At 34.8% G+C, this 53,917-nt stretch overlaps 3 protein-coding genes across 10 annotated transcripts; 1 reads left to right on the forward strand and 2 right to left on the reverse strand.

Moving 5' to 3' along the window:
- Nucleotides 1-3,377: 3,377 nt before the first annotated feature.
- On the reverse strand, nucleotides 3,378-18,660 carry LOC125645684 (succinate dehydrogenase [ubiquinone] flavoprotein subunit, mitochondrial-like). 2 transcript variants are annotated; one of them, XM_048871448.2, is made up of 16 exons: nucleotides 18,520-18,660; nucleotides 18,066-18,161; nucleotides 17,262-17,423; nucleotides 16,752-16,895; nucleotides 16,415-16,579; nucleotides 16,075-16,223; nucleotides 15,811-15,935; nucleotides 15,497-15,665; nucleotides 15,091-15,286; nucleotides 13,267-13,464; nucleotides 12,923-13,015; nucleotides 8,530-8,628; nucleotides 8,289-8,432; nucleotides 7,633-7,743; nucleotides 4,197-4,281; nucleotides 3,378-3,715 (listed from the first exon to the last, which is right to left on the reverse strand). In XM_048871448.2, the coding sequence occupies exons 1-15, from the start codon at nucleotides 18,577-18,579 to the stop codon at nucleotides 4,198-4,200; spliced, it is 1,995 nt and encodes a 664-aa protein (XP_048727405.2). In that variant the 5' UTR covers nucleotides 18,580-18,660; the 3' UTR covers nucleotides 3,378-3,715; nucleotide 4,197. The 2 variants fall into 2 exon arrangements, with proteins under 2 accessions (XP_048727405.2, XP_048727404.2); XM_048871447.2 differs by having other exon boundaries at nucleotides 3,378-3,718.
- Nucleotides 18,661-24,083: 5,423 nt separating this feature from the next.
- Nucleotides 24,084-30,720, reverse strand: LOC125647886 (peptide methionine sulfoxide reductase MsrA-like). 3 transcript variants are annotated; one of them, XM_048874718.2, is made up of 6 exons: nucleotides 30,630-30,720; nucleotides 28,401-28,534; nucleotides 27,201-27,296; nucleotides 26,091-26,155; nucleotides 25,559-25,687; nucleotides 24,084-24,932 (listed from the first exon to the last, which is right to left on the reverse strand). In XM_048874718.2, the coding sequence occupies exons 1-6, from the start codon at nucleotides 30,647-30,649 to the stop codon at nucleotides 24,612-24,614; spliced, it is 765 nt and encodes a 254-aa protein (XP_048730675.1). In that variant the 5' UTR covers nucleotides 30,650-30,720; the 3' UTR covers nucleotides 24,084-24,611. The 3 variants fall into 3 exon arrangements, with proteins under 3 accessions (XP_048730675.1, XP_048730674.1, XP_048730676.1); XM_048874717.2 differs by lacking the exon at nucleotides 30,630-30,720 and adding an exon at nucleotides 30,308-30,408; XM_048874719.2 differs by lacking the exon at nucleotides 30,630-30,720 and adding an exon at nucleotides 30,210-30,337.
- A 3,165-nt stretch (nucleotides 30,721-33,885) lies between these two features.
- LOC125648092 (probable glucosamine 6-phosphate N-acetyltransferase) lies at nucleotides 33,886-42,679 on the forward strand. 5 transcript variants are annotated; one of them, XM_048875011.2, is made up of 6 exons: nucleotides 33,886-34,134; nucleotides 34,236-34,467; nucleotides 34,716-34,784; nucleotides 36,953-37,083; nucleotides 39,074-39,135; nucleotides 41,787-42,679. In XM_048875011.2, exons 2-6 carry the CDS (start codon nucleotides 34,317-34,319, stop codon nucleotides 41,944-41,946), a joined length of 573 nt encoding a protein of 190 aa, XP_048730968.1. In that variant the 5' UTR covers nucleotides 33,886-34,134; nucleotides 34,236-34,316; the 3' UTR covers nucleotides 41,947-42,679. The 5 variants fall into 5 exon arrangements, with proteins under 5 accessions (XP_048730968.1, XP_048730970.1, XP_048730969.1 ...); XM_048875012.2 differs by having other exon boundaries at nucleotides 33,908-34,091; XM_056140558.1 differs by having other exon boundaries at nucleotides 33,928-34,094.
- Nucleotides 42,680-53,917: the final 11,238 nt, after the last annotated feature.

Below are 53,917 nucleotides of genomic sequence, written 5' to 3' on the forward strand. Positions count from 1 at the left end.
ATTATATATCATAGGACGTACATTAACAAAAAATAAAATCGGATCTAGCTTTCCTCAAACGGATATAGGGGAGTAATGCTAAGAACTCGTTTATTTCCTAGAAACTTCCCATAATAAAACGGCCCTGTAAATTCAATATCCACTTAAAACACTCTAAATTTGGTTTGAACAAAGCATGACTATAGCCGAGATGATTGTTCATTTCTGTTGTAAACATCGCATACGGTCACTGAGAATATCATGTACTTAAGGTAATTCCACCACTCTAGAATTATAGGTTCAATCTTATATTTGATTGTTTATTCTTCAAATGATACATCTTAGTAACAAATAAAGATGGTACAAGTATGTTGCGGTATCAATAAAAAATTTTATCAATTACCACACATATATTAAGTTATCAATGTAAGATAATTGCAATATTTCTTTAACAGCGTTATCAAAAGTTCACAAAAACTGGTTAAAATGATAAGATAGTATTCATAACAATTTCATGAAACTGTTTCTTTAAAAAATATACAAAATGTTTGTGAGGAATAAAGGAAATCTATCGCATAATGGACTTGATAAATAATTAAATGAAAACAGTCATTGCCCTTGGATTTAATATTTTGAAACATATAACTGATTATTCATCTGTAACTTAAGACTTTTGAAATATTTTATGGTTAACAAGACTTTTTACAACAACTATTGAAAAGACTCCAACAAAATTTTATGTTCCTGTTATGCATAGATCTTATTTTAAAAATCATTGACTTTGCGAAATCTTATGACATCACAGGAGTGTGGAACTACATTGAAAAACTTTGACTGGGTTCTTAGTGTCCTACCGTTTCTCAGTGTCCGACTGGTTCTTAGTGTTTGATATGGTTTTCAGTGTCTAACCTGGTTCTAAGTGTCTGACCTGGTTTTTAGTGTCTAACCTGGTTCTAAGTGTCTGACCTGGTTCACACTGTTCGACCTGGTTCTTGATGTCTGACCTGGTTCTCTGTTCTGACCTGGTTCTTGATATCTGACCTGGTTCTTAGTGTCTGACCTAGTTATTGATGTCTGACCTGGTTCTCTGTGTCCGACCTGGTTCTTTGTGTGACCTGGTTCTTGATGTCTGACCTGGTTCTCTGTGTCTGACCTGGTTCTTGATGTCTGACCTGGTTCTCTGTGTCTGACCTGATTCTTGATGTCTGACCTGGTTCTTAGTGTCTGACCTGGTTCTTGGTGTCTGACCTGGTTCTCTGTGTCTTGACCTGGTTCTGTGTCCGACCTGGTTCTTTATGTCTGACCTGGTTCTGTGTCCGACCTGGTTCTTTGTGTGACCTGGTTCTAAGTGTATGACCTGGTTCTTGATGTCTGACCTGGTTCTCTGTGTCTGACCTGGTTCTTGGTGTCTGACCTGGTTCTCTGTGTCTTGACCTGGTTCTGTGTCCGACCTGGTTCTTTATGTCTGACCTGGTTCTTTATGTCTGACCTGTGATCGGTATTTGATTATCAGACAAAATTAATTATTTCATCTTAATCATAAGATATTTTGTGAACAAGGGCCCAAATACCTGGTGTGTTATGTCACTTTTTCAAATTCCACATTTTATAAAAGAGGATTGAAATAAAACGCTTATTCAAGTTTCAAATGTCATCAATATATAACTTGATTTAACCAGCACCCCCCCCCCCTCCCTCCCAATTTATTTTCTTATTGTATAATCATTTAATTACCCACCTCAGATGAAACAGATGGTTTATGAAGCATGATCTCATGACCTGGCCAGTCTTGTTCTTCACATAAACAGGGTATCATGATCAATTTCACATTGAGGATTTCGATGGTCTTCCAAGTCAGTTGTTTAGAGTTTGCCAGAAACAAGATCTATTACTTCCAATATGATGATACAATTTTTGTATGTTCTAAGCACTCTTTTCTTATTTACAAATGATAATGCATTCTACTTGTGTATATTGAGGATCTTTGAATCCAGTTCAAACAAAATTTTAGCAATACAATGCCCATTGAATACAAAATTTTGCAAACAAAGCCTAAAAATAGCAGGATACCTGAAACAAGTTGCATTAGGATACATAATTTCTAGTCAAACTTATTTCAGAATTAACTTGCGTAAATATCCGTTTGTTTACCCATGTTATACACATAAACATTCGATTATCTAAACATTTAATCCTCGTCTATGTTAGCCCACAAAAACATCTAAAAAATGTCCCAGTTAAACACATCAACATTCATGTACATGTATCTAAGTTAACCACAATAAACCAAGTTAGGCCATATAAACATCCAATCATTGTGAAAGTTAACCCACATAAATATCCAATCATTGTCCATGTTAGCCCACATAAACATCCCATCATTTTCCATGTTAGGCCACATAAACATCCAACCACTGTCCAAGTTAGCCCACATAAACATCCAATCATTGTCCATGTTAGCCCACATAAATATCCCATCTGACATTTTCCATGTTAGCCCACATAAACATCCAATCATTGTCCATGTTAACCCTCATAAACATCCAATCATTGTCCATGTTAGCCCACATAAACATCCAATCATTGTCAATGTTAACCCTCATAAACATCAAATCATTGTCCATGTTAGCCCACATAAACATCCAATCATTGTCCATGTTAACCCTCATAAACATCCAATCATTGTCCATGTTAACCCTCATAAACATCCAATCATTGTCCATGTTAAACCTCATAAACATCCAATCATTGTCCATGTTAGCCCACATAAACATCCAATCATTGTCCATGTTAACCCTCATAAACATCCAATCATTGTCCATGTTAGCCCACATAAACATCCAATCATTGTCCATGTTAAACCTCATAAACATCCAATCATTGTCCATGTTAGCCCACATAAACATCCAATCATTGTCCATGTTAGCCCATATAAACATTCAATCACTGTGCAAGTTAACCCACATAAACATCCGATAATTGTCCATGTTAGCCCATATAAACATCCAACAATCATTGTCCATGCTAACCCACATAAACATCCAATCATTGTCCATGTTAGCCCACATAAACATCCAATCATTGTCCCTGTTAACCCATATAAACATCCAACCGTTATTTTATACTTTACAACCATTAATCTATACTTTATAATCATTGTTCTTTTACTGTGACATCACTGTACTATACTATACAATCCTTGTTCTTTATTTTACGACCACTTTTCTATTTATTTGTTTTACACTTTTTGACCATTGTTTTATACTTTACAATGATTGTTCTTTATGACCACTGCTCAGTATTTCATGGTGTGTTTTATAAGACACAACCATTGTTCTGGACTATACCATTACTGTTCTAGACTATACCATCACTGTTCTATACTATACACATCCTCCTTTTTTGATATTGAAAAATGATCATTTAATATTTGTCAACAAAATGTACAAAAAAAAAATGTATTCTTCTTGATACATATACAATAATTAACAAGCATAATTTAGTAACACATATACAAGCATTTTAGGATCATGGCATAAAAGCTGAGGATAAACTTTGTTAATGTCTGCAGAACTGAAGCCTTCATATGAGAGAGTATCGATCACGAGGTACAGTTGTATTTCACCCTCTAAGCGGAGTAAATGTGTCAGTAGTCTGCTTCCAAAGTTGAATTGTCTTTCTAGAACACCCTTTACTTCTCTGAAGACATTCCCCAGAGCTATCTGTGTTGTTGGAGCTGCTAAAAGAAAGCATGTGTCATCATTATTCTCTGTACAGATTACAATACACTGTAAGCCAACTTATATTTGCAGCTACTTTATTTCGTGATTAACCTGTGGTAAACTGGTTCGCGGTGAGTAGTTTTTGTGATCGAGCATTTTTCGAGCCTATGACAGACATTCATTGACTGCTTTGTGACAAGAAATATTTGCAACGATGAGGTTCTCTCGAAAAATTCTCGCATGCAAATTAAAGCTGATTTACAGTTTTCAAATTAGAGGAAAAGACGCACACTAAAACTCGAATTGGAATTTCAATTTAGATGTCAATCATACATATACCCTAATCATGTAATAATGACAGTTTAACATTGAAAAATTCTATATTTAAAATTTCAATAACCAAAACATTTACAGTGAAGTCTGGAACATATAGATTTTTCAACCTGGATGAAATTTTGAAATCACGAACTGACAGACGGCCGCGTTTTTGTTTACCTTAGTATGACCTGATGGCGGGGGGAACAGCTTCACATTCTTTGTTTAGCGTTGTGTCTATGACAGGTCTGTAATCCAGGGAGGTCTATAACATACAAAAAGAGAACAATACACACTCACACAATGAAGTATTCATGGTTGTAACCTTCTAGGTCATTACCCCATCCTTCGTTAATATTCTCCAGCATTCAGATCATATCAAGTTTTGGGCATAAAAGACTCCACAGATGGAAATCTGAATGTAGGACAATATCAGTCACTGTAATCATAGTATACAGTAGCTTACACTAACAGGAACTTCACGAACCATCATCATATTGTATATGTATCCTGGGTGTTTACTAGGTACGTATTAATGACTGGCCTGTTTCTCACGAACCATCGTTATATTGTACATGTACCCTGGGTGTTTACTAGTTACATATTAAATGATTGGCCCGTTTCTCACGAACCATCATCATATTGTACATGTACCCTGGGTGTTTACTAGGTACGTATTAATGACTGGCCTGTTTCTCACGAACCATTGTTATATTGTACATGTACCCCGGGTGTTTACTAGGTACGTACGTATTAAATGACTGGCCTGTTTCTCACGAACCATCGTTATATTGTACATGTACCCTGGGTGTTTACTAGGTACGTATTAAATGACTGGCCTGCTTCTCACGAACCATCGTTATATTGTACATGTACCCTGGGTGTTTACTAGGTACGTATTAATGACTGGCCTGTTTCTCACGAACCATCGTTATATTGTACATGTACCCTGGGTGTTTACTAGGTACATATTAAATGACTGGCCCATTTCTCATGAACCAGAGCACATGGATAAAGGGTGGACCTAGATGCCTGTTGACAACCAAGCATGGATGTCTAAACAATGACTAATACATCACATGCACTTCCGCTCGGATATTGACCAATGAGGCTATTACCCTATCCTCAGTTATTAATATCCTCCAGCATTCAGATCATGTTAAGTTTTGGATGTCAAAGACTCCCCAGATCATCAATCATCCTCCTACATTCACTCAATAAATCAACTACCACCACAACCTTCTTCCAAGGGTAACACAATCAATGTATTTCAATATATCTAGTAGCAGGCATTATCCCTTCAAGTGTACACATGCTGGCTGTTTCCTAATCTTTACATTCAAAGGATTGAAACCATAATTCAAGTCCCATGTTGGAACTTCCATGAAAGACAAACTGTATGGATTAAATTTCACTGTTTTGCAAAACTATGATCATCAATCATATTCTGAAACACACCGAAATACATGATATCCAGATGCAATCACACTCCAATAAAAAATCCCTTTGTCCGCAACCCATGTGATAAAGCACTAAGACATCAGTGTGCCTCAGATTGCAAGACAAAAGATTTTATCCAACTTACAAAATTTAGAATTGTGACATCACAAAGAGAAAGCAGAATAGCTCCATCAAGTCTCTGGTATAAATAATACAACCCCAATGCCACCTTTGAGTCTCTTATTACTCAACTGAACATCAGAAACATTACTGATGTTATCCAGACATGTAGGCTGAGATGGATTGTCCATGTTGAGCGTAGTACAGGTTGGATATCACAGGTTCGTACAATGAATGTCACTTGATATCGAGTTCCAGGCAGACCAAAGCTGACGTGGAATGAGATAGTAAAACGAGACCTACAGTCTACAGGATTGGATAGGATCAATCCACTGGATCGCCAAGTGTGGAAAAACAAACTTCAGCCTTACAGGAGTACCAGGCCTCACCCTTGCAAAAGGATTAATTTGGTCTGGATAATCAAAATGGATGATGATGATGATGAAAGAACCACCTAACCAATTAAAACAATCTTCCAGTACTATAGATAACCTTCACTGGAACCAGTACAATACATAAACCCAAAAACCTTCACTGGAACCAGTACAATAGATAAACCCAAAAACCTTCACAGGAACCAGTACTATAAATAAACCCAAAAACCTTCACTGGAATCAGTACTATAAATAAACCCAAAAACCTTCACAGGAACCAGTACTATAAATAACCCAAACACCTTCACTGGAACCAGTACTATAGATAAACCCAAAAACCTTCACTGGAACCAGTACAATAGATAAACCCCAAAACCTTCACAGGACCAGTACTATACATAAACCCAAAAACCTTCACTGGAACCAGTACAATAGATAAACCCCAAAACCTTCACAGGTACCAGTACTATACATAAACCCAAAAACCTTCACTGGAACCAGTACAATAGATAAACCCAAAAACCTTCACAGGAACCAGTACTATAAATAACCCAAACACCTTCACTGGAACCAGTACTATAGATAAACCCCAAAACCTTCACAGGAACCAGTACTATAGATAAAACCAAATACCTTCACTGGAACCAGTACAATAGATAAACCCAAAAACCTTCACTGGAACCAGTACTATAAATAACCCAAACACCTTCACTGGAACCAGTAAGTCCAGTTGGTAAATGAAAGATCAACACAAAGTCTCTTTCCCTGGTAAGCTAAAAATAATCGGGAAATGTATGTGTAGCTTGCAACCTTAAATACACTCAAATACTGAAGACAATCCATTTTCTGCAACCAAGGAAAACTGAGTACCATTCAGCTCCTCACCTAGAGGTTTGTTTAATACGATACCACCATGGTACAGAAAACATCAGCCACCTAGACCTTACAGGAGCCACCTAGGCTATATGAAGTAAATAAAAGTACATTTCCTGAATATGGAAAATGACCAACAGACTGTAAAAAAGGCCTATCACGAGTATGAATGTCTTAAGAATGACTGCTCACTAGTATTCAATATACAATCTAAGCCGGTATCTACGTTTACCCATATGCAATGCAGGCCAGTATCCAAGGTTACCCAAACACTATTTCAGCCAGTTTCTATGATAATGGAATTCAAAACAGCAGCAATATCTTAGAACATGTCATAGATATCAGTTGTTACACAGAGCAACAATATCTTAGGACATGTCATAGATATCAGTTGTTACACAGAGCAACAATATCTTAGGACATGTCATAGATATCAGTTGTTACACAGAGTGGGACATAAATAGAGTCATCTAGGGTGTAAAATTCAATACAAGATTTCCATTTCACAACCCGAATAGCTCTGTGTGATGTCCCAGTCTAACTGTGTAACGAATTTATACTGTTTATCAGATGCCAACTGTCAACAGAACAGTCTTGTGCATAATGATTAATACGCCCCCTGCATGGAGACGATGTAATGAAAATATTTTGAGGTGTCATGTGATTTGTCTTCATCCTACCACATGTAAAAAAAAAAAATATCTGAAGTGGGATAAAAGTTAAACCCACATGTTTATAAGCTAACCCGCACATTTTTGTGCATTTGTTTTCCTTTAGTGTTTCTTCCCATTGATGTATATTATACACACCTTCCCTGAGTTGTCTGTGTAGGAGAGGGTGTGCTTCCTCCAGTGTTGATCCTGAGGTTTCATCTTCTGACCCTCTAGAGGTTTACTATAATCATATTCATCTATCCTGTCCTAGAAAACAAATTAACAAACTATAACATGTTAGCACTCACTCTACAATTCCTTGTGGACAGCCCACCTTTCCTCTGATAAACTATAACATGTTAGCACTCACTCTACAATTCCTCGTGGACAGCCCACCTTTCCTCTTAAATTTCAGTGAATCCACTAATGATTTTTTTCCCCCCGTGATTATATGGAGAGACAAACAATTGGACAAATATTGAGTGGTGTTTTAATAACTGCTGTTTGATTTCTTAAATAACAATAGGAATCACATGTGTCTAGCATAGCACAGATTCACAGATATGTGAACAATTCTTGATAAGTGTATGCCAAGATTTCCTGACACATCACACATTTTTATTCTTCTTTATATCATCTTATATCCTCAGACATCATCAAACCAAAATAATATCAGACACTCAGGTCTAGCAGTTCAATATCAAAGGAAGAACTGCACCCTTTAAAGTCATTTCAAAGGTGAATTCCCATTGGTTTGTGATTTAGGGAGACTTTCCTTAATATCTATATTCCACATAACACCAGAAAATTACCTTGAAGTCTTCTCTTGAGTGAGCTCCCCTGCTTTCTTTTCTGGCTTCAGCTGAGACAATGGTCTGTAAAGCATTTATCATCAAGTTCTGTAACTCTAGAGTTTCCACTAGGTCAGTGTTCCAGATCATTCCTCTGTCAGACAGCTAAAAACATCAGCATTTATAAAGTTACCTCCCTTACTTAACATCCATAGTTTTATATCAATGCATCTGTGAATATGTCGAATTTCTGGCTACATACCTTGATGTCTTCCATTTCTTTGTTGATTGCATTCATTTTGTCCACACCTTCTTTCAAGGCAGATCCATCTCTAAATACTGCAGCGTGGTTCTGCATTGTCTGTGTCACATTAACAATTGCATATAATAAATATCATTGTCTGTCACATTAACAACTGTATATTATAAATATCATTGTCTGTGTCACATTAACAGCTGTATATTATAAATATCATTGTCTGTGTCACATTAACAACTGTATATTATAAATATCATTGTCTGTGTCACATTAACAGCTGTATATTATAAATATCATTGTCTGTGTCACATTAACAGCTGTATATTATAAATATCATTGTCTGTGTCACATTAACAGCTGTATATTATAAATATCATTGTCTGTGTCACATTAACAGCTGTATATTATAAATATCATTGTCTGTGTCACATTAACAGCTGTATATTATAAATATCATTGTCTGTGTCACATTAACAGCTGTATATTATAAATATCATTGTCTGTGTCACATTAACAGCTGTATATTATAAATATCATTGTCTGTGTCACATTAACAACTGTATATTATAAATATCATTGTCTGTGTCACATTAACAACTGTATATTATAAATATCATTGTCTGTGTCACATTAACAGCTGTATATTATAAATATCATTGTCTGTGTCACATTAACAGCTGTATATTATAAATATCATTGCACTTCAGACAGAAGGTGTATACATGCTCTCTGTTAGGCATGTTTTTCATAATAGTTAGATTAATACTAGAATATCCACATTTACATGTTTTAAGTCTTTGATATCTTTACAAATTGTAGTGATAACAATTTCTGCATAAAAGCACTGCAGTTGTGAACAGTGCACGCATGAATCTTGATAAATATAGTACATCTAGTTTATCAGCTGGAAATTCCGACAGTAATGAAAGTAGAATGTAAATATTTTTTTAAAAAATTCATTTTTTGAAAACACAAAAGGGTATAAACTGCAGAACTTTGTGCCAGAATACTTTTCATGAAGTGCTAATGCATGAATCATTACAATTCAATTATACCGTAATGTATATTCAAAAACAAAATTTAAAATATTTTTTCTTGAATATACACATAATACAACATCTACAGGTATGTTAGGTATAGTGCATGATATGGCAGAATGCTGAACTAATTCTAATCACTGTAATTATCAGTAATGAAGTCGATATTTATTTCGCTAGATCGCTAGCCTTGCTGTAATTATCAGTAATGAAGTCGATATTTATTTCGCTAGATCGCTAGCCTTGCTGTAATTATCAGTAATGAAGTCGATATTTATTTCGCTAGATCGCTAGCCTTGCTGTAATTATCAGTAATGAAGTCGATATTTATTTCGCTAGATCGCTAGCTTTGCTGTAATGATCAGTAATGAAGTCGATATTTATTTCGCTAGATCGCTAGCCTTGCCCAATAAACTATCCACCTTCACGTATCTAAGGCCTAAGTTTAAAAATATCTGATAAAAATATCACTTTTCCAGACCATCTAAGGGGAAAGAAAGACAACTCTGATATTAAACAAACGTTTTGGGGGGAACAAGCGGGCTCTAGATTTTAGATTGGTACAATGTAATATTTTAGAAATTTTACATGAATAAATGAGATAACTAGTATGTTACATATGAATTATTTAAACCAAATGAAACATAAAAAAGTATATAATTACTTTAATCAATTATACTGGTTTTGCTGAAAATTGCAAATATGCCAACATGGCATATGATATTGAAATAGTATACAATCTGAATACGCAATGTTTAAAGTTAGTTGAAAAATTGTAATTCTATTTAACACATCTTCATAATGAATAACCTGTATCAATGCTTTCCAAAAATCTGTTAGATTTACACTGATATAACGTACACTTGCAAAGATATTAATGCCCTATTGATCTCACTCTAGCACTAGGCCTAGAAATAGCTGGGAAAGTAGCCTTTCGCCCTGTGCTCCACATCGACCCTATTTCTGAAAATTATGGTACACTACTGCAAGTGCAAATTATTGAATAAAAGCTTGTGTATATAAAATTTTGAATCTGTAAATGAAGCTTATGTGTGTAATTTTTGGACCTGTAAAAATGCATGCATGTATAAATTTTCAGACCCGTTATATAAAGGCTTGTATGTGTAAATTTTCATACCCGTTATATAAAGGTTTGTATGTGTAAATTTTCAGACCCGTTATATAAAGGCTTGTATGTGTTGATTTCCAGACCCGTTATATAAAGGCTTGTATGTGTTGATTTCCACACCCGTTATATAAAGGCTTGTATGTGTTGATTTCCAGACCCGTTATATAAAGGCTTGTATGTGTTGATTTCCACACCCGTTATATAAAGGCTTGTATGTGTTGATTTTCAGACCCGTTATATAAAGGCTTGTATGTGTTGATTTCCACACCCGTTATATAAAAGCTTGTATGTGTTGATTTTCAGACTTGTTATATAAAGGCTTGTATGTGTTGATTTTCAGACTTGTTATATAAAGGCTTGTATGTGTTGATTTCCAGACCCATTATATAAAGGCTTGTATGTGTTGATTTTCAGACTTGTTATATAAAGGCTTGTATGTGTTGATTTCCACACCCGTTATATAAAAGCTTGTATGTGTTGATTTCCAGACCCGTTATATAAAGGCTTGTATGTGTTGATTTCCAGACCCGTTATATAAAGGCTTGTATGTGTTGATTTCCACACCCGTTATATAAAGGCTTGTATGTGTTGATTTCCACACCCGTTATATAAAGGCTTGTATGTGTTGATTTCCAGACCCGTTATATAAAGGCTTGTATGTGTTGATTTTCAGACCCGTTATATAAAGGCTTGTATGTGTTGATTTCCACACCCGTTATATAAAGGCTTGTATGTGTTGATTTCCACACCCGTTATATAAAGGCTTGTATGTGTTGATTTCCACACCCGTTATATAAAGGCTTGGATGTGTTGATTTCCACACCCGTTATATAAAGGCTTGTATGTGTTGATTTCCACACCCGTTATATAAAAGCTTGTATGTGTTGATTTCCACACCCGTTATATAAAGGCTTGTATGTGTTGATTTCCAGACCCGTTATATAAAGGCTTGTATGTGTTGATTTCCACACCCGTTATATAAAGGCTTGTATGTGTTGATTTCCACACCCGTTATATAAAGGCTTGTATGTGTTGATTTTCAGACCCGTTATATAAAGGCTTGTATGTGTTGATTTTCAGACCCGTTATATAAAGGCTTGTATGTGTTGATTTCCACACCCGTTATATAAAGGCTTGTATGTGTTGATTTCCACACCCGTTATATAAAGGCTTGTATGTGTTGATTTCCACACCCGTTATATAAAGGCTTGTATGTGTTGATTTCCAGACCCGTTATATAAAGGCTTGTATGTGTTGATTTTCAGACTTGTTATATAAAGGCTTGTATGTGTTGATTTTCAGACTTGTTATATAAAGGCTTGTATGTGTTGATTTTCAGACCCGTTATATAAAGGCTTGTATGTGTTGATTTTCAGACCCGTTATATAAAGGCTTGTATGTGTTGATTTCCAGACCCGTTATATAAAGGCTTGTATGTGTTGATTTTCAGACTTGTTATATAAAGGCTTGTATGTGTTGATTTTCAGACTTGTTATATAAAGGCTTGTATGTGTTGATTTCCACACCCGTTATATAAAGGCTTGTATGTGTAAATTTCCAGACCCGTTATATAAAGGCTTGTATGTGTTGATTTCCAGACCCGTTATATAAAGGCTTGTATGTGTTGATTTTCAGACTTGTTATATAAAGGCTTGTATGTGTAAATTTTCCATCCTGTACATGGCTTACAGTAATCTGAACATAAATCTAACTATGCAGATGGTTGCTTTGTGTTTTGTTGATTCCAATATAACCCCATGTCAAGAATTTTACCCTACGGAGGCCACAACATGGTATGATTTATTGGACAAGATGTAACCTTGTTTTCTTTATTGTCATGGATACGGTTTTGTATATTGAAACATATAAATTGTATATTTTAATGTGCTTTGGAATTTATGGGACAGGGATACCCAAAACTAACATTTTGACCCCCCCCCCCCCCCCCCCCCCCCCAAATTGTATGATTCCACAGTATTTTAAAATTTCAGCTCGTTTTTCCAGACCTCCATGCTATTTCAGCTTAACTTTGGCAAAATTCATGCTTGAGATACCACGGAGAGTGAAAATATTCTGAAGAACAGCAAAATCTCTGCAATCCACAAAAAACTGGACCCTACAAACTGAAATGATTCCACAGTATTTTCAAAAAGATATTGGACAAAATTCGGAGGTCCCTTGGCCCTCAACTCTGATGAGCTTTAATAACAACTATGAATTCATTACATACCTTCTGCATCTTAAGTCTGAGATCTGCGGTTGTCTGACTTCCATTAGCATGTCGCAGTTTGTCAATGTTAGCCACAGATTCCTCTCCAGCATTCTATTAAAAGCAAGGCACTGACTCATGAGTCATGTTAAACACAATCTGAAGGCAATTAAAATTTTAATTCACTTGCACTCAAGAGTTTTAATACATCTTATCATATTCAACCAATATTAGTTTGAGATAATGGAAAATGCAAGAAAGATAGCATATGATTTAGACAAGTTCATTGGTGATTGATACTGAAACTTTCACGATTCATTAAAACACACTGTGTGTGAATCTGAAACATCACAAAGGAATCGTACCTGTCTGATTTTGCCAATAGGGTCTCCAGGTTTGCATTCTGCAGTAATGGTGTTGGCACAAGCTCTGCCAAAGACAACTAAATCCAGCAGAGAATTAGCTCCCAGTCTATTGGCTCCATGCACAGAAGCGCAGGCAGCCTCCCCACAGGAATATAACCCTGGCACGATGCGGTCCTGGCCGTTAACATACTCAATCACCTATCCATAATTCACACTGTCTTATGAAATACTTAATCCACAGTGATGAAATGTTACATACATGTATTATAGGATTAAATATTCTTTTTAAAGAATTTATCAATGTGTAAACTCTGGACATTTTACTCACAAACTGACTAAGGGCTGTTCCAGAAATGATCAAATGGGGGGGTTGGGCGGCAAATGATATTTTTTTTTGTGGGTGGTCGTATTTTTTCATATTTTAATTGGTCCGTGGTTGGACTGTTAAAAAAATATTTATTATGGGTAGTGGGTAGTTTCTATTGTTTTATTTTGTGCCACATGGGTGTTGAGTTTTCAGAATATTTTTATTGTCGCTCTTGTCGTGTTGGTTACAAAACGTCGGAGGGAAAATTGAAAACGTGCTTTCGAAATGCTGCTTTCGAAATCGGAAATCGGAAGTAACATAGAACTATTCGAGTTGTCGCTCTTTGCAGCGCATAACTTTCCATTACGGCACTCTTCAAATTAGAGGCGCGTTTAGTAGGGTCCCTTTGGACGTGATGGCGGCGAACTCTGTTCTGTAGATTATTACAGTTTACAGTGCATCGATTTTGGGAATATTTTGAAACCAATAGGTATTCCGTTTTCTAATAAAAATAGGCAAACCTTAGTTGATTTATACGAGGGTACCGATGCGTTATATTTATCAGTCGGTGTGATGGTGATATAGAGGCCTCCGGGCGCGGGCTTCAAGAAGACGAACGATTCGTGGAAAAACATATCCATACCCATTTCATGATAATAGCATCGTTTGGACTCCCAATCTTTCCAACATTCCCGCCATAGATGCCTTTAATTGTTGATGTGACATCGTTTCTTCAGAACTACTGTGATACAATGTCGCACAGGCATTACCGCGTCATTGACTAGAATGTTTGTCCCGAAAACCTCGCGAGATTTGTACCGTTTTCATTTTTAAAAATATTTTTGTGGTGGGTCTGGTTAGTTTTTTTTTTTTATTAGATGGGTCATTGTAAAATGAGTTTATTAATTTGATGGGTCATGGGGTAATTTTTTATTTTTTTTTTATGGGTGCTTGGTATATACAAAAGGTTCCTCCCGACCCCCCCCCCCCCCCCCCCCCCCATGTATTTATTTCTGGAATAGCCCTAAAAGTGCGAAAACACTTTTATATTAAGTTTGTGGGTAAAATGTCCAGAGTTTATACATCCGATAAATTCTTCAAAAAGAATGTTTGATATTTACAATTCCAATTTGTTCCCTGTATTATCAATTTCAAAAATTTGAAGAGTTTCCCTGCGCTATGTTATTTGCTTTCAGGTATGTATGTATACATAGCGTTCTTGGATCTACTGATGTGCAAATTTTCATTTAGCTTTATTTTTGTCCAATCAAAACAATTGTTATAAATAACATTGGAATTATATATTGGTATGTGCTAAATAAATCATTCTTACAATTATGTGAAACCCACACGATCAAGATGCATTTGTAAACATATAAAAAAAAATTCTAGAGATTTCAGCTTGCCAAAGAAACATCCAAGAAAAATAATTCCTCTTCTAATTTTTTTTACTGATCAAAACTTTATAACCTGTTAGTGTAACATTATATTTCTTGGACTACAATGTTACTACAGACCTGTCCCTTGTAGTTGGTGGGCGTGCCTCCCATGTTGTAGTGCACTGTGGGGAGGACAGGAATGGGATCCCTTGTCACATCCACACCTGCAAAGATCATGGCAGTCTCTGAGATTCCTGGTAATCGCGTCTTCAACACTTCAGCAGGAAGGTGTGACAACTGCAAGAAGACATGGTCTTGCTCTGGACCCACACCTCTACAAACATTTTCAAAACATTTTAAAGTTCAAGGACTGTTCATAATATTTTCTCATTCACATAAAATGTGTTTTAAGCAATTTCTTTAATATTATGCAATTGAAAATGTCTAAACTTACATCTAAACTTGAAAAATAAATTCATCCACTTTTACTGCAGTTTTCGTATTTTCTCTAAATTCAAAAGTGCAGTACAGGAAAATCTCTAACCTTCCCTCTCTGATTTCAATTGTACTCGCCCTAGATACAACATCTCTGGAGGCTAGATCCTTCGCGGAGGGAGCATATCTCTCCATGTAACGCTCCCCCTTCGAGTTGATAAGGTAGCCCCCCTCACCCCGAGAACCCTCGGTGATAAGACAACCAGCACCATATATACCTAAATCAAAGCAAGGCAAAATCAGATACACTTTCTTGTGATAAAATTCTCTAACACGTTTCAATAAATCCATAATATTCTGTAAAATTTGTAATAGAAAATAATGATAGACATGGCATAAAGTATCAAATAAATGGACGCTCACCAGTTGGATGGAACTGAACAAATTCCATATCTTCATTGGGGAGTCCAGCCCTGGCAACCATCGCTGTTCCATCCCCTGTACATGTGTGTGCCGAAGTACAGGAGAAATAAGCACGGCCATATCCTCTACAAGACAATAATTATCAATGTTAGGTTTTAACACTGGGTGAGAATAAAATGTATTATCAAATGCATCTGTATCCATGCTTGCATATCATAGTTTGTTCTTTCATTGTTTTTAAAATTATGTACAGTAACAAGTTACCCAGTAGCAAGCACAGTGTTCTTCGCTCTGAATCGGTGAATTGTGCCATCCTCTAAATTAAGGGCAATAACTCCTCTACATTCGCCTTCTTCCATAATCAGATCGAGGGCAAAATACTCAATGAAGTATGAGGTGTCGTATTTCAGAGACTGTAATACACAAGAAAAGCTCATTTCTACCTTTAAGTATTAAGATTTTTGCAGAGTATGAAATACTTCTGTAAAGAATGATATACTATGCTACATACTAATCTAACAGAACATTTTACATCACTGAAGTTTCCATGGACCAACATTTCCGACATTTTGATGAACATAGAAGAGTTGTTATAGCTACTTACTCTGCCATACAGGGTGTGAAGAAGAGAATGTCCTGTTCTGTCAGCCACACAACAGCAACGATGAGCCTGTCCACCTTTACCGTAGTTGATACTTTGACCACCAAATGCACGCTGGTAAATTTTCCCATTTTCTAGACGGCTGAATGGCATTCCATAGTTTTCAAGCTAAAAACAAAAAGCTGGAATTTAACACAATGACATTCCCACGACATTTCTAAATCTGCACAATTTTGATTAAATGCATGTTAGTAAACAGAGTTATATTTCATTTCACAGGATTAAAAAAATTGTGAATGGCACTGAAATACAACATTCCATAAATGTCCAGTTGGCGTACCTCAATGACAGCTTTTGGGGCCTCCTCACACATGTAATGAATGGCATCCTGGTCTCCCAGCCAATCGGAGCCTTTCACTGTGTCGTAGAAGTGATAATGCCAGTGATCTTCCTCCATATGGCCAAGGGCTGCATTGATTCCTCCCTGGTTACCAAAGAAGAAGCAACGCTCTCATCTTTCTATAAAATCCCCTTACTAGACTTGTTATAATCTATATTTTGTCTATCAATATCCATTCCAAATCTTTTGTAGTTCAATATAAGCACAAACAATTGATCTTCTGAATTCATCTTCAGATTTCTGAACTTGGTATTGTTATATAAAAATATCTTTCACCAAAAAAAAAAGGGGGGGGGGTCAAATATTTTCACAGTATTTCTTTTCAGTTTTGCAAATCTTACAGATCTAACAGGTCTTAATTTCATGATATCAATTTCTGCCTGACATTGGATTTATCAAAACAAACTTTCAATTAGTTTAAATAAAATCAAAATGTTTTAAATTGCTGACCTGAGCTGCAACTGTGTGTGAACGAGTGGGAAACAGCTTGGTAATGCATGCTGTCTTGAATCCTTCATTGGCCAATCCGAAAGCTGCTCTTAATCCAGCCCCTCCTGCTCCAACAACTACTGCATCAAATGTGTGATCCACTACGGCATATTGTTTAGAAATCTACAATGGTATAGCATTTATGAAGAAATACAAATTTATAGCTGACACTTTTAAGAATCAAACCCAACAATTCTGTAAAACATGATTACAGACTTTTAACGAATCTACTAAATAATAAAAATTCAATTATTTCTTAACAAACTCCTGCTACTTGGAAATTAACAGGTTGGCAACACTTCCCGTATAGCGAGATATTCTCGCAAAAACGCGATTATCTCTCTTTAGCGAGAATAAATATACCCCGTACAACTGAGGAAAAACACCCGTGAAGTACATTTCTTCACGTTTCATGTGAAAAGTAGAAAAAGTGCAAAAATGTCTGATACTTCTGTAAATGTATTATTAAAAACAAAAACACTCACATTGTGCATTGGATTTCAGCCTCCTTCCCTCTTACGCAGCAACATTGATATGAAAATTCTTGACCGTGTTGTAAATTTTATAGAGACAAATCGCATCATGCTGAATGTATGTTGCACTTATTTAGCATTGCACAGAATTTGCCATTATTTTCAATAAAGACACCAAAAAACCTGTTCAAGGTAATGTTTACTTTCTCGCTAGAGAGGGACAATCTCATTTTTGCGAGAATATCTCGCTAGAGGGGAAGTGTTCCCAACCTTATTTATGCCTATTCTTTACCTTGTCACCTGTGGTTGCAGATTGGTTCGTCCTTTGAAATTTGAAGTGAAAATCCCTAGAGGCAGAGGCAGTGACTGGTTTTACTGCCTTCGTCAACTGTAACGAAAATCAAAGAATTTCGTAAAAGAGGAAATTCGAACGTAAACAAAATATTACTTGCAAATGATTAACGCATATTCATTGTATATAAATTTTTCATAAAATAAAAAAAAATAGTGCAGGTTCTGGTTTACCGCTTTCTAATCCACGTGAACATTATCAAATTCACTGAATTTAATTACAAGATAAACTATCGAGATGCCCCCGTCCTTCACAGTTTCAGGTTATGCAACCTATGTATTTCAACATCAATGACAAATGTCACGCACGTATGCAAGATTCTAGCCGCAAAATTAAGAATTTATTAAACTTAAAGTTTAGCATATTAGGCTAGACACACTTTCGCACCACTTACAAGGTTTGTCAACGGTGATCTCTGCAAAATATTTCCTGGTAACTTCAATGCCGATGCCATCCTTCTCTCCGGAAATTCTCTACACTTCTACTTTTCGGGCATGCGCAAAATGATTGAAGTCAGTCATTACAAAACTTTGGTTTCGTAACTAATCTTGCTAATACGCAAAATGGATTTGTGTCACGTCCTTCAATCTTATGCCAAGTTTTAAGATTTACGCGGTTCAATATGGAGATATTATTTTTCTATTGTCCAACTGAGATATATATATATATATTTATATGTTAATCATTTAAAACAAAATTATTACTCCACAATGCATTGTCTTGTACGAGAGACGACTGGGTTCATTATTGAAATCTGAAATTGTTACAACGAGTTAATTATCTTGTTATAACGGGTTATGACATGTAGGCATCGTTTCTCGTTATAACGAGTTGATTATCTCGTTATATAACGTAAATATGTAATATACTAGCATGCTGTATTCAGTAAGATGATTTTGAACAGTGTAATGTGATACTGCAAATACATGTCTTTGCATTCTACACATTTCCTTTACTTTACAATAGTAAGCTGTCTTGGTTACTGGGAGTACAAGACCAACGGTCTGGTACAATAAATTTATTACCAGACTGTTAACAGGCACTGTCCCTTGGTGCTCCCTGTAATCAGGTCAACATATTGTGGTTTTTTGTGTGTGTTTTTTTATAATGCTATTATTCTCTTTTATATAAGTATTCACACGACACTATCATTATCTGCTATCCCAGAAACTGTTATGTGAGGCAGTTGGGTTATTTTATTTATCATGTTGTTAATTTAAATCTTGTCCGTAATCAGTAATTCATATATAATTATATAGATATGTGCAGTGCAGAAGTGTGAACTCTGTCAGTATTACCGGTAGTACTTCTAAATGATTGTTATTTATTTTCATTGTTATGATTAATTGCCTGTTAACATGTACATGCCCCCGAGGGCCCTTGATTGGTGAATAAACTATATTATTATTATTATTATTATAACGAGTCAGTGTCCTGTTATATATTGTTTCGTATACAAGATATCTTAAAAAGTTTATGAGATATCTTATATTCATAAGATATTTTATGAGATATCTTATCAACTGTAAATTATATGAGATATCTTCTAAAATATATGAGATATCTTATAAACTTTCTTTTATAAGGTATTCTATAAAATTTATGATCTTTTATCAAAGTTACGAAATATCATAAAAAATTCATTTATGAGATGTCTTATAAAATATATAAGATATCTTACATGTTTTAAATAAGATATCTTATCAAAATGAATTTATAAGACTAAATTATATAAGATATCTTTATAAAGAAATAAATATAAATATGTCGTGCCATACCATCCACAAAAAAATCATCTATACGTAAGAGAGGTTATAATCGATGACCGAAGTTCTTTGTTTATGTCATACATGACTGTATTCTTGATGGAGGATATCAATCCCTTAAAAGAAAGTTTCTTCCTGATGCATATATAATGTTTTCTTCGAACAGCTATATATTTTTATTTTGTCTGAATCTATATATGATCCCAGTATGAATTCTACATTACTATGGATATTTCTAAATGAAAAATTAGCGAAATCATTCAATAAACTTTGGAATTATTCACATTCTCAAAGAATTCCGGTTCCAGCTAATTTTACCGAAATGTTCAATAGTTTTCACAACAATTTCTGGATTTTTTTCTTCTTTTTTTTTTTTTTTTTTTTTTTTTTTGCATTTAATAAAGAACTTATTTTTGAGTAACACATGGTGTGTGTATTGTTCGCAGAAAAGTGATCGCTATTCTTTTTTCATACCTGTTTTCGTAAAGCAGTTATTAGTCCATTAAATCATTTATTCCATATCTGAAATTGAAAATTATGAAATTAATGTCCACAATGAAACTGTCTTCATTCAAAACCTCATTCCCTAAGGGGCGAGATCAAACGACTGACCAATGTCGGATAAGAATCTAAATTCAAAAAGTTAGTTAAGGAGGTATGCTACACCAGAGAAATTTGATGTAGATGAAAAGTGGAGGATATGTACAACAATATTTTGAAGTTGAAAATTTTCAAATTTACTTTATTTTGTCAAAAAATACAGTTTTAGTAGAAGGTAATCTGAAAAAAATTTAAAATCCCTGCTGGACTCGAACCTGCGACCTACAGTTCAGCAGTTGGTATTCAAACCTACTGAGCTACTCGGCTAGGTATTTTAATGGAAAAGGAAAAGACAAATATTGCTGATATCGATTTTTTCATCCATGTTTTTAAAGGAAGTCAGCCATTATGACGATGTAGAGTACTACCTTAATATGTCTTACGGCGTGACCGTGTTTGAGGGCAAAGCAAATGTAATGGCATTAGCATCTATATTCAAAACATGCAGGACAAAAAAAAAAAACAACAACCCGAAGTTAACACGAGGACAGAGCTTTATCAAAGCATCCTAACTTTGAACATTTGATCCGCCTATATATTGAACGCGGGAAATATAACGCAATTGATGTAAACAGTGCATTGTGACGTCATATTCAGCTTTACAAATATAGGAGACATGGCACAAGCTTGCGTTAATCGATGAGTGATTATATATGATTAAAAAATAAGATTTACTTGCTTTTACGGATTTTATGTAACATCTCAGAACGACGTGAACTAGAATAGACGAGATTCAAAATGGAGAAATACATGTCCACGTGTTAATATTCGAATTGACGCCATTGGGACCAAAACTTTCAAGTTCCATGGGCATGATTTAAATTGTTATTAGTTTTCTATATTTTCGTTTTAAACACACACACATATATATATAGGGAGAGGTTCGCTCTCACGGCCCTTCGGACCGTGAGAGGGTTTCGCCCTCTAATAACTGACCATTTTGGCCCCACCCTGATACCAAAACCCCTACCCCTGGGATCATCAAATTTACAATTTTGGTAAAGGACTATCTGTTCTTTCTAAATATCCATTTAGTTTCAATAGCACTACAGAAGATGTTACTTAAGTGTTTTACACACAAACACTACATAATATAACAAGTCTGGCCCCGACCTGGGGTCAGAACCCCTACCATGGGAATCATGAAATTTACAATTTTAGTAGAGGCTTTCCTGCTTCCCATCACCATGCATTTAGTTTTTCTTACATGTGTGCGGTTTTTGAGAAGATTTTTGAAAATTGGTCAGTCCAGTATTTTATTTTTACAACCAACCAGTGGATTCCCCCTTAGGGTAGGTACCCCACAATCGGTTCCGTTCCGTTTCGCAAAGTACCAATAGCCTAACTTTAGTGTGCGTTTAGTGGTAGTTTTTTTTTATCATTAAAGTACGGTTATACCATTTTCAGCAGTCTCATCATATAAAACTTTTTTCATTTGTCCTGAGGAAGGGACAGGTTGTCCTGTAACTGATATACGAAAATCTAAGTGTTCGTGTCGTTGGTAATTTTAGTGCTTTATACGGGTACCTCTAAAGTGCGAAACGAAATCTACCGAAACGAAACCCACTTAAACGAAACGAACTCTGCCGAAACGGAGCGAAACCTACCGAAACGAAACAGATTGTATAACCCAACTCTCTTAATTATAATAATTAAAAATGGTACATGTATCTTAGGCCCCTGTCAAAGTTACCACATGCTGTGTGTGTGTGTGTGTATATATATATATATATATATATATATATATATAATTCGCCTCCCCTTTGATGTAGGCTTTCCGGTTGACTGATACAAAGTTTTGAAAGTTGGAAGGGGGGTGAGTAAGCACAAAGTACATATCCGAAGTGGATTAAATACCATGTGCAATTAGTTTCGGATCCATAAATTTCAGAACGGAGGGTTACAGTCTCACAGGTCAGAAGTCTGGGGAAACACACTGCACGAGGGGTGGGATCGCCGGCGTTGGATCCACCTTTGGGCATAAATACATGTTTCAGTATTTACATATTAAAACAACAATTCATCATCTAAATACACGTTCATACTCTCTTTGTGAATTCATATATCTATAGTTACCATAGGAACAATCAGCAATAGTTACCACAGGAACAATCAGCGATAGTTACCACAGGAACAATCAGCAATAGTTACCACAGGAACAATCAGCAATAGTTACCACAGGAACAATCAGCGATAGTCACCACAGGAACAATCAGTGATAGTCACTACAGGAACAATCAGCGATAGTCACCACAGGAACAATCAGCAATAGTTACCACAGGAACAATCAGTAATAGTCACCACAGGAACAATCAGCAATAGTTACCACAGGAACAATCAGCAATAGTCACCACAGTGATAGTTACCACAGGAACAATCAGCAATAGTTACCACAGGAACAATCAGTGCTAGTTACCACAGGAACAATCAGTGATAGTCACCACAGTGATAGTTACCACAGGAACAATCAGCAATAGTTACCACAGGAACAATCAGTGCTAGTTACCACAGGAACAATCAGCAATAGTCACCACAGTGATAGTTACCACAGGAACAATCAGCAATAGTTACCACGGGAACAATTGGTTATAATTACCACATGAACAATCAGCAATAGTTACCACAGGAACAATCACCAATAGTCACCACAGCAATAGTCACCACAGGAACAATCAGTGTTAGTTACCACAGGAACAATCAGCAATAGTTACCACAGGAACAATCAGTGATAGTCACCACAGGAACAATCAGCAATAGTTACCACAGGAACAATCAGTGATAGTCACCACAGGAACAATCAGTGATAGTCACCACAGGAACAATCAGCAATAGTTACCACAGGAACAATCAGTGATAGTTACCACAGGAACAATCAGTGTTAGTTACCACAGGAACAATCAGCAATAGTCACCACAGTGATAGTCACCACAGGAACAATCAGCAATAGTTACCACAGGAAGAATCAGTGATAGTCACCACAGGAACAATCAGTGATAGTCACCACAGGAACAATCAGCAATAGTCACCACAGGAACAATCAGCAATAGTTACCACAGGAACAATCAGCAATAGTTACCACAGGAACAATCAGCAATAGTCACCACAGGAACAATCAGCAATAGTTACCACAGGAACAATCAGCGATAGTCACCACAGGAACAATCAGTGATAGTCACCACAGGAACAATCAGCGATAGTCACCACAGGAACAATCCGCAATAGTCACTACAGGAACAATCGGTGATAGTTACCACAGTGATAGTTACCACAGGAACAATCGGTGATAGTCACCACAGGAACAATCAGCAATAGTTACCACAGGAACTATCAGTGTTAGTTACCACAGGAACAATCAGCAATAGTTACCACAGGAACAATCAGTGCATTTTGAATGCATTTGTTTTGTTAATTACTTTGATAAAAAAAGAGAAGAATTAGATGCACCCTAATACTGCCATTAAATGTCAAAGAAATACATTATATGTCCTTGTAAAACGGCAAAAAGGATGAAATTAACACAGGGTGAAAACACCCAGCAACACAATATTCTGACTTACTGTTGATACTAGAAAAGAATATTTTAAAAGATCTATTCAGGAGAACTTGAGGCTTTTATTGTTGGCCCCAGTGGTCATAGTTTCAGTGAACTGCAACATTTCATTAATATTTCTTGTGAAACATTTTGTGAGGTCCCTACTATGTCAATTAGAACAACATTCAAACAAAATCTACATATACATGTACAATGATTACTTAAATACATATCAATAATGTAAGACACCCAAGACTGAGTAAAATTTACTCTGATCCAACCCTATTTCTCTACAGAATTATGTATGGAGGCAAATATGTTAAAAATATCCATGTTGCTTTAAAGGAATAAAAAATTCAAAATGAGGTAAAGTTGCAGAAAAAACGTACAGTGGACCAACTTTAATGGATCAGAAAACTGGCTTTAACTGCTTAGATAATACTTCCAGGAATCCAATGTACACAAATGTAGCTACACATCCCAAGCCAAATAAAATTAATGTATGACATTTATATATACTGAAATAAACATACCAAATAACAATATCACAATAATATCAATGAAAGACTTATACATATAAAGGTCACATCAAAGTTCACTCTTTCCCTTGGAGAATAACCCCACAGGGCAGGACACTCCCGTACCCCCTAGTCCACAATAACCATTGGGATTTTTGTGTAGATACTGTTGGTGGTAATCTTCAGCATAATAAAATTCGGGTGCAGGGAGTATTTCTGTGGTGATTTTCCCCAATCCTTTCTCATTCAATTTCCCCTGGTACACATCTCTGGAGGCCTCTGCCAGCCTTTTCTGCTCCTCGTCGTAGTAGTAAATCCCTGATCTGTATTGTGTTCCCACGTCGTTTCCTTGACGCATTCCTTGTGTTGGGTTATGGTTTTCCCAAAAGACCTGTTCAAATAAAAACACTAACATAAAAAATTCTGTACTTATGATCTTTACAAATTAAATTTTTTTATTTAATGAAACTTGAAAGAGAGAGAAAGAAAGAGAGAAAACCATATTTGTGACAAAATGATCAAGGGGCTGCAGGCCATACACTCATACTAACAATTTTGATCATATAGTGACCTTGACTTTTGATCTTGTGACCTTTAAAATTCATCAGCAATTTCTCTGACCACAATTTACTTACAAACTGATAATATATACTTCAGAAGTTTGAAGCATAATCATTAGGTAATTATGAAAGTGTATCACAAAATAATGCTAATGAACAGACAAATAAATGGATGAAGCACTTACTATAATTACACATCAAAGATGTGTAGCATTGATAAATTTAAATAAATATAACAAAAGAAAAATCACTCTGAAAAATTTAGAAAGAATTGATTTGACAGATTATGTATTTACATGTATTTCTTCATTCACTTATTACACTATAACAAGAATGACCAGGAAACATAAGCAATCAGCTATGATGTAACTTTAAACCCCAGCAGAATTTGCATCTTGTTCCAGTCAAAAAACCAGAAAAATCAGGTGGAAAAAAAATTAAGAAAAAACCCACTAACCTTTAGAATATCAGCATAAGAAATATCAGTTGTGTTGTACACAACTCGTACAACTTCGTTGTGTCCTGTGGATCCAGTGCACACTTCTTTATAAGAGGGATTAGGGGTGAACCCTGCCGCATACCCTACCTTGATTATAAATACAAATAGCCACAATGCATTCATTAGATTTCTAACTACCTGGATTAGTGAAGGAAAAATGAAAGAGTTATATCATTAAACTGAAATAAAACCAAGGAAAAATAATATCATCAAATTCAGTGTCAAAATAAAAATAATATCATCAAATTCAGTGTCAAAATAGAAATAATATCATCAAATTCAGTGTCAAAATAAAAATAATGTCATCAAATTCAGTGTCAAAATAAAAATAATATCCTCAAATTCAGTGTCAAAATAAAAATAATATCATCAAATTCAGTGTCAAAATAAAAATAAAATCATCAAATTCAGTGTCAAAATAAAAATAAAATCATCAAATTCAGTGTCAAAATAAAAATAATATCATCAAATTCAGTGTCAAAGTAGATACCTGTGTCGAAAATACTCCATTTGTTTTCCAAAATTTTCTCTCTGCACCCCAGAAACAGCCCATCCCTTAATGACAGCAACATAGATTTACCATAAGTATACAGTGCAATTAAAACAAATTAGAATAATAAACAATAAAAATCAGCCAATTCACAATCATGATAGATTTCTTAAGTTGCCACATTTCGTCTGTTTAAGTAATATTGAAAAATAATTCAAATAAATATATTACTACAATACCTTGATGCAAAGAGTTGGGTCATGACAAGCATGGATCATCAGATTAAACGATGATCTGCACCTATAAACGAGACGTCATCCAACTCTTTGGATAAAGTTACTGTAGTAATGATGAATTTATCATACATCTCATGTATTCCAAATTATTAAAAACTGTGATATTTATTTTTGTGTACGAAGTTAAATGTTTGTGATGCAGTCTATCATTTTCTACAAAAAACATGTGACGATATATATTACTACTACAGTAACTTGATCCGAAGAGTCGGATCACACCGAGTTGACAGGTGCGGATCATCAGAAGATCACATGAGACGTGAAGCGTCAAGTTTGATCTGATATGATCCGTGCCTGTCAACGACACGTGGTCCAACTCTTCAAATCAAGTTACTGCAGTAATGATAAATTTATTATATACCCCTTACACATTTTAAATCCACATCTATAAGATAATAAATGTAATCCAAATTATCAAAAACACAGATATACAGTGAAATTATATTTTGCGTACGTAGTTTTGTTTGTGACGCGGTTAATATTTTCCACAAAAAACGTTGCGTCTATGCATTGTGACGTCATCAGTTTCAGAGGATACTGATACAGAATCAGAAAACCACATTGTGGTGATCCGCAAAACCGGATCAAACTCTGTGAAGTCCACGGTATCAAAAACAAAACATTGATGGGTATATAATAAATTGTGATGTCATCAGTTTCAGGGAGACATGATATAAACAAAGATCACCACAGCGTGGTAATCCGGAAAGTCGGATCCCACTCTGTAAATTATACAGTATCCAGACACAGATTATGGATGGGTATATAATAAAAACATAATTCAAATAATCCATCATGATTATACACTACTTACCGAACATAGCCATCTTGGTGTTTTCTGGGAAGGGTGGGACAGAAGGGTTACCATTTACAGCGTGCTTGTTGGCAACAACGATTTTATCCTCTCTCCCTTTGATAAAAGATTAAAAGACCTAAAGGTACAACTTTATTTGTAAATCATCCTACATATAAATCATTACATTTACATTCACTCCGTTCTCCCCTTATCATTTTTACCGACTGAAAACCCGAGGGTTGATACCTCGATCACTAACTTTCTACAACTTTTGACATTAAGGCTAATCACTGAGTATTAATATAATATAGTTCACCTAATCTATGTGTAGGAATACATTTGACTAACTGAACTTGCAATCAGGGGATTTCCACATCAATAAAAATAGATCATGTTCTGAATTTTTATGTGGTACATGTACGTGGATTAATAAATACACATGATTATGTCATATAGACTGATGCAAAATAAGTCTTCATTTTTTTCTAACAAATATGTTGATATTGATACAATATATGACCAATAAGCCTTATATTTGGATGTCTGCTTTGATGTCTCAAATTAAAAGCAATGGCTGATGAAAACAAGAATGTTAAGGACTATGGTAATAAGTTTAGTTAAATTATCCTTCATATCAATTGTTATTATAGGATTAAACTTGTTTGATTCTTATAATTCCAATTCATTCCCTGTATTATTAACTTCAATAATTTGAATGGTTTCCCCACACTATGTTATTTGTTTTCAGGCACGAATGTATATATAGCATTTTTGGAATTTATTGATGGGTAAATTCTCGTTTAGATTTATTTTTGTCCATGCAATCAAAACAATTGTAATAAATAACATTGGAATTATAGATCTAAAGGTACAAGTTTAATACTTGGTATAAGTTTATATCAATTACCCTCTGTATCAACCATTAAAAGATCTGCAGGTGTAAGTCTAAATAATACTTGAATACTATTAATAGAATCATTCAATAATATGGGACTGGGAAATTACAAAAAGGAGTCAGACAAGACTCATAGTCTAGGATGGCGCGTTCTACAGGCAGAAATTTACCGGTAAATTATTAATGATTTTCCGTCTTAAAAGTTGATTAAGGGACAGAAAATTACCTTAACTGTATAAATGTAAAATATACATTTTGTGTACATTTGATTTTTATATAAAAGAAGATATTCCATGAGTACAGTGTACCCTTTAAGGAACTACCTTTCAAGGCATCCTGTGGAGTAGGCATCGTTGTTTTGGACATTGTGTCACCCATAGAGAAAAACGAAGCTGATGGATGAAGTCTGGGCAAGATGTTGAATAACAGTAATACACGGGTGTTTCTCTGTAATAACCTGTAAAATCATCAACAGTGACATGACAGAGAGACATGATTAACATAGTGAAATAAAAAAAATCTGAAGGAGAGATTTTGTGGGGACAAAATTGATTATGTTGTGTTTTCACTAAATGCGATAGGCTTTATAACTTTTCAATAAAGTGAAACATCTTGTGCATGTATTTTATTTAATCCCCGAGACTTGATGAGAATGTAATGTCTATCTCATAGGTCTCTGACAATTTACACAGAGATGAATTAAAATGAGGCTGAACATGTGAACATAACTAAACAATATATAGATATCTCAGACTACATTCATAGGAAATCAATTCTACAAGTAAATTCTGAATTCTTTTGCAATGCATGTTAAACTTTCATGATTTTTTTAAAAAAAATGCCAACAATGGAAATGACATATTGGAATATGCAAACAGGAAAAATGAATGTTCATAGACTTGACAACCTCCATCATGTAAACATTTCAATGAACACATATGATGTTATAGCGAGCGAAGCTCGAGTCGCAAAGCGATGCGACGAGCTCGCTCCAATGATTACACATATAAGTCACGTGGTTTGCTCTTCATCAGCTGAAAAATGATGAGTATTACCCATAATATTTCTGCAAAAATGTCGCCGTCACTGCGGTATACTTCATGAACAACCCGGTAATTAAAATAATTAGATTGTTTGGAATGTACCATAAATGTTTTTAAATTCTAGACAAGCTTTCTCATAGCTTCGTAGGATTTATTTTTGCTTGTATCAGTAGACTGACTGTATATTGTTTGTTACAGTATCAGTAGACTAATTGTAGATTATTTGTTACAGTTTTTGCTTGGTTTAAAAGACGAAAAAAAATCCAACCCATTGCAGCCAATATGACGTCACAATGTAACTGTTTACATCCACCGCATTATATTTCCTGTGTTAAATGAAGAGGCAGATAAAATGCCTACAAGTCGTTTTGGGAGATGTTAATGGGCTTCGCTAGTCTTAACAGTCATGCCGTACAACATATCAGTAGAAAACTTAACTGAGACACCTTTAATGACCTACTGCCTACCGGTATTGAAAGACAATGAAAACTGCAAAAGTGAATTGGGTATATATTTTTAGGCAGTACTTGTGGGTAGTTTCTAGTATGCCAGTCTCTACTTCATGTGACAAAGGTTAAGGTTAGGGGAATACATGTTGGTGTCATACTCATGGGGACCAGTGTACTGTGCCTGGCATAAAAAAAAATTTGTTTTGATGTTCTACATCAAAAGATCATCAACAGATTATAGTACATAAACTATCAAAAATATTGAACATTCACCATGGTTGAGAAGAATTTCTTTAAAAAATGAATATTAACCAGTGAACAGACGAGAGAGAGAGAGAGAGAGAGAGAGAGAGAGAGAGAGAGAGAGAGAGAGAGAGACTGAGACTGATCAGTTACCGAGTTAGCTGCTTTAAAAAATATCGAAATTTAGATCATATCATACCCCTGCATTATTTTAAGTAGGGCACAGACTGGCTTTTTTTTACCTTGTTAACAAACAACAATAGTATCATCATGATTATTGTCAAGTTTACGTACGGTATCTCCTTAAGAAAGTGTTGGATAGACGACTCCAAATAATTTAGTCTACACTATATACTTCCTAACGCGTGACTACCCAGCAGTGTCTATCATGACTTACATTTGAATATAAAAACTTCCCTTTTATAACATCTATTCAATGAATCATCTTCCGACTTATGTCACATACTAGATTTTGCCGTCAAAATGCGAACTTACATAATGTGCCTAACCCAGGAAACAGCCATTGCTCCGTAAAAATGAAAGGATACATAAACAGTCCTCGTATTTCCGGATTGATATAATTATGGCAAGATTCGGCTTGACTGTGATATTTTGACTGACGTCTGCCAAGTCTCTGCGAAAGATAGACTGGAGCTATGTTAAATCAAAATTATTGCTTTTTAACCATTTCATTTTTTTCTGCATGTCTGCATACGTTTATACGCTGCACTTCTTAAGAAAATTAGATGCATGTTACAGTAAAACTATGAATCAGATATGAATTGTTCTAAATCGGTCATCATGTAACCAAACTTACCTAACAGTTTGTGAAAGCATTTTGTTTTTTATCCTCTGTATATAACTGTGAGTTTTCAAGTTGTAGCGATTGTCAAGATGTTTTCATGACTGACAGATGATAATTTCTCATGAACCTAAACCTAAATAGGCCTCTGAAATTTTATCAGTACGGACTAATAACGCACATTTCTGCTGAAAAAAATATTCACAATTGCTCTCTAAATATGAAAGACGCTGTGTGATAATGTACAATCTAGTAAAGTTGCCTGTTTTTGATACGCTACACTTCTAATTAGAAGCACCGAGAACAGCTAAGTTAGATTGACTATTGTACATTTATGTACGTACATGATGCTATGGACCGTTTTTTGCGTAAATCCTGTCCGTTGGATTTCTTCCTATCTTCTATTTTTATCATTTGGAGAGTCCATGACGACTACATCTATATTTGTAGATTGAACGCATGGGATATTCTCCAAAACCAAATTCAGTTATATAAACTCTATAATTCAAACACTTTGGTGAATAGTTTCTTTGATTTTTCCCATTCATCAATAAATTATGTAACGTGTTTCTTCATATTTTTAAATAAGTGGGATATTTCAGTTAATTGCATCCAACAATTAACATAACAGTTATCATAACAATTAACAAAACAACAATTGAAATAACAGCAATTATTATAACAACAATTAACAAAACAATTAACAAAACAAAAATTAACATAACAACAATTATCATAAAAACAACTAACATAACAACAAATTGCATCCAACAATTAACATAAGTTATCATAACAATTAACAAAACAACAATTATCATAACAACAATTAAAATAACAACAATTATCATAACAACAATTAACAAAACAATTAACATAACAATTAACATAACAACAATGATCATAACAACAATTAACATAACAACAATTAAAATAATGACAATTAAAATAACAGCAATTAACATAGCAACAATTATCTTAACAACAATTAAAATAACAACAATTAACTTAACAACAATTAACATAACAATTAACATAACAACAATGAACATAACAATAATTAACATAACAACAATTAACATAACAATTAAAACAATTAACATAACAACAATTAACAAAAGAATCAACATAACAACAATTATCATAACAATTAACATAACAACAATTAACATAACAATTATCATAACAACATTAACATTATAACAATTAACATAACAACAATTAAAATAACAGCAATTAAAATAACAACAATTAACATAACAACAATTAAAACAATTAACATAACAACAATTAACAAAACAATTCACATGACAACAATTATCATAACAATTAACAAAAGAATTAACATAACAACAATTAAAACAATTAACATAACAACAATTAACATAACAACAATTAAAATAACAACAATGGCATTCATTGCGGACAGTAATGACGACGTTATCCCCCCCCCCCCGACTACAGGGGGCGCACGCTCCGATGGGGTGCAACAGTTCACAAAAATGGCGGATAAACCCGGTAATAACTATGGTGTGTGGGATCTCCCGAAGCTAAGAAATGAATTGCGAGAGCGAGGTGCAAGAGTTTCAGGAAGGAAGAGAGAATTGATAGAACGGTAAGGACTTTCTTCATTCATTATTCATACAGTATCGCGGTATTGTTCCAATCTTACTGATATAAATCGTACTGTTTACATGATTCAACAAAACAGCTATAGATACCGTGTGTCGGTGTAATCGTAACACATGGATTTGTTTGTTTTCTTTTGTGTTGTTTTTACGAAAATATGATAAGTTCACACATTTGTTGAATTAATTGAATGTCTGAAACCGTTAAATGTTTATTGAGCAGTCGTTAGAATTGACAGAATCACGTACTAGCAACAATTATCTTAACAACAATTAACATAACAACAATTAACGTAACAATTATCATAACAACATTAACATAATAACAATTAACATAACAACAATTAAAATAACAGCAATTAACATAACAACAATTAACATAACAACAATTAACATAACAACAATTAACATAACAACAATTAACGTAACAATTATCATAACAACAATTAACATAACAACAATTAACATAACAATTAACATAACAACAATTAACATAACAACAATTAACATAACAGCAATTAACATAACAACAATTAACATAACAATTAACATAACAACAATTAACATAACAACAATTAACATAACAACAATTAACATAACAATTAACATAACAACAATTAACATAACAACAATTAACATAACAATTAACATAACAACAATTAACATAACAACAATTAACATAACATGTTAACTGGTCTTGGGCGCTGTCACAATAGGGGGCCAGTTAAGAGAAAAGCAGGCTGACGTAATCAGAGTTGTGATTTAAACCCGGGACAGTGGCATGTTGAAAATGGATTAGAAGCAAGTAAGTTTTGATTTCCTTGTGACGGTTTTGTGCATTGCTGTTAAATGGTTGAACACAACTTGTCTATTGCGTAAATCCAGGTACATCTGAGTTGAAACGTCGGTCGAAGCATAAACCGTCACCGACTCCGGCATTTACACGTTTTCCAGAATGAAAATATGAATGCTTGCGAAGACTCGGAAGTCGATGAAGGCTATGCCTCTCGACTTCTCTAAAGGGAATACTAAAGAGAATAACATGTGACATTGTCCATACTGTTATCGTACATACTGTTACCAAGTTTGGATACAAAATTACAACTTTGTCACCACAAAGACAATTGTAATTTTTTCTAGAATTCATATTATTTATATGCCACAAAACCAAGCCATTCACAAGTAAATATATGCATTTGTATTCAGTTGTCTCTACTACTAGTTTTATGTCTATGCTGTTCCTCTACAAGCATCTCCTGTAACAGAACAGAAAATACTACTTTTACGATTATTGTGAAATTAGTCATCGAAATCTCCCGAACAATCATATTTCCTTAAAAAAAAAATTATTAGTAAAAATGTCTCTATAATTATTGGTATGTAGTATTGAAATTGCATCATTGAAGAAATTCCAACATGATTTTGCTATGATAACTCCATGATTACTTTATGTGTGTGGACAATCTTCGGATGATTCGGCTAGACTGGTTCTGGGTTGTAGGCCTATATATATCTAGAATGTAATGCTAGGTGGATAGGGGATCTCAGTCCGCTTAACTCCTTGCAGCTACATTAGGAAAAAAAACTTATAGAGATTGTCACTTGATAAGAATTATTCTGTTCATATAGGGTGTTGTCCAATACATTTTTTCGGATTGTACTGATTTTATGCGTGTATGGCGGTCCGTAGTGTTAACGTTTGTAGTGACATGCGGGATCAGTAGTATAATTGGTACTTGTAATTAAATAACTGACCTTGGGAGCACCTGTGCTTGATTCTAACGTGTTTGGATATTATCTTCCATTCTAAAAAGCGTATATCTTGTGAAATGAATGAATCGCTTATCAGACGGTAGTATGTGTTTCTCAACGTAGGCTTATATGTAGATCTACATGTAGGTAGTTCTTAATATTTCGCCGAGTTTCTGCAATAGTTAATCAATCTTTTTGAATTTCTATTTAAAGCATTCATAACGTGTTCATTCTTCAATAACAGTTGGAAGGACTAAACAAAAGGCTCACGCACGGTGTTTACTCGGTTTGAACCGATATTAAAGTTTACGGCGACCCGTTAGGGATGGAAGACGATTATATCTACCCACCTGAACTCTTGAGGACCATCGATTTTGAGAAGGAACATTTAGCGACGTATGAACCCTCGATTTCAATGTTAAATCCGGAACCAAACTTACTGGTCAGGCCACTTCAGCGTTCAGACTACAATAAAGGTAAGTTTAAATTTTTTTTATTATGTTCATGTTTCTATTTTAAAAGAAATATGGTAATCATTGTAATGTGTTCTCCAATGAAATATAAAAATCTGCGTAATAAATTATTCATGTTAGATTATGATTATAATATTTTAATCTTTTTAATAATTGTGTTATGTACATGTATTGTAATATTCTGATTCCATGTTCCGAATTGAAGATAATGATTAACTGATACCACGAATTCACTGCATTCTTAAATTTAGGATACATGGATCTTCTTCTATCGGCGCTTTATGTACGCGATGCAGGGATTTCCCAACAAGAATTTGAAGGTATGACAGACAAAGGATGTTTAAAAAAAAAAGAGCTATGGACAGTTGGACACTAGGGTCTCCTTTTAGCCCAATCTCAACCGACATTTCAAGTAAAGCCGATGAATGTAACTAGATATTTACATTTCCAATGTTTTTTTCCCTATGATATCTTTACAAAGTGTATTAATAGGCATTTCCTTATAAATGAACTGCAGATGTGAGCAATACGCGCATGAATCTTCATCAATATAGTCCGTGTAATATAACAGCTGTGAATTCTGCCAGAAATGAAAGTAGAGTGTAAATATGATCGATTGATTGATTAAATGTATATTGTTTATTGTTCCACTCGAGAATTTTTTACTCATGGAGATGTCACCAATGCCGGTGAAAAAACGAAAATATTCATATCAGTGATCCATAAATTACTTTGTTAAACACCACTCCGATTCCACTCACAAGTACTCTGAAGTTGAAATGAAAAACATGCTGGAATTCCTCATTGACAATATCTTCGTACGCTTTGGTGACCAGGTCTTCCAACAGTCTGTTGGAATTCCCATGGGCACGAATTGTGCTCCTTTATTAGCTGACCTGTTTTATGTTCTTTTGAAGCAAAATTTATTAAAAAAAACTTCTACTTGCGAAGAAAAATCTCTTGCTATTCGACATTTAGATATATCGACGACATTTTATCTATGAACAATAATAATTTTCATTCATATGTTGATTCAACATATCCTTGTGAACTCGAAATAAAAGACACAACAGAGTCATCCACTTGTGCTTCATACTTAGATATGTTATTGGAAATAGATATTAACGGCAAACTAACAACTCAACTTTCTGATAAACGGTATGATTTGAGCTCCTCCATCGCCAACTTCCATATTTATGTAGGAATGTTCCATTATCACTTGCATATGGTGTTTACATATCTCAACTGCTTCGATACACAATATCTCGTTCTGCGTATGATCAATTTTATAAATCGAGGCCGGTTACTTACAAATAAGGTGATGATGCAGGGGTTTCAACAGTCTCGTTTAAAGTCAGGATTTCGCAAATTATATGGTCGTTTTAACGATCTAGTTTGACCATACAACTTATCATTAGGTTAAATGCTGTCTGACATGCTTCATACCGATTGTCCCGTTGAGATCCGGGTTAGAATAAACCATCAGTTCCCCTTGCTTATCATAAGAGGCGACTAAACAGCCCGGTCCATCGGATGAGACCGCAAAATCCTGTATCACAGCAGGTCTGGCACTAGATAGATCCTTCCCTGCTCAAAGGCCGTAACTGTCGAGCATATGCCTATATTTTGCAGCCCTTCACCGGCAATGGTGACGTCTTCATATGAGTGAAATATTCTCGAGAGGGAGTTAAACAATATTTAATCAATAATACCAATTGTTATTCCGTGACCGAGTGGTTAGATCATCGTGCTCAAAATCACACGGCCTCTCACCCCTGGTCGATGCGGCTTTGAATCCTGCTCGCGCCAGTAAGTGAGAAAATTTCCCAGTTTACTTTCGGAAGGTCGGTGGTCTCTTCCCAGGTACATTGTATCTGGGTTCTCTCTTCCACCAATAAAAACTTGGCGCCACCAGATAACTGAAAAATTGTTGAGTGTGGCGGAAAACAGCAAAACAATCAATCCTAGGCACTTGATCGCACCTCTGGTATACCCGGTATCTAGGGGTCCGTGTTTGCCCAACTCTCTATTTTTTACTGCTTATAGAAGTTATGAGATTGATCCCTCTTCGTTATCTTCACCTTTATGCAGGTGATACTGGAATGTAGCTGTATAAATATGGGGAATTGACGATGGGGAAGCTGAAGTCATCCTGCTTGTCATAAACTTGGATTATTTGTTTACTGTTAGCCCGTTAACATATATATTCTTGAAATAAAATATCTAAGTATGAAGCAGATGTGGAAGACTGTGATGTCTTTTATTTCGAGTTCACTGAGATATATTGAATCGACATATGAATTAAAAATTATTATTGTTAATAGATAAAACGTCAATATATCTAAATGAAAAACTAATTGAAATATGTATTGTATTAACTGTAAATGGTTACATTTTTAAGTATTAAAAGTTGGATTAACATGAGCAATAAAAATTAGATTCTGTTCAAAATGCAACAGATACAGAATTTACACTTTTTACCAAACAGAGAGATGGGATAAAATGAAGGCTAGCGGAGGTTCCTATTATATAACTGTTATAGAGGACACGTCCACAAAGAAAATCATAGGCAACGCCGTGTTACACGTGGAGTACAAATTCCTTCAACCTAGTATTAAGGTAGGACCATGTGCTGAATTTCCAAAGCATTGTATGTAAGACCCAAAGGCCTCACTGTAAGTGTAAACATGCATAGATCCAGAGAGGGGGATTATGACCTCATCGAATATTTGACAAAAATATATATTTGTGATCATAGTGATAGTTTTTATGCAATTTATAAAAACTAAACAAAATGATTATTTGAATAGGTTGGACCATCTCGCGGAAGAGGACCCATTTTATGAAAGTGTTCTTTCATATATCTGCATGGTTAATTCCTTGATGTTTTATTGTAATCTGATATTTGTATGAAGTTTTTCCTTTTGCAATTCAAAATAGTTTCGGAAGAAATGTTGTTTGATGATCGGTGACTTTTACACAAAATTTGTTCAGAAATTGAAAACAATAGTACCGCAAACGTAACAATATACGTCCGTCGGACAGTGAAATTCAACCTGGAAGCATATTGTGCACTCTGAATTGATACAACACATATTCTGAATACGAAAACCTTAAAGTGGGTCATGGTGCACCAATCCATCTGACATGTGAACTGATTATGTATTCTCCGAGAATGAGGTTGAAACAAAATGTTCATGCAATATCTATCAATGATGATAAAAAGTCCAGGAAACTATTTGATCTACTTTTAGCCCTAAAGTAGTTCATGGTGCACCAATTAAGTTGAAATGTTAACTGATTATGTATTTCTCTGAAAGGGAGGTTGTGACTAAATTTCAGAGCAATACCTATGACCATATCAAATAAAAATTATAGAAAACTGTTTGACCTACTTTTACCCTTAAAGTACTGTAGGTCATTATGTGCCAATCCAGTCGAAATGTTAACTGGACTTGTCTTCCTCCGAGAGGAAGCCTTTCATTAAATATCAGGACAATATCTGTATCCGTAATGAAAAAGCCTGGAAAACTGTTTGATTTATTTCTAGCTGAAAGATATGTCATGGATGGACCAATCCAGCTGAAATGCAAACTGAACTTGTATTCCTCTGAAAGGAAGCTTATGTGTAAATTTCAGGGCAATATCTGTGTCCTTAACGAAAAAAGTCAGGAAAACTGTTTGACCTACTTATAGCCCTAAAGTAGGTCAAGGATGGACCAATCCAGTTGAAATGCAAACTCACTCTTACAATTTTTGAGGGAGATATTGTGACAAAATTCCAAAGTTGTACATGCATCTGTTACGGATGGAAAACATGACCCGGGACGGACGGACGGACAGCCAGCCAGCCGGACAGACGCAAGGACAGTGCCATAACATAACACGTCCCGTCTAATGACGGGTGTATAAAAAAGACTATGTATGACGTTGGCCTAGCATGGTCGCTAAACATGGCTTTTGATTTCATGGAGTGTGTGTGATAGCTTCTTAATACATGTATATGGTATTTATAAATATTGTTGATGATTCAAATATATACTGACTTATGTAAATGACTTTTCCTCTTTTTTTTTCTTTTTTTTACTTTTGTTGTAGCAGTGCGCATTTCAGAGCGGAGTTCCTTATAGAACATGTTATTGATGGTCGCTACATGTACAATACCTTGTCTCTCAAAGAAAGGTCAATGGTAGAACATATTCATTCATGTTCTCCAATGTGTTAGATTGACTGATTGATTAAACATTGTTTAACGTCCCTCTCGAGAATATTTCACTCATATGGAGACGTACCAATGTGTTGGATGTTTTTGAAATAAAACAACATCTAAAAGTGATATTTTCAGTGTATTGACAATGAAAGAGGATAAAATGTTTCATTTCTGACGTTAAATTAAGGAAATGGCGCAAACGTGTTCTTGAATATGATCATGGTTTTTTCTCACAAGAATTGAAGTTAGCAGATTTTATGTGTTGCGGCCAAAGTAGGCCCTTATCATATAAAAGCTTTTTGGATCAGTCTCTGAAATATTTTTTTTCTGGTATTCCAAATTTCTAATTGAATATATGTACAACAAAACATAGATATTTGCAATGTTGCTCATTTACAGAGAGGCCGCCTTGAAGATATTGCAGTTTTGGATGGATACCGAGGAAGGCAGTTAGGAAAATTGTAAGATCTCTCTCTCTCTCTCTCTCTCTCTCTCTCTCTCTCGATCGATCGATCGATCGAAGCAAACATTTTATTAACACCGTATCTCATGTTGGCTGCTTGAAGTCACATCTTAGTATTACTTTATTTGGTGTGCAACGAATACATACTTTATATGGTGTGCAACAAATCCATACTTTATTTGGTGTGCAACAAATATATACTTTATTTGGTGTGTAACAAATATATGCAAACAGGAATGTGGATACTGAAATATTGCTTATTGATATAAGCAGCTGCTCAGTATCCACATATTTATTTGTGATTCTAATTGGCTTCGGTAAAGGCCAAAATAAAAATATTGTTTGTTTCCCCTCGCCCGACCGAGTCTGAAAATTCACACCGACCCCAAAGTTTTTATTATACGCCATTCTGGCGAAGATTCGATACGTAAGAGCGTGTTCTGCGTATGGTCAGTTTTTAAATCGAAGCGGCTACTGACAAACAAATTAATGGTGCAGGGGTTCTGGCGATTTCGTTTAAAATCAGCACTTCGCATATTCTTTGGTCGTTATAACGATCTAGTATCCCATACAACCTATCACTGGGTCAAATACTGTCTGACGTGTTTCATGCCGATTGTTAGGCCGTTCTTGCAACACTGATTTTGACTACCGATAGTCCCGTTTACCTGATCAAATATAGGGATAACGGTGGGTGTGACCGGTCAACAGGGGATGCTTACTCCTCCTAGGCACCTGATCCCACCTCTGGTATATCCAGGGGTCCGTTGTTGTCCAACTCTTTATTTTGTATTGCTTATAGGAGTCATTATGACAGCTTTACTGTGAATACTTCTACGTTGTGACAATTGTACTGTACAATCGTTGTGTTATCACTATTGTACTGTACAATCGTTATGTCGTCACAATTGTTCTGTACATATCGTTATGTCGTCACAATTGTTCTGTACATATCGTTATGTCGTCACAATTGTTCTGTACATATCGTTATGTCGTCACAATTGTTCTGTAGATATCGTTATGTCGTCACAATTGTTCTGTACATATCGTTACATATATGCCTCACAGTTGTACTCTACATATTGTTATGTCGTCACAGTTGTACAGTACATATCGTTATGAAGTCAAAATTGTACTGTAAAACTTATACAGTACCAATTTTGATGCACCAGATGCGTATTTCGACAAATAATGTCTCTTCAGTGATGCTCAACCGAAATGTTTGAAATCCGAAATAACTATGAAGTTTTAGATCTAAATATAGCCAAAAACAGCGTGCCAAACAAGTGGAGCCAAATTCGTCCAAGGATAAGAGCTATGCATGAGGGAGATAATCCTTAAGTTTGAAATGAATTTCTAAATTTTATAACAGCAATTAAATATACATCCGTATTTTCAAGCTAGTAACGAAGTACTTAGCTACTGGGCTGTAGAGATCCTCGGGGACTAACAGTCCACCAGCAGAGGCCTCGACCCAGGGGTCATAATGTAAAACTTATACGGTACCAATTTTGATGCACCAGATGCGCATTTCGACAAATAATGTCTCTTCAGTGATGCTCAACCGAAATGTTTGAAATCCGAAATAACTATGAAGTTTTAGATCTAAATATAGCCAAAAACAGCGTGCCAAACAAGTGGAGCCAAATTCGTCCAAGGATAAGAGCTATGCATGAGGGAGATAATCCTTAAGTTTGAAATGAATTTCTAAATTTTATAACAGCAATTAAATATACATCCGTATTTTCAAGCTAGTAACGAAGTACTTAGCTACTGGGCTGTAGAGATCCTCGGGGACTAACAGTCCACCAGCAGAGGCCTCGACCCAGGGGTCATAATGTAAAACTTATACGGTACCAATTTTGATGCACCAGATGCGCATTTCGACAAATAATGTCTCTTCAGTGATGCTCAACCGAAATGTTTGAAATCCGAAATAACTATGAAGTTTTAGATCTAAATATAGCCAAAAACAGCGTGCCAAACAAGTGGAGCCAAATTCGTCCAAGGATAAGAGCTATGCATGAGGGAGATAATCCTTAAGTTTGAAATGAATTTCTAAATTTTATAACAGCAATTAAATATACATCCGTATTTTCAAGCTAGTAACGAAGTACTTAGCTACTGGGCTGTAGAGATCCTCGGGGACTAACAGTCCACCAGCAGAGGCCTCGACCCAGGGGTCATAATGTAAAACTTATACGGTACCAATTTTGATGCACCAGATGCGCATTTCGACAAATAATGTCTCTTCAGTGATGCTCAACCGAAATGTTTGAAATCCGAAATAACTATGAAGTTTTAGATCTAAATATAGCCAAAAACAGCGTGCCAAACAAGTGGAGCCAAATTCGTCCAAGGATAAGAGCTATGCATGAGGGAGATAATCCTTAAGTTTGAAATGAATTTCTAAATTTTATAACAGCAATTAAATATACATCCGTATTTTCAAGCTAGTAACGAAGTACTTAGCTACTGGGCTTTACATGAACATACCTTTGCTGTGACTATCGTACTGCACAGCATTATTTTAGGATACCTGGTATATGCAATTTTATGACAAGGTGAAGACATCTTACATTTTTAAGATCTTGTATATATGCATTATATTCAGCAATAAGTAGGATTATATTTACGTTTTCAATACAGGTTAATGGACGTGACTACAATTCTCTGTAAGAAGGTGGGCTGTTTTCGTGTGTCTCTACACTGTAAGGACCATTTTGTTTCCTTGTATCAGAAGTTCCGGTTCTACATAGACCAAGCTGAAAATATCATGTGGCTGGACAAAAACTATTTACAATCATAAAGGATAGAAAAGAGTGAAAATTAAAATTGTTTTTATTACTAATAGAGATTTTATATTAACGATATTGATTTGGTTTAATCATACATTACATTGTACCTGGGCGTGCGTCTTATTCATATCTAACAATGTTGAGATAAAACACCCATTTGAGGGAGAGAAAAAAAAACCAACCCGACACTCTGGCATTCTACAGTTCAGTTTTTTGTTACTGAATATTGATTTAATTAACTAATCAGATTAATATAGATTGCTTAATAGAAAATAGCATGTTTATTACAAAATGAGATGTGCTAAATACTAGAAACTATTTAATTGTGTTCAGAATTAACTTGTAAATTGAAACAAATATGCTTTAAACGAAACTTTACCAATATATTTAACCTATGTAAACAAAAACATGGCACGAGCCTTGTTTACATAACAAAGAATTGTGAGCTCTGTATCTCCCATGTACCTTGACAACTGACATTCAAATTTTTGCTGATCATTAGGAATACCTTATTTAAGCATTCTAAACATTAAAAATGGAAATATAAAATTTTAAAAATTTTAAAGACAGCTCAAATCGTGTCCATGCCCCTTTAAGTTGAATTAACGATATTTCTTTTTTCTTATAGTCTCTAAAGCAATGCCAGTCTTGATGCTAGGTGTAGGCATGTTGTAGTGATACGTTTGCTATTATTACAGATATAGGAGAACAGTGTTGAAAATAAACATGTTTTTAAATTCTGAACACTCATGTTTTTATTTTTAATGAAGACAGAAATTACATTTCAACATCTTTTTAATGTTCACCAATTAGGAAGTTATTTTGGTTACGGATATGTTGATTTCTTTTGTTGGATGATGAATTTAGCTGGGTCTTCCCCGGAAGATTAAAGAGCTAGCTATAGCTTCATGCATTTTCCCAGGTATCTTACATTGTATTTACGAACTCCAAGTGTTCTTGCTTAATTGCGAGTCGGTAGAATATTTACAGTGGTGTTTTGTATTAGGAACTTTGCGTTCTTGTTTAATTGCGAGTCGGTAGTATATTTACAGTGGTGTTTTGTATTGTAGGAACTTTGGAACAATCATGAAGTTTTAATGGTTTGAAATATACACATGATATGAAATAATCTGACAATATATTTTCATTTATTAACTGATTTAAATGTGAAACTGTGAACATCAGAACACCTCATTGTAGTTATCGAGCAATGTAGGATCTTATCATGAGAGAAGGTAGATACTCTTTCTTTTTGTCTATTTTTCTTTCTTTTATTTAACACTTTTTAAATACACGGACTTCAGTATGATTAAAGATTGACCTGAGTAACAAATTTCAAATTAAATTCTTCCAACATGAGATATTTGTAATATATTGACGCATTAAGTTCTCCGAAATGTTTAAAAAAGTTAATAACGCTAGATCTATTTATTTCTGACATCAAATATACATTGTGTATATACCGTACACGTAAGCCCCCATTTAGTGGGAAGTGTAATTTTATCTTTGAAGTGCGTGCTTGCCTTTGATATGGTGTGTTTTATCTTGTTTCTTTTATTCATTTCTAATTTGAAATGCTATGAAATTGAGTTGAGAATAGATACATTTTGAAAAATTGTTTTTACACACTTCTATAAAACAGGATCTTGAAAACTGAGTTGATTATTTTGTTGAAATCTTTTCAAATTTTTCTTCTACATATTGGTACATGCATGCGATAATCAGCCTCTGATGGTAGATAATTTGACCAACTGAGTATAGCTTTATTTTTATTACAATTAGCTTCACATTGCTTACTATTAAATTAACAATATTTTTTAAACACTTGCACATAAATGAGCGTGCATTCAATAATTATTTGATAAAAAGTACCTTTTATTTCATCGAAACCTTCTGAAAGTTTTATATCTATACTTATAAATTAAAAATTGTTGCTATCAAACTCCAAAACGTTCGCCCCAGAGTTACTGCTTGCACCTATAAATTGTTACATGTGTGAGGTGAAATCCGTAACCAAAAACAGAAATCATACTTGATTAGTAAATATTGTAAAATTAATTAAAAACCTACTTTCGTTTATGATAAACTACCCTGAAATAGCAAAAATGAAAGTAAAGTGACGGATCTAAGCCAGTTTTCTAAAAAAAAAATTAAAAATAACAACTTAAGATAATTACGATATGAAGTGAATTCGTTGTTAATCGATGCTTCATTTTAATCTTACAGAAGAAATCAGTTTTCATAATTGTTGAATAAATAAAATATCCCTGTCCGTTTCTTCAATCCGTGATTTTAGTCTTGAATCAGCCTTATGGAAAGTTCCAGAACGAGGCGAGACAACGTCATACAAATCGCACATTCTCGGCTAGGGCACCAGGCTACTATTCGGCATGACAGATTACGATTGCATTCGTAAAATCATTATCTAATTTTCAATACGGAGAGATATCATTTATGTTAAAAAAAAAGAATTTGGAGCTCCAAGTGACTTCCTAATAATCAGGTTTTATTTACTGTATATGATATCAATAAATATAACATAACTAATACACGCAACTATTCAAATGTTATTTTCTTAAATTCATTTGAATGAAAGATATATGTAGTTCATTCAATTAATGTGGGCAACAATTCAAACACGCATTAAAATGTCCTTCCTCGATGTGTAACCGTCATGTATTTTAATGAAAACACAAGCTAGTGGTTCGGGTTCTTAAAGATCTTTATTATAATAATCCTAATGCTGGAGGATGATCTATAAATATTTTAAAATAATTAAGTTCTCTCTCACTCTATCATTCACACTTTAATAATGATTTCAAAATATTTATAAATTAATGTAATAAATAAATATTTACCAATATAATAAATTCAAACTCTTGCCGTAAACTCGGAAGAAAAGAAACTGTAGTAAAACTTAGTTTCTTTGATATGACGATATACATAAATAATATAGTCACTCAGTCCGGGTAGGAGTGTTGCTGGATATATGAGGATAATATACAGGGTCAGCCTATTCCTTTACCGCTGTGAATATGACGCCAGCTGATGTAAACCATGGATTTTTACGTCACATGTAGCATCTTCGTCTTTCAACTCAAACAATTACAAACAGCAAAAATACACCCCGTTTGTAATATTCAAAAGACAGTTAAAACTAAACGAAAATTAACCAACAAATTTAATGTGGTCAAAAGGTCAGCGTAAATATATCGTATATTTCTATTTAAGGAAACTCATGAACTCGTTCATCTATTTAGTCGTATTACTTTTTTTTCTATTTGATGATTGGCTTAAAACTGTAACAGCAATAATGATACCATTCATTGTTAACAAACTGAGTGTTTGAATTACAAATTGCACGTCTGACTTGTGTTTTTGCCATTCAAGATCAAAACACGAATAACTGTAGAAGCAACTAATGAACAAAACAACGCCCATATGGATCACAAAATTTTCAGTGAATGGATGTAGAGATAATTTCTATTCCTTTGCTGATTTTCTCATTTTTCCCTATACATAAGTGTTACCTTTAGAGCCTTGCTTCGCGGACGGGCCGTTCTCTCGGTAATATGTATACGATGTGACCGTTGGACCGAGCGAAGCATGAAATGGTCATTGGCGTGGCCCAAGTGATAATCATAATTTCGTTAAGTACGATAAATCATAATTCATTTAAAAATGTATTTTATTTATGAAATTCCCCTTGCACTAAACGCCCAGTAACATATAGATATGAAAGGGGGACATATGAGGAGAGACAAAGGATCCGCCTTTTTCATTTAACACGGGGAATAATACGGCAGCAGACATACATTGTAAACCGTGCCTTGTGAGGTCACATTTATCCTCGACTTTTTCTCTCTTTCAAATCAAACAATTATAAACAAAAATACACCCCGTTTGCAATTTAAAAGACAGTTAAAACTAAACAAAACTAACCAACAAATTCAATGTGGTAAAAATGTAAGCGTAAATATATCGTATAATTTTTATTTAAAGAAACTCGTGAAGTCGTTCATCTATTTAGTCGTATTACTCTTTTCCTATTTGATGATTGGCTAAAAACTGTAACAGTAATAATCATCCCATTCATTTTTAACAAACTAAGTATTTGAATTACAAATTGCACGTCAGTCTTGTATTTTTGGCATTCCAAATTAAAATACGAATAACCGTAGAAGCAACTAACGAACAAAACAACATGGCGGCTCCCATATGGATCAGAACATTTTCAGTGAACGTATGTAGAGATTATCTCTATTTCTTTGCTGAATTTGTCAATTTTTCTTTTACATACGTGTTACTTTTAGAGCCTTGCTTCGCGGACGGGCCGTATTATTTAACTTTGATTTCCCGCGCTTGCGCGGGGTTTCATTTAGTAAATATCTATCTCAAACAAAAGAGTTATGTAATTTACATAAATAACCAAATATAAATTGAACCCCCCCCCCCAAAAAAAAAAAATCCATGCAGTACCTTTTAACGGATGCGGCGGGGCCTGAGAATTATTGATTAATGTTTTTATTTCCTTAAAAGACTATTTATGTCCTCCATTTTCTGTATCTTTTGATTTCCCAATATTGCATATAACTCCAAAACTTATTATTTCCAGTTCAATCTTAAACCTGTAGGTTTATTATTTTTTACCTTTAACAACTACATCAGTTTGGATGAAAAAATGTCATTCATTAATGACGAACTTACTAAACTACAAATCAATTACATTGCTAATAGGGAGATCCCCGACAAACACAATCCGACTTATCGAGCAAATGCTATGACAGACAGTGGGATATCCCTAGGACTTTAAAAGATAAACAATATTACATAAGAATGTAGTATAAAATCATGTTAAAGCACATATAAAAAATTCGGGAATCACCGGGTAACATATTTACACACAATAAATTCAATAATAAAAAACAATGGCAGGGTGATCTCCCCTTGATGTAAAAACCAGAACATGTAAAAATTAAGGTGGCATCTACAAAGTTCCGTCATAAATCCAATGAAAATTGGATTCCGCCACCCATTTGCTGTAACAAAATGAATATTCTAATACTTATAAAGTTCATTGAATTATCGTGGAATACAAGTAAATTCCCATGTAGGTTTTAAAGGAATATGTGCCGTATTAAACAGTATTTTATTCGATGTTAAAAACCAGACCAAAATTTTGTCAGTATGATGAATTTTCTAAAATAATACGATTTGACGATTTCCACATTCATATGTACGGATATTAAAGGAGTACTGGTCTACAAAACGGTGATTTTCTTATGCATATTTATGAAGGAATGACGTTTATGGTGGATGTGTGCAAGCGTGCGAAAAAAAAATATTAGAAACACCATGGGAGATTTAAGTATGTAGTCGTACTGAATGGTGATTTCATGTTTAACATGAAATTTAGACACCCCCTGTCATTGTTTAAATTGGTTTTGTCTATCCTGTTTCCTTCTGACTGTCTTTTATCGCTGAATATGTCCTGCTAATAGCCTGCATGCAGGTGTAACATTAAATAGCGACCCTGTTGAAAAACGACCCAGGAGTCATTTTTCAACGGATGTTTGAAGTACGTATGTTTATTCGGAAAAAACAATCATGTTATCTGTTTACAACATGTGTTTGAACAAATTTCAATGTTGAAATTGACCTATACCGTCAATTAACGACCCTTCCAAGCGGGAAAGTTTGACCCTTGTTAAAAAGGGGCTTTATCTTGAGATTATTTCTGGTGAGTCAAATTTCAGCATTGAAAAATTACCCCAAATATACAAAATGTTTCTCAAATAGGCCTCTAGTGATTCCCACGTGTAGCTTGACCGGCGACATAAAACCGATCATTTGTAATGACTTATTTGTCAAATACACAGTCTTGTCAAAACACAAATCTCTGTATTCCAATAGAAATCTGACCACGTACGATCGACTAGAGTTCATGTTCTATGGCCTCTGCTTTGTATGAACAGAAACTGAATAAATATACTATTCAAAATGATGATAATAAAATCTAAATGAAATGTTAATACTAATTAAGATTTTGTACAACGCAGTAAACATTTTGAAATTTTGACTTTAGGATTTCATTGGTCACATTTCATTAGACCCCTGACATGAACTTTACAGGACGTCCGTCAACAGATCTCTGTGAAAGAGAGCTTAATTAGTTTTAATCAGATTGATAAATACCATTACATACAATCATGTAAAAAATACCAGTAAGTACATTACCAGTTCTCTGTATATGCTTTTCTTAAATGATGTGCACATTGTCCAATATGTGACGTCATGTTGACGGTGAAAACTTATATTATCATATCTACCTTATGCGTCTTAAAAAGTCCATAGAACGCTACATAATGGTTTGAATTTGATAAATCATACATGTTTGGAAATGATGAATATCATAATTCAATATTAGATATAAAAATTCAATTTATGGAGCAAAGTCGATTATGGTTGTTCGTGGCTCTAGCCTTTTGTAGGGAAAATACCTTAGGATACGTTAAAATTGATAATAGATGTGGAAAATTTAGCAAAGTGAAGGCAAACTGTCGCAAAATTCCAAATTCGAGTGCCACGGACCATGCCCCCAAGATAGGGAGATTAAAGTCCTGGTGATGGAAGGGGGATTTTGACGGTACAAATTATTCATTTTCAGCATGGTTTAGGTCAGATAATTTATTCCAAGGTATACGTCATGGCCAGATCAATTATTTATTTTAAACAGCATCTTAACTACCAACTTTATCAAGCCTAAGAATTTGGTAGGGGAATGTGTTATTACATGTAGTAGTAGTAGACTTTAAAACTACAATAGAAGCAAATAAAAAGAATTGAATGGGGAGTCGGGGGAGGGGTGTTGTTTCGTGTATTTTGTTAATGTCTAAAAATGATGAATTGAGGGGGATATAGCCCCCCCCCCCCCCCCCCCACCAAGAAAATTATCGAGAGATGAAGTACAAAATGATGTAATCATAGACACTTTTAGGGTGTTTTGACATTTTGAATATCATACCACGACAATGAATTTCTAAACTCTTCATGATTAAATCATGATCATTTTTCGTATTATATTCTTGAATGGATAAAATGCGTTCAAAAGACTTTGCATGCCATACATCAACTTACTCAAACTCAGCGGTTGTCGGAGAGCATGCTCGTTTTTTTTTTAAAAAAAACATAGTCTTTACTCTTCCACAGCGTGGCCACTCTCCAGTTCGTTATATCGCTTACAGCGTGGTCACTCTCCAGTTCGCTATATAGTTCACAGCGTGGCCACTCTCCAGTTCGCTAGATAGCTTACAGAATATGTAAAGTTAAGCTTCAAAATACATGATTTATAAATAAATCAGATAGAGTTTAATTTCAGCTCAAAAGGCTGGATATAAAGAATTGTATCATCGCCGTATCTCTCATTCATGGTTGAAACCTACTACGGGATTCTTAATTTTTGTCATGAAGTGTAAACGGAAAAAGAGCATTGTGTTACCCCCCATTGTTTGTTTCCCATAGGTTAAGAAGTTTTCACCTATTGAAGTTGGATAAAATATTTGCTTGAGGTGGAAAACCACACCTGTTGGTTTTTAAATCAATGCAAAGACCTTGAACGAAAGGATTCAGTACACCTTTGGGGGTGCTGCTCAATTGCAAAGGTTTTCGAATAATTTTTGTCGTACCTTAGTTCGTTTTATTTTTAAAATGAACTCGAGTGTGATGTATGGAAAATAAAGCTTCAGAGACTTCCTTTATCATTAATATGAAAAACGTTTCCATTTTTTGAAACGTATGAGTAAGTGCATGAAATGTTAATTGTATCTACATTGACTATAGAAAGATATCGATATCAGACATTAAATAGGGAATTATTTTACTACAATGTATAGTATTAAAAGTTCTTACAAAAATGGTCCTTTGAAAAAAGTTTCTGTATACCCACACTTAAATATGCATTAACGGTTAGGGATGACTGTTCTATTCAAGACGCTGAAAAATTTATAAAAATACATGTACATCCATACGTAGTTAGCGTTGTTACTGGTCTTCCTAAAGAATCATTACATTTCAAAACTGATTGAGAAACTTTGAAATTGTAAAAATAGCTATGATGTTCAAAATTAACATTGGAAGCGTACTTACTAGTAAGTACGTTATTTTCGCGATATATTCCCCCCAAAACATGAAAATACATTCATGTACAATACCCGAAACAAAGATCAGTTTATTGTTAAGATGTAATTTAGAATTATTATGTTTCCCTTCCTCTAGGGGGATACCTATTGTTTTTATACTTTCTCTCCGCCTGTCCATCTGTCTGTCAGAAATTCTCGTCCTACATGGCCTATCGGATACACTTGCATTTTTGCACAATGCTCCATTGCCTTTTGTAGATGTGCATAATGTTGGGACGGGATGATTCAATTATTTTCCTAAAAGTTATAGTGGATCTAAGAGGGGTGGAGGATGTAAAATAGCTTGTGAACGCTTCTCCTGTATGGCTTATCTGAAAGATTTGAAACTTTGTACAATGCGTTATTGCCATTTGTAGAATTGCAGTTTGTCGGTACAGGAAGATCCAGTTATTTTCCTTAAAGTTGTAGTGGATCTACGAGGGATGGAGAACGTTAAAATAAGTTGTGAACGCTTTTCCTCCTATATGGCTTATCCGATAGACTTGAAACTTTGTACAATACTTCATTGCCATTTGTAGATGTGCATAATATAGAGGCAGGAGGATCCAATTGTTATCCTTACAGTTATAGTGAATTTGAGGGGTGGATGATGCAATATAGTTTGTGACCACTTCCCTTTTGTGGCTTTTCGGAGTTCATAAAGGTGAGAACCCTGTAAGTTGAAAGAACTTGTGTTCAAATCATTTGTATAATATGCACTTATACGTACAATAAAACTATGTTCAAATCAATCGGAGTTCATAATGTCTATGATCATACTCATGCCTTTTCCTTCATACAACGAGGTTTCATTTGGAGCACTTTAAATTTGGGGAGCTGGGGAGACATTTGTTTTTCATAAAAACAATATCGAGTTCTAAAAAGTCTTTTGTATGAGGTACAGTAGACACAAGAGCAGCAACCTCAATCAACTCAATTCGCAAATACATAACTTCTAATATTTCCATTCCGGCACTGTATTTTTCTAATGTTTCCAATCCGGCACTGTACTCTTCTAATGTTTCCAATCCGGCACTGTACTTTTCTAATGTTTCCAATCCGGCACTGTACTTTTCTAATGTTTCCAATCCGGCACTGTACTTTTCTAATGTTTCCAATCCGGCACTGTACTTTTCTAATGTTTCCAATCCGGCACTGTACTTTTCTAATGTTTCCAATCCGGCACTGTAATTTTCTAATGTTTCCAGTCCGACACTGTACTTTTCTAATGTTTCCAATCCAGCACTGTACTTTTCTAATGTTTCCAATCCGGCACTGTACTTCTTTAATGTTTTGAGTCCGGCACTGTACTTTTCTAATGTTTCCAATCCGGCACTGTACTTTTCTAATGTTTCCAATCCGGCGCTGTACTTCTCTAATGTTTCCAATCTGGCACTGTACTTTTCTCATGTTTCCAATCCGGCACTGTACTTTTCTAATGTTTCCAATCCGGCACTTTACTTTTGATTTATTAAACGTAAGACCAATATCATTATGTCTCCGTAATCGGAGCTAACCTAATGAATAGGTGATGATAAGTTGTGCCAAGACCTTTCTATTGGTATCATAGTGTTGACCTGATGACCTTAGAGTTTGACCTACTTTTGACAGCCATAGCTTTTTAATGGTTTTTGATACATGACTTTCATATTTCACATATATGTGTATTCCTTGTGCCAAGATCTTTCTGTTGGTACTATAATTAGTGTATTCTGCAGGCATGCAGGGGCATCAGTATTAACAAACACATCTTGCTCCCACTACACTAAGGTAAAACTGTCTACTCAATTATGGTTTAGGGGTCATCCATAATTGTCAACCATTTTCCAAAGTGTGCAAAAAGCACACTTTTTGCTCAAAAAGTGTACGTCAACCATTTTCCAAAGTGTGCAAAAAGCACACTTTTTGCTCAAAAAGTGTACGTCAACCATTTTCCAAAGTGTGCAAAAAGCACACTTTTTGCTCAAAAAGTGTACGTCAACCATTTTCAAATTCCCAACAAGAAGATCGACAATCAAATTTATGAGCAATTTAGTTCAAACAATGAGTTCTTTAATATTGGTACCCTTATTTCTTGTTATATATGAATGATATAATGTTTTATAAATGTGCAAATCTTGTGTACCCCGTGGCAAAAACAATCAATGTCAAAAATAAATACCGGCAATGTGTTGATTATGCGTTACATTCAAGCGCACAAAAGACGTAGATGAAATCACGATAAAATAAAACCGAACTCCGCGGATACGAAATAAATCCGGAAGAGAAAAAAGAGCGTACGGTAAAATTGTCGATTAAAAAAAAAATTGTCGATTTTTTACCCCCCTCCCCCCGAACGTGCTTTTTGCACACTTTGGAAAGTGGTTGACAATTATGTGGCGTCGGTGTACGAGTAATTAGGCCGTCAGACTCTCGACCGAAAGGTCGTGGGTTCGAGTCCTGGCCGCGGCAGGGCTGACGTTGTGTTCTTGGGAAAGGCACATTACATGAATTTCCTCACTCCAGAAAAAGGGGTACCTGGCTATAGACAGTGAAAGATATTGTTAGAATGTTAGCGCTCTAGCGCTTGTAATGGCAGCTTGCACTGTATGATTCCTAGGAGGCTGAGAAAGTTCTAGATTAATTCAATGACACTCGCTAATATTATTTTCAAACACCCATTCTTATCAAGTTTAAATGTTTCTCTTAATACAAAACTGTGAAGTAGTTTCTAGACTGAATCAGACTTTACAAAATTATTCATTCTATCTTCATTGAATGGTTAAACTTAAAACATGCAGTATATCTTTCATGATGATGTTAATTATCGCAATATTTCGAAGAACTAACTATTAGAATTAATTACTATAAGTGTAAGAAAGACAATATGCCTATAATTTTGTATACTTTTGAAACATGCGATGTGTCCTTTAATGGCTATATAACAACTAAGCTCCACTTTTATATATATATAAAAAAAATCCCCCAACAAAACGCGCACAGAGTAAATATATGGTAAACTTTTCTCAGAGAGAGAGAGAGAGAGAGAGAGAGAATATATCTTAGATACTGCACGTCTTTTCTCTTCGTTGTTTCTGTTGGTCGCCCAAGTTACCCACATTTTTGTGTTTTTATTTTAATATTCAATGTTCCATACCTCTTCTGGTAACCGTATTCCGTAAGCGCGACGGCCCTTCCTTGAATGTTACCAATCATTGATAATTATTGGTTTAGTAATGGTACATACAACGACACGGTAACCCAACCATGAAGCTTTGACTTGGGTATAACAAGTTAACAAAAAATCTTTTGTTCGAGGTGTGAAATAAGTGCTAATGCTCAAGTGAGCTTTTCGGATTGTCCGTTTTCCGTAGTTCGTATGTCGCCCTAATCGTCCTTCTGTCTGTAAACTTGACACATTTTCGGCTTCTTCTGTAAAACCATAGGGTCACTTGGTACAGAGCATGCTTGGTGAAAGGGGATTCACAGTTGTTCAAATGAAAAGTCATTCCCCTTCTGGGGTTTACTAGTCACAACAAGGCTTTTTTAAGAACCTCTGGGTTAGAAAAGATGAAACTAATGTGAGTTCTTCCTGATATGAATATATATATAGGAAACACCTTTATAAAATCATTGCCTTAAGAACAGCAAGTCCATGATTAGTTAGCAGATTCAAGTATCATCAAACCATGGTCCCAGGGGGTATAACCGGGGTCACGATAGGGAATCAAAGGTTTACAAAATCTATACCTATGAACTGTGTGGTTCTTGGTCAATAAACAATACAATACACAGAAATATACCGAGGTGGGGAAGAACATTTGAA

Source organism: Ostrea edulis, chromosome 6 (genome assembly GCF_947568905.1).
Source record: "Ostrea edulis chromosome 6, xbOstEdul1.1, whole genome shotgun sequence".
NCBI classification, from domain to species: Eukaryota; Metazoa; Mollusca; class Bivalvia; order Ostreida; family Ostreidae; genus Ostrea; species Ostrea edulis.

Bases quoted from the DNA above. Each gene is read 5' to 3' on its own strand.
- LOC125647886 (XM_048874717.2), bottom strand. From the start codon at position 30,336: ATGGCTGTTTCCTGGGTTAGGCACATTAT. The intron at 26,156-27,200 runs GTAAGTAGTGTA...GCTGTCATTAAG, and splicing joins CACCAAGATGGCTATGTTCG to GGATGGGCTGTTTCTGGGGT. The intron at 25,688-26,090 runs GTATCTACTTTG...TTTATAATCAAG, and splicing joins ATGGAGTATTTTCGACACAG to GTAGGGTATGCGGCAGGGTT.
- LOC125648092 (XM_048875011.2), top strand. From the start codon at position 34,317: ATGGAAGACGATTATATCTACCCACCTGAACTCTTGAGGACCATCGAT. The intron at 34,468-34,715 runs GTAAGTTTAAAT...TCTTAAATTTAG, and splicing joins GCGTTCAGACTACAATAAAG to GATACATGGATCTTCTTCTA. The intron at 34,785-36,952 runs GTATGACAGACA...TTTACCAAACAG, and splicing joins TTCCCAACAAGAATTTGAAG to AGAGATGGGATAAAATGAAG.
- LOC125645684 (XM_048871448.2), bottom strand. From the start codon at position 18,579: ATGGCATCGGCATTGAAGTTACCAGGAAATATTTTGCAGAGATCACCG. The intron at 15,936-16,074 runs GTAACTTGTTAC...ATTGTCTTGTAG, and splicing joins AACACTGTGCTTGCTACTGG to AGGATATGGCCGTGCTTATT. The intron at 4,282-7,632 runs GTGTGTATAATA...TGTATGTTATAG, and splicing joins ACACAGACAACTCAGGGAAG to ACCTCCCTGGATTACAGACC.